We start from the raw sequence: 72089 nt of genomic DNA on the forward strand, positions 1-72089 counted from the left end.
TATTGGGGGTCAATGCAATTTAGTTTAAGTTTTTTTCATTCATTTGGGATCAGTGGAGTTAAAAACATACACACCTGCCTGACCATGTCACACTGCTCTTTGTTGTCATCAGTAGCCGGGCCCCCCGTCCCCCTCTGTACGCCTGGAACCAGCGGAATTCATGGCGTGCGAGCTGCCGGGGGGGGCTCTGAGGGGGTGCGGGCCCTGGCCCAATCGCACCCCCTGCTCCCCCGGTAGTTACGCTACTGCTTTATTCCTCTTGTGGTCACCACTTTTTCTCCTTTTATTTTATTTCTCTTCTTATTCGGTTTACCCCTTTTATCTAACTTTCTTTGTGGTTTTTTTTTCTTCTCTCCTAATCTATGTATCCTACAATTTGCCACATTGTGGTTTTTACTACTCACCTTTTTCTTCAGTAATTATCTCCATTCTCCCATTTACTATTGTTTCTCTCACACTTTCTTATTTACCTTGGAGGTTCTAGATTTTAGAGCAACAGAGAAATATAAAAATACTTGCATCTCATTATCTGTTTTCTTATTTGCTTCCCCTTTCCTCTTTTTCTTCTTCACATTTTCCCTTTTTCTTCTGTTCCGCACCTCTTTCTTTTTCCCCCTGCCATCCATTTCTTATGCTGTCCTACCATTCCCCTGCAGAAAGCTTTATCTTTATATACAATATGTTGAAGAATAGCCCATTCTGGCCTGCCCCCAACAGGTTTCCCTTTTGCAGGTGTCCCATTTTTGCTCTGTGATATTCTTCTGCACTGGAATCCCTTCGCCAGACTAGAAATGCGCAAAGTCTCAGTCCAGATTACAACTATTAACAACAAGTTTCCTGGATTAAGCCGCTTTGGTGCAGGCACCGCAGTCACATGAGCGCTATTGATTTCATCAGCCTGACAAGCCTGAGCCAAACTGGAGAGCATCAGAAAACTCTGAAAGGTCTTAGAAGGACTGCATAATCACTGACCTGTATCTTTAGTATTCATAATAATTTTTTCGGAAATTGAATTGCATCTCAAATTGAATCTAGTTGATGATTTTTCATGTGATGGACCTTTTCCTCCTTAATTTAATATGTCCCAATGTGTTTTGCATGTTTGTAGTTCTTTTCACCTACTCTGGTATACTGTTTAATACCTGACAATAAATTTAGGTAATTTAATTTACTGAAGGTCTAGCTTAACTGAGCTAGTTAGCTGAAGAAGAAGATCATTAGAGCCAATGTGATATCTTTATAGAACTCATTCTGGAAAAATCTGTCACTTAGCCCAGGTGCCGTCTGCATTTTCCCCTTAATCCACAGAATAAGGTATTCAGGTTTTTCATCTTTATCCAGTACTGGAAATGTTTTGAAGGAATCTGAAAAGGCCAAACCATATTTCAAAAGCACAAAAGATGATGACATAATAGAATACTATAAGCATGAGATAAGAATCTATTTGAGTATCCAAGCACGAAAGGCAATTGGGCTTAAATACAGTGTATTTTTTTTTGTCGGAGTGAAAAAAACAGAGGTTTTCAACTGTTCAATTATGTATTGAACCAGTTAGCCAAAAAATACTCTTTTGTTTTCTATGAACAAATACAATAAGGAACTAGGTTTGTTACCATAGCTATAACTGGACTCCAGCAGCAGTGCTTAAAGGAGAAGGAAAGGTTAAAACTAAGTAAGCCTTATCAGAAAGGTCCATCTAAATATACCAGTAAACCCCCAAAGTAATGTTGCTCTGAGTCCCCTGTTAAAAGAAACACAGCGTTTCTTTCCTTCTATTTTGTACTCATGGACTTCTGTATCAGACTTCCTGCCTTCAGCTTTAACCTCATTGCCCTGGGCAAGAGCATGCTCAGTTTGCTCCTCTCCCCCCACCCCTCCCTTCTCTACTGTAATCTGAGCCCAGAGCAGGGAGAGACTCAGGCAGGAAGTGATGTCACACCACATTAATACAGCAGCTCCTATTCTAAACAAACAGAGTTTCTAGAGCTTTTTACTCAGGTATGGTAAAATATTCTACAGAATAAATATAGCATTCTAGCTTGCACTATTGCAGCTAATCTATTGGCAACAAAATGCCTCCATAGCTTTCCTTCTCCTTTAAAGGCCCACTAAATTTGTATTCTTTTTTTCTTTTGTATTCATTAATTTTTGGCTGTCTGGTCACAGCCTCCTTAATGGCACTTCTGTAGTGCAATAATTCTCTTATAATGAAACCAGTTAAAGGTATGGTTGAGTGACCATGAGCTATTAGGGCAATGCCCACTTGAAAGTATTGGACCCCTGTGGCTGAGCCTGTTAGTGAGTTAAGCAGGGATTAAACAAAACTAAATCATTCAGCAGCACTATTGATGGGTAGAACCAGTGGCTCAGAGACTGTCAAGAGCCGCTCACCAGACATTAACAGCGGGGAGTAAGCAGTGCTGCCATAGGGAGAAAAGGAGGTTAGTGGGACAGGCAAAGGTCATATACACAATCAGATTGTGGTACCAGGAATAAAGAGAATCAAGCAGGCTAGCTGGGACATTTCCGTGGGTCAGATTTGCATAGCACCTGGGATATTTCAGAAAACAAGAACAGATCCAAATCAGTCACAGGGAATAATAAATGTAGTACCAAGAGATCAACCAATAATCAATACCAGTAACTAAAGGTGGCCATACACGGCCCGATAAAAGCTGCCGACAGACCGAGTTTGCAGCTTATTCGCCCGTGTATGGGGCCCCCCGATGGGCTTCCCCGATCGAGATCTGGCCGAAAGTCAGCCAGATCTCGATCGGATGGGACTAAAAATCCTGTCGGATCGCGGCCGCATCTGTTCGTTGATGCGGTCCCGCAATCCGACCGCACGTTACAATTTGTTAGGATCCGATCGTTGGGCCCTAGGGCCCACGATCGGATCAGCCCGATATTGCCCACCTCAAGGTGGGCATATCGGGGAGAAATCCACTCATTTGGCGACATCGCCAAACGAGCGGATCTCTCCGTGTATGGCCACCTTAACACAGGAACACCCAGATTAGCTTCAAACAAATTCCACAATGTCCCCTCTCAACACAGTGAAACCTGTTTGCTCAGGCAATGAACAAAAGGGAAAAGGGTCTATAATAAGCCTTGCCTGGCTGGACCTGGCAGGGGCATTTTTTGGCATCATATAAGGCAGGATCAATGAAAAATGGGACATCTTTTCATGCAAGCAACCTATTTTTCAAAATGAATAAGAAATCAGATTTCTCCAAATATAATGTATTTATCACAACCATTTCAAGAAGAAGCCTTTTTTTATTTTAATGGCAGTATGCTGAAAATACATTTTATCCTAAGGCCCGATTTTTTTCTACAGGAAACCACAATCAAAAGTCATTTTGCTCAGCGTTGATACCAAATGGTGTTGCATGACTGAAATGTGGGGTTTAAAGCACTTTATCCTACTGGTCTACTGGAGCATTTTGTTACAGAAAAACAAATGAAAGGTGTAATTTACTATTTCCCCAGAGATAAGTTCGAGTGCTAAGGAGCACAGGAATGTGCCTATGTGCCTCCCTCCGTCCATTCCTCTAGAAATAGAGTTTTGCTGAACATAGACAGTGCTCTATTCGAAGGAGAAGACACAGGTCTCTATGCTGCAAAATGGAGAGCACAGTCCTGTGGCAATTCTGAAATAGACTGCAACGAGCACATTTTTTTCTTTGTATACTTCCCAGACTGTAAAAATGTATATCACACACAAAATGATATACTAATCAGCCATGTTTAGTTTTCCTCTACTAATGAACAACTCTTGAATGTTAAGTAGAAGTTTAACATCTGTGTTATTGCTATGGCTAATAGTGGCCATACACGGACAGATTAAAGTTGCCGATTGGAGTTCTTTAGACCAATTCAGCAGCTTATCTTCAGGGTTGTTTTAAGGCCTTTGTGGGCCCTGTGCAAAGATCCAACAGGTGTGTCCCCATTATCCTGCTGCGAGCAGCATGGCAACATTTTTAAAGTCATGCACACTTTTGGCCACACCCCTAAATACCATACCCATTTGCCAAAACACAACCCAGATGTGCCCAGATGTGCCAGCATAATTAACAAAGAATATGGATAATGAGCATATTAACACCAGGCGTGCCAACATAATACATGTACCTAAGTAAAATGACTAATGAACATATTAACGGTAGATGTGCCAGCATAGTTACTAAATAAATCAACATATTAACCCCAGCTGTGCAGACCTGTCAACTTCAAAGTAGAAGAGACTGGGAGAAATACAGCAGAAGTGATGTGGGCAGAAGCACAAGCGTGCCTAAAGCCACTGGCTACTCGTCACACATGCACATATAGCTCGAATGATGTCACTGAATGATTTTGTGCATAAGCACATCCAATTTCGCCTGCAGAAAATAGAAAACTGGGGGAATTCCTATTACTTATGGGAAACCAGGGGAGGGCAAAATCGGGTAATTCCTGGGAAAATAGGGCAGTTGACAGGTATGGCTGTGCTAGGATAATCACGGAAGAAAACACCGTTGAGTACTACACTAATCCCAGACATGCCAACCACGCTGAAAAATGAGCACTCCATTAACTCCATACATGCCAGTAAGATCACAAAACTTTCCAACAAACACTCCATTAACTCCAGACATGCCATTAAGATCACTAAAAATGACCAATAAACACTCCATTAGTTCTAGACATGCCATGTCATTTAGGCAGGTCTGATTTTCCCATCAGGTTAAGGCTCCTATTCCTGCATTGTAATCCGATTGTTTGGCCCTAGGGACAACTACTGAATAAAGCCCGATATTGGTTGGCATATCAAGGGAAAGATCTACTCTTTTGGCAAAGTCTTATAGTGCATGGCCACCTTTAGCTTCTTTGTTTTATGTAACATACATACATTTTACATCCCGTTGTCCTTGATATGGTTATATCCTTTTTTTATTCTTATGGGACAATGGAATTAAACTCTTAAAAGGAAATAAAATGCAAAAAATTTAATTTTGCAATGTAATATTCTTCAATGCTTAGCTTATCATATTGCATTTCACTGGACCATCAAGACCTGCTTGAAGGAGGCCTTCTATGTTTAGATTTTATATTTTTTCAGTAGAAAGTTTTATTACATACACTGCAAATGTGCAAACTATTTTTCTTCAGCTGGCAGATGAGGCGCTGAGGGTAGGTGTACAATAGGAATATACAGAGAAGCAACATCTGTTCACAGATAAATGGAAATACACCCTACTATTAACCAGGTAATATGATGTTGCCTTTAAGAAATGCTATTTCATCATTACTTACTGGACAAATAAATGAAACAAGAAACAGTGAGCTGATTTAATAAACTATGTCCAGTTTGACTTTATTTAAAGGGAGTAACAAATGTGCCTTTTCCATTACCAACAGACCTCATAATGTCATTGTTTATTTAACCTTATTATGTCATGCTTGTTTGGCCATTCAATTATTCACTTACAGCTACTTCCTTTTTATAATGTTTGATATACAAATGACTGAAGCGCATATGAATGAAACCATACATCATTTATTATGTTACATTTAGAGAGAGTACGGCAAGGCAAGGCGCACAAAATAGCAGATCACTGTTACCAGCAAAAGTTTTATAAGGCATATTTAAGGAAGGTTTAGATGGGCTGGGAGCCATTGTACATTTGAGTGCACCAATATGATAGGTTATAGGGCTCATTTAAAAATGCAAGCAGATGTGCATAGCATGCAACCGCTTTGCACCTGTGATTTACCACTATAACTCTGGAATTTTGGGGAATATGCATATATAACATTGTGGGAATAATTGCACTTGGCACCTTGTACTTAGATTAGTTAATGAGCTGTCTTGTCTTGTTTTTCTGGAGCATCAGGAAAAGTTGTTTTTTTGTAGAAAGTCAATGATGGATTCAGAGATAAACAATAGCATTTGATGGGTAGACAGTTTTTAACCACATGTACCAGAAATATATATTTGTTTTTTTAGGCTCAGCATTGCAGGAATTCCACAAATTCACACATGGTAAAAATAAAAGTGGCATGCTATCTTGGTCACTTGGGGATTACAGGAGCACTTCATGGACAATGGTTTGCAATGGTTTGGGGGAACAGAAAAAAGGGGGTTACAGATTACTGTTGCTACTTTCTCCTCAGTAATGTTTCCATCATAGTGATAGTGCCTTTCCAATATTTATTTGTTTTAAGTGCAGAATTGGTACCATAGATGACTGTACATGCCTTCCCATTTCAGACATCTCCATCATAGATTTTGAGCTTTAGGGAACATTTGTTGCAGTCTAATGGGAGTGAAGTACCATGTCAATATCAATTTGTAAGTAAATTCTTGTATTGTAAAGGTTCAAGTGGATCAAATCAAATATTCCCAGTGGTGTTCTGGAGGAATCACATTTACTAAAGAGTGAATTGTGATTTTTGTTGAAAATTTGACAAAATTACAATTCACTGTGAATTCGCCAATTTACTAAAAAGTGAAGAAGACAATTGGCTAGTGAAAAGGCTCAGCGCTAAAGAAATTTTATGCCAATTCGCCAGGTGAATTTTCTCTCAGTCGAATGATCATTAAGCCTCAAAGTTATCAAAGTGTAAACTTTTCAATACATCACCCTTTTTGACAAAATCTACTTCGCCTGATTCTAACTGGTGAATTGTTAAGATGTCAGTGACATCATATCATGTATTCCAATAAAATCATTAAAAAATGCATTTTTTCATACAGTATATTAACCCTTTAAGTGCCAGCAGAATTTCACATTTTGGTTACGCGAAATGCCAGCCGTTTTTGAAACATTTTGTGCTCTCTCACTTTAGGGGCATTTTCTGAGGGGAAACCTATAGTTTACCTAGGAAAACTATACATTGTTTTTTTCGGTAGAAACTGAGCTTTCTAAATCTGCCTGAGTTTTCATGTATTTCCACCTGTGCAAAAAAAATTTATAGTGCTAAATACCAAAAAAAAATGAAAAATTACCATTTTTCATCGTATATCAATTTATACCAGAAAAATATTTCATTTTACGGATGAAAATCCAACTGATTTGGAAAGCCTTATGTCTCTCGAACATGCCAATACCAGATATGTATAGTTTTAGGGAGATTTAGGACTTCTGTACCTCAAAAACTCCCGGCAGTATATTACCGAATTTTGAAAGCACTAAGGCAGAAAACGGCATGCTTTAGATTCCAAGCAAAAACTCCTGAAACCGTAGGTTTACCCCAGAAAACCATACATTTTTGAAAAGTACACATTCTGCCGATTACAAAATGGGTAACTATGTCTCTCTACTCCCAACTACCAAACATAAAAGCTTGTCTGAACATAGCGGTTTTTCAAAAAAAAATTCAAAATTCTGAAAAATCATTTCAAAGGTTTTATTTTGCTGCTCCGCATATCCCAAACTATATTAGGTACCAAGAAAAAGCACCTGAAATATGATTGCCAGGGGTCCACTGAACAGTTTGATACCCATTATCCATAGGTTTACCAAAGTATCTGGCATTTAGAGACACCAATATGAAGTTAGCACATCCAAATTGTTCAGAACTTTACTTCAGCTACTGAGAAATCAACACATTGACTGCATTTTTTGTGGGGTAAAAACACAGAAATATATGTTTACCCCCCAAACCCATATATTTTTGGAAAGTACACATTCTACAGAATCTAAAATGGGTACCCATGCCTTTCTGCTCCAAACTACTGAGTCGCAAGGCTTTCCCAAAATTGTCGGTTTTGGTGAAATATGTGAAAATTGCCTCAAACCTTCAACTTCCCAGCACCATATCACCCATGTATCATTATGTACTAAGAAAAAGCACCCTAAATATGATTGCCATGGTTCCTCTGAACATTTTGGTGGCCATTGTTCATAGGTTTACCAAAGTATCTGGCATTTAGAGGCCCCAAAATGAAGTTAGCGCATACAAACAGTCCCGTGGGTAACTTCAGCTAATGAAAAATCAAACACATTGACTGCATTTTTGTGGGGTAAAAACACAGAAATATATGTTTACCCCCAAAACCCATATATTTTTGGAAAGTACACATTCTACCGAATCTAAAATGGGTACCCATGCCTTTCTGCTCCAAACTACTGAGTCGCAAGGCTTTCCCACAATTGTCAGTTTTGGTGAAATATGTGAAAATTGCCTCAAACCTTCAACTTCTCAGCTCCATATCACCCATGTATCGTTACGCACCAAGAAAAAGCACCCTAAATATGATTGCCAGGGTTCCTCCAAACAGTTTGGTGGCCATTGTTCATATGTTTACCAAAGTATCTGGCATTTAGAGGCCCCAAAATGAAGTTAGCACATACAAACAGTCCCGTGGGTAACTTCAGCTAATGAAAAATCAACACATTGACTGCATTTTTGTGGGGTAAAAACACAGAAATATATGTTTACCCCACAAAACCCATATATTTTTGGAAAGTACACATTCTACAGAATCTAAAATGGGTACCCATGCCTTTCTGCTCCAAACTACTGAGTCGCAAGGCTTTCCCACAATTGTCGGTTTTGGTGAAATATCTGAAAATTGCCTCAAAGCTTCAACTTCTCAGCACCATATCACCCATGTATCGTTACGCACCAAGAAAAAGCACCCTAAATATGATTGCCAGGGTTCCTCCAAACAGTTTGGTGGCCATTGTTCATAGGTTTACCAAAGTATCTGGCATTTAGAGGCCTCAAAATGAAGTTAGCGCAGACAAATAGTCCTGTGGGTAACTTCATCTAATGAGAAATCAACACATTGACTGCATTTTTGTGGGGTAAAAACACAGAAATATATGTTTACCCCCCAAACCCATACATTTTTGGAAAGTACACATTCTACAGAATCTAAAATGGGTACCCATGCCTTTCTGCTCCAAACTACTGAGTCGCAAGGCTTTGCCAAATTTGGCGGTTTTGGTGAAATATCTGAAAATTGCCTCAAAGCTTCAACTTTCCAGCATCGTATTGTCCATGTATCATTACCAGCATAAAGCATCCTAAATATAAACATAGGGGTCTACTAAATAGTTTGATGCCCAATGTGCATAGATATACCAAACTATGTGGCGCACAGAGACCCCCAAATGACAATATGTATAGACATTTTCACGGCTGACGCGCTGGCTGCTGCAACATAACCACCCGGTGTGTGTATTATGCGACATTAGACCACCTAACAGTACAGAGACCCCAGAAAACCATATATTTTCAGAAAGTACACATTCTGACGAATCCAATATGGGTAAATAAGTGTTTCTACTACAAACTGCCAAACTGCAAAGCAATGCTGAACATAACGTTTTTTATCAAATTTCTGAAAATCGTCACAAAGCTTGAATTTTACCCCATTATATGCCCCACATTTCGTAACTTATCAGCATAAAACATCCTAAATATGAACGCCAGGGGTCTACTGAACACTTTGATGCCCAATATGCATAGATATACCAAACTATGTGGCGCACAGAGACCCCCAAATGACAATACTGTATATACATTTTCACGGCTGACGCGCTGGCTGCTGCAATATAAGCACCTGGTGTGTGTATTATGCGACATTAGACCCCCCTAACAGTACAGAGACCCCAGAAAACCATATATTTTCAGAAAGTACACATTCTGACGAATCCAATATGGGTAAATAAGTGTTTCTACTACAAACTGCCAAACTGCAAAGCAATGCTGAACATAACGGTTTTTATCAAATTTCTGAAAATCGTCACAAAGCTTGAATTTTACCCCATTATATGCTCCACGTTTCGTAACGTATCAGCATAAAACATCCTAAATATGAACGCAGGGGTCTACTGAACACTTTGATGCCCAATATGCATAGATATACCAAACTATGTGGCGCACAGAGACCCCCAAATGACAATAGTGTATATACATTTTCACGGCTGACGCGCTGGCTGCTGCAATATAAGCACCTGGTGTGTGTATTATGCGACATTAGACCCCCCTAACAGTACAGAGACCCCAGAAAACCAGATATTTTCAGAAAGTACACATTCTGACGAATCCAATATGGGTAAATAAGTGTTTCTACTACAAACTGCCAAACTGCAAAGCAATGCTGAACATAACGGTTTTTATCAAATTTCTGAAAATCGTCACAAAGCTTGAATTTTACCCCATTATATGCTCCACGTTTCGTAACGTATCAGCATAAAACATCCTAAATATGAACGCCAGGGGTCTACTGAACACTTTGATGCCCAATATGCATAGATATACCAAACTATGTGGCGCACAGAGACCCCCAAATGACAATAGTGTATATACATTTTCACGGCTGACGCGCTGGCTGCTGCAATATAAGCACCTGGTGTGTGTATTATGCGACATTAGACCCCCCTAACAGTACAGAGACCCCAGAAAACCAGATATTTTCAGAAAGTACACATTCTGACGAATCCAATATGGGTAAATAAGTGTTTCTACTACAAACTGCCAAACTGCAAAGCAATGCTGAACATAACGGTTTTTATCAAATTTCTGAAAATCGTCACAAAGCTTGAATTTTACCCCATTATATGCTCCACGTTTCGTAACGTATCAGCATAAAACATCCTAAATATGAACGCCAGGGGTCTACTGAACACTTTGATGCCCAATATGCATAGATATACCAAACTATGTGGCGCACAGAGACCCCCAAATGACAATAGTGTATATACATTTTCACGGCTGACGCGCTGGCTGCTGCAATATAAGCACCTGGTGTGTGTATTATGCGACATTAGACCCCCCTAACAGTACAGAGACCCCAGAAAACCATATATTTTCAGAAAGTACACATTCTAACGAATCCAATATGCGTAAATAAGTGTTTCTACTACAAACTGCCAAACTGCAAAGCAATGCTGAACATAACGGGTTTTTATCAAATTTATGAAAAGCATAAAACATCCTAAATATGAACGCCAGGGGTCTACTGAACACTTTGATGCTCAATATGCATAGATATACCAAACTATGTGGCGCACAGAGACCCCCAAATGGATATATAGTAGATAAAATTTACAAGGCAAAACAAAATAAGGCAGTAAAGAGTGAAATGAAAAAAAATCCAATAAAACCACAAAAATCAATGTTTTTTTTCCAGAATAGTGTTATCGGCCGTCAGAATCACAGTTTGAATATTTTAGCTGGGCCAAACAGGTTATACGGCTAGAAACAAGTGAACACAACATATGCAGAGCTGAAAATGCAATAAAATGGCTAAAAATTCAATAAAATGGCTAAAAATGCACCAAAATACCCAAAATTGCAATATAATCACCGAAATAACATACAAAAGATATTGCATAGTACGGTTAGCGAATACGCTATTCGTAATGGCAATAAAAAATTTTTTCAGCCAAAAAAAGAGACGATGCGATAAGAAAAAAAAAAAAAAAGCCACAATGCCATGTATGTGCGTGTGCGTGTGTACAAATGGTAAATTACATGTTATGTGCGCGTGTGTGCGTGTGCACATGTGTGTAAGTGCAGTGAGTGTAAGTGACCCCCCCAATCCCCAAAAATGTATGTGTAAGTGTGTGTAAGTGTGAATCTAAGTGTGTATTACTGTAATAAGTGTGTGTTGGTGTGTTTGTGTGTGTAATTGTTGCACTAACCTGAAAAAGTCGCTGAAGACTGTTGCACACGATGTGGAGGGGTCCCAGGAAGACATCTGCGACGATCTGCGTGTTCCTGTGCTGTGGGGGCGGAGATCAATGGCGCGGGGTAGGCTGCAGCAGCAGGACACGTAAGTAACACGTGCCTGCTGCTGCTTTTGGGCCCCTGGGCGATCGCGCCCCAGGGGCCACTCGATCCCCTGCTCTGCTCGTTGCCTAGGGGCAGGGGATCGAAGCGGAACGGAGCGAGCGGCTCTAACAGCCGCTCCTCCGCTCCACAACCCGGAAGTGCTGCAGAACGTAGAATCTACGTTCTGTGGCATTTCAAGTTACTTTTCCACAGAACGTAGATTCTACGTTCTGTGGCACTTAAAGGGTTAAAGGTGGATTATGTTTACAAGTTGTAACTGTTAAACATATGTTATTTACACTTTTTTAACCATTTGAAGCTCATGCCACATTTGTTTTAGGGTAGGCTCGTATCTAAGCAAAGTATGGCGAAGATTTCCAACCTAAGTAAATGTGCCCCTACATGTTCAATTTATTTTACCAACTGGTCTGGTGGGTTGGTTTTGCCTCAATATCAGCTGCTTGTACAATTTTTCCTGATTGACAAGGAAGATGTTCAAGGAATATAAAGGGAACATATGCTCTAAACCAAAAACAGCATATTTTATAATCCACATCACTAGTACTTCTAGACACCAGCATTAAAAAAAAAACATTTAAACTGTGTGTTATGTTTAAAAAAAAATAATCTGCTTTCAGTTCAGCAGAGAAACTCCAAAATGACTGTGGCTTGTCTAAATGAGCTTTTGCATACAACAAGCGACTCTGTTTGTGGCATGAGTGCAGAAAGGGCTTCTTTCTCATTACCCTGCCATACAGATGTTCTTTGTGCAAATTGCGCTGAATTGTAGAACAATGTACAGATACACCATCTGCAGCAAGATGTTCTTGCAGGTCTTTGGAGCTGATTCTCACAATCCTCTGCATATGCCGCTCCTGTATTTTTCTTGGCCTGCCAGACCTGGGTTTTACAGCAACTGCGCCTGTGGCCTTCCATTTCCTGATTACATTCCTTACAGTTGAAACTGACAGTTTAAAACTCTGAGATAGCTTTTTGTAGCCTCTCCCTAAACCATGATACTGAACAATCTTTGTTTTCAGATCTTTTGAGAGTTGCTTTGAGGATCCCATGCTGTCACTCTTCAGAGGAGAGTCAAACAGAAGCACAACTTGCATTTGGCCACCTTAAATACCTTTTCTCATGGTTAGACGCACCTGCCTATGAAGTTCAAGGTTTAACGAGCTAATCCAACCAATTTGGTGTTGCCAGTAATCAGTATTGAGCAGTTACATGAATTCAAATTAGCAAAATTACAAGGGTACCCAATTTTTTGCACAGCCAGTTTTCCACATTTGATTTAATTTCACTAAAAATCTTTGTTCGGAAAACACCCCAGTATTTAGATGTTCCAGGGAAATGAAAGAAATACCACTGTTATCTTTTTTGTTTAAAGTGGAGTAAATTATTATGCAGGCTGAGAAGGGTTCCCAAACTTTTTCATATGACTGTATTTAAGTTGGGTTGAAAAATGCCAAAGTCAATCAAGTTTAACCCCTCCTAATGACCCCAGTGCACATATATGCACATACTTATACAGTATCTATCTATACGTTCACATATGTAATAATCATGTGTGTTTGAATTTATGATTTCACTGCATATTCAAGTTATTATAACCATCAAGACTGTTATGTCAGGCTCAGATATTAGTACATTAAATGTAAAGGCCATCTCCCACAGACTATATTTTATCAAAATAATTACAATTTTATTACCTTTTTCTCTGTAATAATAAAACAGTAGCTTGTACTTGAACCCAACTAAAATATAATTAATCTTATTGGAAGCACAACCAGCCTATTGGGTTTTTTTAATGTTTACATGATTTTCTAGTAGACTTGAGGTTTAAAGATCCAAATTACTGAAATATTATCTGGAAAGCTGCAGGTCCCGAGCATTCTGGATAACACGTCCAATACCTGTACAAAGCTGATAATTGAAAGTATAGTAATCATGATTTATTTGGATGTTAAGACATAATTTGAATTTGTCAGTGACCAGAATGCCAGACCTGTGGCCCTCCTGTCTCTGTTAAACTCAGCTGCTGAATGACTTCAGATATGAAATCACTACCATATACAAATATAGAATATGTTGCTGCTGTATAACATCCCACTTCTATTTCTAGACAGCTATGGACTATTATATTTCATCAGATGATTATACAGTATAATTTTGGAAATAGTTGGAAGTAGGAAGCACACAGACCATAAAATAAACAGTCATCAGGGGCCAACAGATGATTCCAACGCAAGCATATTGAATCACTAAAAGATAAGTAGATTTGATGTTTGTTTACTTCAAAAGGCCTGCTAATGATGTTTCCTGTTTTTTTCTAGAGAACTGTTTGTCTAACTGGAAATATAGTGCAATGAGTGCAATGCCCAGTAATGGGCAAATGGTTCTCATATTGATTTGGTTTCTTAGTATAATACGGATTATAAATGTTACAATTCAGAGTCATTGTGTATAATGAATCGTGGGTCACCTACACCATCCAAAAAATCATTGGTCACCACGCCATGAAAAAAAAAAGTCTGCTTCCTCAGTAGTTACACCACTGATTGTGAGCCCTGAATTTTAATTGCATAGTTACGATTTCTTATTATACAACCTAGTCCTATTCCTTTTCACCCCCAGTCTATAATGCAAACCCCTGTCTGCTTCATAGGGGCAGTAACCTAAAAAAACAGTAGTATAAATTAAAATGATGAGCTTCAGAGAAAAAAGGTAAGTAATGTAAAAAAGAAATATTAAAAATGATAATTTACAAATTACATTATAAAGCTATTTCATGCCTTTACTATGCTACACAGCATCTGAACACTCATAGCAGTATACCAAACATTAAACTTATTTAACATTTATGAGTAACTACAGTTGCCATCTTCTTTTTCTGGCCTTACCTGCCGATATGTAGGGGGTGGGGCAGTGAGAGGAAGGGGTTGTGCGAGGATGGGGTTGTGCTGTTTCGGGCCAAGTCAAGACATTTCAAGGACCAGATGGGTCATAAAGGGACTGAAGTGCTTTTAATTTGGTGAGTAGGTAGAGTCTGGGGGAGAAATGAGAAGGATTTGGGGTGGATAGGAGGTGGGCCAGGGCATGGAACAAATTGCAAATTTACTGACATGTACATTGTTTAGGCCAGTGAAATACCAGCCAAGTGGCAACTGATCCAGCTTTGCTTAACATAATCATCCACAATTATTCAAAGTTATCCTTCTCTCTCACAGCTTCATTGCATGCCCAGCACGATTCACAACAGAGCAGTTCTGAGGAACAATGTAGAGTTCTCTCTTTTGCTTTTACAGGGTGAATTTTTTATGGTGTGTGCAACACACTGCTGACATTGGCAGTACCTGAGGATCCCCAGACTTATCTGAATCTCACACACTTTGCACACTGCTTTCCTTCATTGCTGTATTGCTGCAGCACAGGGAACTGCACCTTTCATCTTTAATAGAAGTGCTAGTGAGTGTGTAAGGGTATGCAAGGGTATGTATGTTCTGCAGATAAGCACCAAGGGGTGCATACCTGTGCACCTCCTTAAACAATCACCTGTAAATGGCGTAACAACGGACTTTCTATCCTCAAAGACTTATTAACGGGTGAACACTCCCCAATTACTCAAACACAATTTATAGAGAAATACCCATACACCACACAACACGTATTTTTGAGACTCCAACTCCTTCATTTCGCAACCCACAACGTGACTCAATTAAAAGATAAAGATAAGGAAGACCCACTATACGAATTATGGAAAAACACAACGATCAAACAATCAACATCACGAATATACCAGACTATACGAACAATAATAGACACAGGAAATGAGGAAAGCCTAATCTTTAAATGGACCGCAGATATCCCCGAAATAACACAATCAGATATTTAAATCATCACATAAGAATAATGAAGCTACTCCCAGCGAGTAGATATCAAGAGATGACTCTCCAAATTCTACATAACTCCTATCTTACCCCACTTAGAAGACACAAAATGGGAAATCTCTCCTCTGACAACTGCCTGCGATGCCGCTCACCAAGAGCTGACTTACTACATAACCTTTGGTCATGCTCAAAACTACAAACATTTTGGCAAGAAGTAGTTACATACGGTGGACAGATAATCGGGAAACCTATCCAATTGCAAATTGAATGGGCATTATTCAGTCATACCACATACTATACCCAACTATCAAAACCTGAGAAAAACCTGATGGGCAGACTAGCTGCAGCGGGAAGGAAAACGATCTTACAACAGTGGTTGACTACGGAATCCCCATCTATTATGATAGTCAAACAAAAACTACACCATTTGTTCCATATGGATTGGTTGGAAGCAATGACCAGAAAAGAACACAATGCATCGAAATTCTTTCACACCTGGATGTCATACATAACATCACTTCCACAACACACTAGATATCTTACGGTCTATACATTTAGACAAACAACTTGGTACGATGAGGAAACACTCAGAGAACACCCACTAGTGATGGAGGCATCCCAATACCTCGATAACTGGCAACGTAAACAAGAAAGATTGGTTTTTGCACCCCCCAGGAGTCATCAGATAAACAGACTATTGGCAATATACCCATCGAGTCCCTTATAGGACCTTATACTATACTTAGAGCTGTATGTTTTGTAAATATTGTTGAAAAATTATTCTTGAAAACTGTTCAACCTTTGAAACACCTGTTCTAGCTATACTTATAACTGCAAAAAGTGAACGTGTTTTATATGTGTTATAAACGAATAAAAACATGTTGGAAAAAAAAAAACAATCACCTGTATAACTTATTTATCAAAATCTGAACATTTTTGAAATTTTGAAAACCACTCCAAATCCAAACTGGAGAGCTGCTGCACTAAAATGCTAAATAATTCAAAAACAGCAAATAACGTAGATGTATGTAGATTTAAATAACAGGCAAAATTAAGTAGTCCTTAGTGCTTGAGATTTAAGCAAGATTTAGCTGTAGATGGGCACCATGCTGCCCATAATTTGTGCTGCCCTAGGTCCGAGCCTTTGTAGCCATGCCACTAATCCATGTTATGTGACTAATATAGTCACACTTTCAACTTTTTTTGTTGAAAAGACAAATGATGAACAGTAAAAGTAAAGCCATCCAACTGAATAATGAAAGTGTACAGGAACATTTTTGGATAGGACAAAATATTGGTTTTCAGTAACCAAAATCATCTGTTGATGCATATTTTGTGATAGTATGTAAGGTTGTAATTATTGGGCTCTTTTTTATCCTTCAGCCAAGGGGGTTTAGTGATATCAGAGTGTCCTTAGCTAATGTAAATATGCTGAGCTCCTTCTACAGAAGCATAACTGAGACGTGCCATGCTTTGGTCTGCTTAAAACAAGTGTACTGAGTACATGTATCATGTGTCTCCCCAGGCTTTTCAAACCTATTAGTTCTTTAATGTGGTTTTGCTGGACTCGGTCCCTGGTCTACTGGGTCCTGGAATGTCAAAAACTATTAAACAGATCCACACTCGATAACTGATTTTGTTTTGAGTGTCAAGTGGATCCATATGCTTTGTGTGTGTTTTTACATATTGCAAATAAAATTCCCCTCTCATAGTAACTGAGCAGTATAGTAATAGTTCTGCAGCAAACAGACTTTATATTTCTCCATCTTGGTTTATGATACCATAAAGTAAAAAGATTACCAATACTAAAATGGTTGCATATTCCCAATTTGAATATGTGTATATTACTATAAAATTGTATGACAACTCCATATACCACCTATATATAATAGGGCTTTTCAGGAAAACGGGACTCTCAGCCACACGTGAACTTGGGAGTGATTACAAGGGGTTATATTTAGTCACCTTATACATAGGTTAGAGTGTTAGACTAACTTTAGACACCTTAAAACTTACCAACAACCATACAATTCATTCGCTGTCACCATCTTTTATTAAAGGGGCGATTCACCTTTGAGATAACATTTAGTATGTTATAGAATGGACGATTCTAAGCAACTTTTCAATTGGTCTTCATTATTTTTTTTATAGTTTTTTAATTATTTGCCTTTTTCTTCTAGCCCTTTCCAGCTTCCAAAAAGGGGTCATACACAACATCTAAAAACAAATGCTCTGTAGGGCTACACATATATTGTTATTACTAATTTTTAATACTCATCTTTCTATTCAGGCCTCTCCTATTCCTATTCCAGTCTCTTATTCAAATCAGTTCATGGTTGCTAGGGTATTTTGGACCCTAGCAACCAGATTGCTGAAATTGCCACAACATGGGTAGCCCAGGTTAAATGAAAATAGTGATGCATTAAATAGTACAGCGGTATTGTATATCTGTTCCTATTTTCCAGTCACTTAAATATAGTATCCATTTATTTATACACACACAATATATGTGTATTGGTTTATTTGATGTATATTTTATACAGAGGTATGGTATATAATAATACAAACAAAAAATGAAAATATCAAGGGACAGACAGACACTGCTTTCAAAACCAGTTAACACCCCTTTACCTTTTAACTGAATCATGTAAAAGCATATACAAAAATAGGACTGAAAATGTGCAAAGCTGACCCTTTGTCACATAGTATATTAGCTCTTTATTAATGATCAATTATTTTGCAGTAACAACAACTGAAAACTCAGGCAGCTGATTTGGGGTACGAAGAATACCTGTGTCATCCAATAAGGATGGTTTATGCATGTTTTAATCCCCCTTTCTTTATTATTTTATACCAAATGTTCTTTTTTTTCTAAGATATTTTAACAAGTTTGTTGCAGTTTCTTATTGGAGGAAATATTAGCTTGGACTCTTATTTCAAATGCATTTACTATTAGAGTGCTATTAGAGTAACACGATAACATTGTAAAAGCTAACTGTTTCCTGCAACTGTACCATAAATACTCTTTCTTTATGCAAATGCACCAAGGGGGGGAGGCTGAGTGAAACGTGATTTTGATACTCTGTATAACTGTATATAGTCTGTATTGACAAATAAAGGAATTCTGAATCTTGAACACTACTCTATCTTTCCATTTTTTCTTCTATGGCTTGATAAGTGACAGTAGCTGTATTGAGTAATATCAAGTCCATAGTCCATTTATGCCAGAAGAACGCTGTACCTCAAGACACAATGGGGAGAAAGTGCTACCTAGGGTAGAGTCCTGCGCTGGTCCAGCAGGGCAGACCCGTGCCCAACCTGGACCCCTTAACACACAACCCAACCCAAACTTGCTGGCCCACTATCAAGGGCCCTGTCCCTGGTACCTGAAACTGGCCAAAACTGACCAGGGACCAGTGAAAACCAGAAGTGAAATTACCAGAGGACGGAAGTGCTGTCATTCCAGAGGTTGACCAACCAGGTCAATCCTGCAATCAGCCTGGGTACTCACAGACCACCGCCATGTTTAGGGAATCGTGGTATTTTCGCCCAAAACCCAAATTCTTTGTGGGTATTCCACTGGTACCTGACCAGATGCAGGACTCTAACCTAGGGGTTATAGTTACTTGACATCTCTGGTGATTACATATTATGAAAAGTATAATGCTTGTTGTGTAGTGTAGTACAGGTATGGGATCTGTTATCCGGAAACCTGTTATCCAGAAAGTGCCGAATAACGGAAGCCTGTCTCCCATAGACTCCATATTATTCAAATAATCCAAATGTTTTCTCTGTATTCATAAAATAGTTCCTTGATCAAAAGTAAGATAGAATTAATCCTTATTGGAAGCAAAACCAGCCTTTTGGGTTTATTTAATGTTTGCATGATTTTCTAGTAGACAAGTTTTGAAGATCTAAATTAGGGAAAATCTTTTGTCCGGACAACCCCAGGTCCAAGTACAGGTCACCAAATTTATTTAGTGTAACCATATTCTTCCAAACACGTTTCCAAATGTATAGTAGTATTTTCTCTCCATTCCACCAAAGAAAAAGCTTACGTATGTGGTATGAACTGTGTTCCAGATGTACACAATAACCAAAGCAAGAGCAATTCATACTTTTTGATGAGTGAACTGTAATTTTAAATATGGCCAGAAGAATGATGGAAGCATTGTGCTTTTCTGTGAGCTTAGGGTCATTAAGGTTCATTACCAGCATTTCTTCTGCGCAATGAATGCTTCACCGAGTTGTGAATACTGTAACCATATGAGCAGGTTACATTGGTAATTAAGTTATCATAAATCAATGTAGTGGCTTTCTGTTATCGATTTCGATGATGTAGTGTGTTTTTGTGAGGCACATGTTACTGTATTTTAGAGCAGTGTTCAAGCTGTTTGGGGAATGCTTGAGGCAGTTGGAAGGTTTGTTGGAAGCTATCACTGTCCAATCCATAAATGCCTGTGGCCAGCAATAAATGGAAGTAGCTCAGTTTCCTAAGTGGCAAACCACACTGAAAAATTCTCTAACTGGTGTCTCATATCGCGAAACCTTATCCTCAAACTAAAATGTTCTGATCTTGCAGATACTGAATTCATCCACAGAATACTGTCTGTTTCTCTTTAGCATATTTGTATGTTATAACATTTAGATTTATAGTACTAATGACAAAGTAAATTTTTCTTGGAGTATTTATCTGCTCATATCGCTAGTATAAGTAATTCTAAAACAACTGGACTTGCTGAGTACTCATTGAAGACATTTCACTACTCATCCAAGCGTCTTCTTCAATTCAACTGACTGGGAAATCCTCGGCATATAAACTCTTCCACTTATCCAATCACAATGGCAATTGTAACTCTTCAGAGAGGTGATATCTGAAACTCACAGTGCTATGATTCTGTGTAGTTAATGTTATAGGATTACCAAGGTATCCTGCAACTCCTAGAAACAGGTGTTACTTGTAAGAGTTGCATGAATGGATGTGTGAAGTGTTCTGAAACCGCCGGGGTACAGATGTTAGAACAGCATTGTATGTAGCAGACAGGTGACTTTGAAGGCCCTGCCTCTGTTCACCGATGGTTTCTCCACCTTGCCATGAATCACTTCTTTCACGCCTCTATCAAACCAGTGGTCTTCTTTAACCAAGATTTGGACATTGTTATCTTTAAAGAAGTGTCCTTTGTCTTTTAGGTGTAGAAAGTCTATGTAGGTGTAGAGTCTTGCCCTGTACAGTTTGCCCTCCTATGCTGAGCCATTCACTTGGTGAGCAACTGTTTTGTCTCCCCTATGTATAGATCTGTGCACTCCTCACTAAACTGAACTGCGTATATTAAATTACTTTTTTTTTTCTTTTGGTGTTGGATCCTTTGGGTGTACCCGTTTTTGTGTCAGTGTGTTTCTGTTTCTGTGTTACCGTTTTCAAGTTACCCCCTCTTGGATGGATATCAAACAGTCCAAAAAGGCAAGTTTGTTTTCGTGGACATCTTCCCTTGAAAACTTGACGTTATGGTGTTCTGTAAAGGCCACCACTTCATTGGATCTGATTTTAACCCAAGTGTCATCTACGTACCCGAACCATTGACTCTGTGTAGTTCCCTGGAATATAAGGCCCTCCTTTCCACTTCCTCCATGTACAAGTTAGCTACAATGGGAGATACTGGAGAACCTATTGCACAGCCATGTTTCTGTCTATAAAAATGGTCCTTGTATTTGAAGTATATGGTGTTAAGGCACAAATCTAGCAACAAACATACTTGGTTAGGACTGAGCTTTGTTCTACTGTTGAGGGTGTTGTCTTGCTGCAGTTAATTTCTTACATTCTCAATTGCCTCTGTCGTAGGTATACATGTGAACAATGAGGTGACATCATAGGATACCATTGTTTCTTCTGGCTCTAGTTGCCATGCCATGAATCTTGGTTACAAACTCTTTGGCATTCTGGATACAATGCACTTTATTGCCTACCAACAGGGCTAAAATGTTAGCCAAGAGTTTTGCGAAGTTGTAAGTCACTGAATTAATGCTGCTGACAATGGGCCTTAGTGGGGCTCCTTCTTTGTGTATCTTGGGGAGTCAGTATAAGCATGGTGTAGCTTCTCTGGGGTACAGGTGGCGGTATAAAACTCCATCAATGGCTTTCTCCTTTTCAAGTTGCTGTAGGCAACCTATCACCTTTTTATTGTAATGGCTTGTTGGGTCTTTCCATAAGGGTTCCTATGTATTGCTATCACTGAATAGTGTGGTTATCACCCTTTATCTGCTGGCAGGATAAAGATGTTTGGGTCCTTACTAAGAGAATTAAGAGCTCTCCTTTCTTGTGTAAGTTAGAGGGAGTTGGAGTTGTTCCGCTTCTTCCTTTTTTATGTGATTATTATTGATGGCAGATTCTGTGGCTCATATCAAATTGTAATTACCTTGACATATAAAGGTTTGCGCAGCAGGCGTTTTGAGTAATAACTGTCATTAGGAAAGTTCAAAATATTCTGATTAAAAGTGAAGTCATTTTCTTCTGAAATATTTGGCAGTCACATCAATTACACAAAAAAATCTTAACCATCTAGCAACATATTTTTTTTGAGTTGATATATTATGTAACATTTTTTTTTGAGTTGATAAGTGTAAAAAAAAAAAAAGAATCTGACAGTTTATCAAGGAACAATTCATTTATATGGAAAATCTCTGCACCATGAACTTTGTGAATATGCCATCTGTTATTTAATACTGTACCTGTTCCAGGAAAAAACTGCTTTTTATTATCATATGAAGAAGTGTCAGCCTGAGGCATACATTTGCATACACAGTTTATTGCTTAAATTAACACCTCAAAAGATCATATCTTGCAACATAAAATAATTTTACCATTGCAAATGTTATCAATTTATATGGGGACCCACAGATTATTCCACAATCCTCACAGACACTTCGACAAAGACAGGCCAAGTAGCGAGGCAATACTACTTGGCCCAGTGCAAGCATTCTACTGCTACAGATTGTTAGCGAGGGTGAGGATGTTTTTAAATTCAGCTGCTCCTGGAGATTTTTCAATTTTCCAGTTGCCATACTCTCTGACTTTTAAAATTTTTGATGGTTTACTTCTAGTGATGGGCGAATTTGCGCCGAATTCGCGAAACGGCACCTGCGTCTCGTTTTCGACGCCGGCGCCCGTTTTTTCTACGCCGGCGCCCGGTTTTGGCGCCGGCGTCCGTTTTTGGTGCCGGCGTCCGTTTTTTCGAGAAAAAAATTTTGACACCAGCGAATTTTTGCCGCGAATTTTTGCGGGCGTTTCGCGAATTTATTCGCTGGCGGTGAAACGCGCAAATTCGCCGCGAATTCGCGCCTGGCGAATAAATTCGCCCATCACTATTTACTTCATTTGAAGTTGACGTATTCAAATGTTGGGAAAATAGGAAGTTACACTGAGATTGAAAACCATTGTTTAGTTTCAATTGGCTTACACTGGTGGGAATTTATAAAAGGTGAACTGATTAATTAAATAAAACTAAGCAAACATGGCCTTGGACTCCAATCACCCCAAGCATATAGCATAACAGCAAACATGGGGATTATGGACCCTCGCTTCAGGATTGAAGGTTGCAGAGCTCATAGTAAGCAGTAGTTAAGGAGGTTACCAATGTACTGTATTCCATCTGCACATCAATAAAGTAGAAGAAGAAGAGCAACCGTAATTTAATGTAGATCTGGATCCCACCAGCACAGATGTCAGATTGTTGGAAGTATTTATGTTAGCTAGGACATGTGCTCTCAAATACCCAGTCAAGTGTTCCTTTTAATAAAACAGGCATTCATTTATTGATAACCTCCTCCTGTTCTACTTTCTGAAGAACACATTTTCTTTAATTAAACATACATTTTGGCTTATAGATAATGACATGGACTAAGAGCAGTATTAAGAATTTGACTGAAAATACCCCAAACATAGAGAAATAGCAAGAAAAATCAGAAAAGAAGGGTTTACCATTCCCATCTATGTTAAGCACGGGGGAAACAAGTCCCTTTTTCCACAGATTGTTGCACTATTCGCAGATTACAGAACTACTGGAAATTTCCAGCCCTGATATAAAGTCTAAAACTTCAATCATATAGAGAACTGTTTGTTTTGTTAGGGTTCCCAACCAAGAAACACATTTAAAGGTTTCCTTTTTTGCTCTTACCTCAGTCCGGATAATCTTTCAATTATTTTTACATTTTGCTGCTTTTGCATTCTTTAACATTTTATTACACACGGCGGCTACCGCATTTTTTCCAGCTTGATGGTTTCCATCTGTTTTGTAAATTAATGTAATCTTTTTATGACTTGTTTAGTCTTATTTAGGAACAAATATTTATTCTCAAAGAAATTATGCCTAATATCAGTTTATTAAAGTAGAAATACTGTTATGTGTATAGATATCTATATCTATATAAATATACAAAATCCTACATGTGAATTGTAAAGGGATTTGTTAAGGGGAAATTATTTTTACTCATAGGAAAAGGCTGCTTTTAGGCAAGAAACAGTTGGTGCCAAAAGGGGTACTAGAAAGGGAATAGACTAGGTGAAGATCTGGAGAGAGAACCAGACATACTGGAGCAAGAAGGAGCAGTGAGAAGAGGACAGACATGAGCAGGATGAAACAACATAGACCAGGACACACTTGAGCTGGATGAAGCAGCAGAGACCATGACATACTTGAGCAGGATGGTGCAGTAATAGAACAGGACAGACTTTAGCAGAGTACAATAATACAATGGCAAGAAAACATAGGACAGGCTAGGATACTAGACAGTCAGCAAAGGAAAGCAAGGAACGAATCGCAGTCAATGCATTAGTTCTTAGCCAAGACAATGCAAGATCTGGAGACACTGAACAAGAGAGACTAAGCAGGATCGCACAGGGGTAGAATAGGACAGACTAGAGCAGGATGAAACAGATGTAGAATAGGACAAACTGAAGCATGATGGAGTAGATGTAGAATGTGCATATAAGGTTGCCACCTTTGTGCTTCTCATGATCTGGGCATGACATGATGTCACCAGGGCAGGTCAGTGACTTTGCGAGCAGGGTGTGCTATTTCATTCGGTCGGGGCTATGATGTGGTGATCAGTGATTGGCTGGTCGCCATTTCAATCAGGGGAGATCCTGCCCGGTCTTCCATTTTTGGACAGATGGAAACCCTATGTGCATAGAACTAGAGCAGAATGGAGCAGCAGAAACCAGAACAGACTTGAGCAGGAGAGATGCAGTAATAAACAGAAAATATCAGGGTGAAAGAATACAATAAATAATGAAGGAAATGTTGGTAAGAACTCCCCACTTTTGACTTGCACTATACATTAAAAAGATAAAGGTGGTCAGCACTCTTTATCTTCACTATCCCTCTCTCAGCATCTGTTTCTCTTCATTCTTTCTTTATTTAGGAGTTGGGTGTAAAATAATCATGGACAGTTAGATCCAATATATCTTATAAGGGGGGGGGCTTTTGTCTAGAAGATGTATTAGAGCTCAATCTATTAAACCAGACATCATGTCTCTCTACATGCAGGATTTGTTAGATTTTTTTGTACTGGAATCACTTATTTGAGTGAGCTCTAGGAACTGCTAGGAAAGGCCCCCCTATAAGATCTATTGGATCTAACTGTCAATGACTTTCTGACACCCAACTGCTACATGAAGACAGAATCAAGAGAAACAGATGCTGAGAGAGGGATAGTGAAGATGAACTTGATTATTTCAGAAACAATGCAGAATATTTAATTGATAGTATTTACAAAGTTTCTTATTTCAGTATGATGAAGCTCATATTACATTTTTTTCATTTTTTCATTTTCATGATAGTTCCCCTTTAAAAATCTTTTATTAGCAGCACATGGCTGAAAAGGTGTAACATTTCAGGCCAGTGGCCTGCCTTTTGTCAAGCTACTGGTTCACAAGTGGTCAACCAGTTCTATACACTTACAAACAGCACCATCTACTGGCAAACTACAACATAGCCAAACTTCAAAGTAACTTAAAAAAAACAGGAAAAACTGAATTATTGAAGAGACAATATTCCAATAATAAGGTGTTATATTCATAACCCACCATCTGCAAAAATTAAACATAAAAAATAACACCAATTAAAAACGAAATCAATGGAATATTGAATGCAAATCGTAATCGACATTAAAAGTCTCAAGGTGATGTAGCCTCTTTTCAATAATTCTTTAGTCTTCTCTCCTCCTTAACAGAGTTTTGGTACACAGTCAACAACTTGTTGAACCCATGGCCCTTTTTCAGCAAAATAACATGACAGCCTGATGTAGATTTTTCAATTTATTAGCGGACTTGTGTGCGCGGATCCTTTCCTTTACCATATGTGTTGTCTGTCCTACATACAGCTGTCCACAGGGGTGCTTAATAGTATACACAACATAAGTGGATGCACACATGTAATATTCCTTGAGCTCAATAGGATTGATAAACCGTATTGCGCTATAAATTCCACATGGTGCTTCACCACAACAATTTATAATTAGAGACATGGAAAGCGCTCCAGTAAAAAAAGCATGGATCTTTATTCGGTTAACTGCTGAGGATACCACATCCTACGGGTTCTGGGCACTCTGTCCTTTGTCATGGCAAGTACATTTTTTCTGGTTGAGTTTTGAAGGGGAAAAACTCTAATTTTTGAAGATTTATCATACCCTGAAGCTGCTACAAATCCAATTCTGAAGTCATGTAAAAGTCAATGGCAGATGGTCCCTTTGACAATTGGAACATGTTTTTTGCCTTCATGATTGTTTGACATTGGTTTTCATTTAATGAAACTGAAAAATTTGTGGTTTACATTTGACAATCTTAATAATTTGAGTTTTTGGTCAAGAATTCAAAAAAGTCACACAATTCATAAAAATAAGGCATTTTAGAAATATACATTGGGCTGAAATACAAGAATAGTGTCTATTAATCATAAGGTTTCGGCCACTGTTTTTCGATCAGAGGTCTTTATGTGGAGCACCATACCTTAATGTTATTTAATAAAGGGTTAATGAAGATGTTCAGTGGTTAGAATATACACGTGTTATGGAATGATTGTAGTTAGCTGAATTTTATGAAAACTTTAAGTGTCTTTGCCATTTTGATACTGGCACCTAAATTATTACATTAAAAGTTGGTGTACATGTTAGGTATGTTAGGACATGTTAGGTATGTCCGACAGTCCTGAAACCTGAGTTTGATGAAGGTCATCTCCCCAGTCCATTTTTTGCAAATAATTCTAATTTTTAAATATAATTTCCTTTAATAATAAAACAGCACCTTGTACTTGATAGTATATAAGTTTCATATTGGTAGCAAAACAAATCTTATTTCTGTACCCTCCCCCCTCATTTATTTTGAAAATCAATAAACAAAGATTTGCAAAAAAAAAAAGATTTCCTAACAAAAATGTCAAGGGATCTCTTTTTGACTAATGGCATTACATTAGCTATTTGCTTATATCACTGCACAATGCCAGACATCAAAGAATCCTGGATAATTTAGTAATGTGCTTTGGCATTCACAGAGCTGAGCTCTTTTACTACCCTAGGATTAATGCCATGTGGCCCTGGACCTTTTTTTTTTTTACATGTTCAGGTCTTTTTAGAATTTTCCCCTGAGTCAACCATCTATCAATATCTATATTTTTAGAAATGAGTCTATTAAAAAGGTGACCTTCATTAATTGGTTCCTCAGTTGTGTAAACAAATGAAAAATAATAGTTCAGAATCTGTCTTTTCCCCTGCTCTATTCAACCAATTTACCTCTACTTGATACTATGGGTCCCACCTCTGCTTGCTTCATTGTTTTACTATTTACATATTTTTTATTCCTCTCTGTAATGTCTATTTCATCCAACTTGTCTAAATGCTTTTTTCTTGCATACTTTGTTGGCCTTTTTGTGCCTAATTAAAATTACAGCTCATAAATAATAAATAATGCCATAAATACATTATATTTTTACCAACCTAAATGCTAACCTTTCTTTCTAATTTTAATAGTAATTTTTTGAGTGCATGGCTTTAATTCTATCTCTACATAAAGACTAGGGGTGCTATGCAGAACAATGCCCTGCCTATTTTTCTCTTTTTAATATAGTTTATCAAACCATTCCATAACAAGAATGGAAATACCCCTTTAAAACGATTATGAAGCTAAATTATTATGTAATCAAGTCATTTACTTAAATATAATGTAGACGTGGTTATTTTTTTTATATTATACACATGATTATTTTCTACTATATATATTAAATATATTTCTATTCATATCCTTCATTTTCAGTAAGTACTTTTAAATGTTTAGTAAAAAATAGTTCTGCAATTTCTAAATTTGTAACTTTCTAATTAGATTTAATTTTTTGTTGTTGTTTTTTTGAAGCAAGCATCATTTTGAGATAGGTTCATATATTCCATATTCCAGGATTATTTTCTTTGTTTTCGTGATTGAAAGAATTCATGAATGTTAATGGGGTACAAATTACCAAAGCATAGCATTGTAACTACAGTATGTCTGCATATTTGTTTTGATACCATTTTAAGATATACAAGTATGTAAATATATTCCTATTGACCAAAGAATTTCGTACATTATAGTAATTAGAAACAGATTTTTGTAGGAGGGCCTGTGATTTTTTTATCCAGAGGATCTGTTTTTAGCAATCTATTCCTCAGTTTTAACCCTCGATATTCGACCCTCAAAGTTAAATCCTTCGACTTTGAATATATTGGATTTAGTGAATTTCGTTCGATCGAAGGAATAATCGTTCGATCGTACGATTCGAAGGATTTCAATCCATCGATCGAACGATTTTCCTTCGATCCAATATTGGCTAGAAAGCCTATGGGGAACTTCCCCATAGGCTAACATTGATGCTTGGTAGGTTTTAGGTGGCGAAGTAGGTGGTCGAAGTTTTTTTTTAAAGAGACAGTACTTCGACTATCGAATGGTCGAATAGTCAAACGATTTTTAGTTCGAATCATTCGATTCGAAGTCGAAGTAGCCAATTCGATGGTTGAAGTAGCCAAAAAATACTTCGAAATTCGAAGTATTTTTTATTATAATCCTTCACTCGAGCTAAGTAAATGTGCCCCTATGTTTACAATGATAAAATACAAAAATTTTTTGTAAATCTGCGTAATTTCTGAAAAAAATTAAATATAAAAGGGGACTATAGCCCCTTTTATATTTAATTTTTTTCAGAAATTACGCAGATTTACAAAAAAATAAAGGCTCTTGTGGAATGATTCCTCTTAACAAATTACAACAAAATGTTTCTCATTACCTTAATGCAAACATTTCCAAAACAAACCAATCATAATCTTCAGAAACATCACAACGTTTCCAGGATTTTACATTTAAAATATTATAATGAAACTGTTTTGTGGTTAACAAAATGAACACGAGAGCTCTTTATAATGTTTACAATTGCATATACTGGAAATTACATGCCTAGTGATGCCTAAGAATTGTTCAGCATAAAAATAAAAACTGGGTAAATAGATAGGATGTGCAAAATAAAACATTTTTTCAATATAGTTAGCCAAAGATGTAATCTATAAAGGCTGGAATGACTGGATGTGTAATATAATAACCAGAACACTACTTCCTGCTTTGCAGCTCTCTTGGTTTCCACTGATTGGTTATCACCCAGTAACCAATCAGTGACTTGAGGGGGGGGCATACAATATATGCCATAACAATTTGCTTTTGAATAAGAGCTGAATGCAAAGGATCAATTGCAAACTTCCTGTATAGTTATGTCCTGTATGGTCCCAGTTAAAGTTGCTGGCTAATTCAGAGTTCTGTTCTGTTAGACATCCAATCAATTTTGGCTAACTAACTATATTAGAAACATTTTTTTATTTTGCAAAGTCTATCTATTTACCCAGTTTTTATTTTTACACTGAACTGTTCCTTTAAGGGCTAGTCCACACGGGGAGATAGCCCTGCGTTTGCGGTCGCGGCGACAAAGCGCCGCGCCAGTCGCCGCGACCGGCGCAGGCGACAGTTTTGTATGGGCGCCTATGTAAAAACGCCTGTGCTAACCACACGAGGCGATGCGCTTTTCAACAGTCGCCTGAAAAAGCCTGGCGAGGCATTTTCAGGCGACTGTTGAAAAGCGCATCGCCTCGTGTGGTTAGCACAGGCGTTTTTACATAGGCGCCCATACAAAACTGTCGCCTGCGCCGGTCGCGGCGACTGGCGCGGCGCTTTGTCGCCGCGACCGCAAACGCAAGGCTATCTCCCCGTGTGGAATAGCCCTAAGAGGTTGTTTGGTGTTTACATAATAATGTTTCTGTTGCATGTTTATACTGTAGTTTTGTTTGTATGATCAATGCTTATGCCAGAAGCTGTTTTATAAATGTTTGTACTTCAGGTTCAGGCAATAACAACAACAGCAAAACACGAGAGAGATCTTATTTTTATCCAGCCTTTAAACAGGGAATTATTTACAGGTGTATGTTAATTGGCTGGGGCTTAAATGCTTTCTCACTAGAGTTCCTGAGTTAGGGGCAAGTGCACTATGGTTTTACCCCTCACACTGTTTGCTGCACTACAAACTTTGGACCAGATTCAGTTCATTGAATAAAAGGTTTATCATGTGATGACTCATGGATTTGGATACATGGTTTATCACGTGAAAACGCTATTGAAGTCAATGGGATAAAACTGGAACTGCATTAGGAGAAAAGTTGACGTGGCATGTGAACTTGCATTAGAACAAACAGTTTGATATGCGCTTCCGTTTAAGAAATAAAAATAAAAATAAATACACCAACTTTCAGTATCCCCCAATTGTCCCAAAGTTTCCCTATAGTCCACCAAGGTCCGGAGCCGAAGATGGTAACCCAGAAACCGCTTCCACAACTGGCGATCGCTTCTAAACCTTAAAACAAAGAAGAAACAAAAACCGCACCAATGTGAAAAACTTCCAAAGCCGGTATCGAGGCCCTGCTCTGGTTACTACTCACAGGATTTCCCGGACACGGCTTGCACACAAGATCAGATCTGCGGTGAGGTAAGTCTCAGCTTGTCCTCCTATGCGATGCCGCTAGTGTACTTCACAATTTCACGGTCCTGTGCGCTCGCTATCTCTGCGATTCTATTCCTGAGCGTTCAAGTTGATTCGTATCCCACAGTCTTGGCGTCCTCTCATACACTTCCCAGGTCAGTCAGGGTCAGGCACTCACGGGTTGATCAAAGGATTGGGAATGCCTTGTGACTTAAGAATACTCTGCCTAACGCGTTTCGTGAATCAATCACTTCATCAGAGGCCTGATTGGGGTGGAATCCCTTTGTATTTTGCGCATCCGAAGTCTACTACATTTTTGCGCAAGATTTAAATCATTGTCCATGTGAACTTGCATATTTTGGCCAAAGTGTGGTACTAACTAGCAATATTTCTCCTTTTCGTGTGCAAATATTAGCTTTTTATCTTTTATAGCAGCTGGTCATTTCTGGAATGTGGGTTAGACAGAGTTCTGGCTCAAGGGTACTTCTAGCAGCTTGTCAACAGCCCAGCATAGGTTAGACCAATTTTTATTTTTTTTCGTGACACAAAAACAGATCTAGGTACCATTTATTCACTTGTACCCTATATGTTTCAAGCTCAAGGACACGCTAAAGTTCTCTGAATTGCTATCACATACCTTGGGTTCCAAATAATCTTCTTACACCCCCATAGGCTAATATTAAAAGCAGGGCCAGAACTAGGGGCAAGTGCTGGGGGGCACCAGGTATGTACCTTCACTGCCTTCCTACCCCTAATCTGGTCCCCTTGCTCCTTTCTGCCTGGCTGTGCCTATGCGTGTGCGCAAGCATCCGTTATTTGCGTGTGCACCTATACAGTGCCGCGACCATCCAGGTTGCCTAAGGCACCTGGTCGGCCTGGCCCAGCGCTGATTAAAAGACTAACACTGGTAGCTTATTTGAGGAAAGCGACCCTTCTTAGCTTCATGCTGTATACTATGGACCTTCTAATCTACAGTACATGGAAAAGCCCAGACCATGCAGCCTCACACTTTAGTACTGTGGTAAAGTCGGGGAAACCCAAAGCACATGTAGCTGAGTTCAAGCCTAGTGGTAGGCTGAACACAAATATTGTGTGTAAGTAAAGTAGGAGAATTAGTGTATTCAGTCTTACACACTCACATGAATATCTCAAGTAACACACATGATATATGGCAATCTCGTTCACCTTAAAGTGATACCACTACTCTTATCCTGTATTATATAATGCTTATTTTAACTATGAAATAATCAATGTATCAGCACATATCTGTACACATAAGACAGAATACAGATTAAAAACAAAGGACATTAGCAGTCATTTCCCCTATAATACAATATCTCCTATAAATGTCTCCACTTCTGGGTCCCATTGTAACCTGCTCTATATCCTGAAATTTAATATGGTCAAAATCGCCATGATGGGTTTCTAAAATACATTTCACTATAGCCCTAGGCAACATCACCCCCCTGTGTGCGCACATGTGAAATGATGTAGTGAGGAGGAGGGTGTTTTGAGAAGAAAAGAGAGTGGAGCAGAGGAAGCAAGGGAACCCAGACTAGGGCTAGGCAGAAGATCATTTGAAATGGTACCTGCCCAGCTCCTCCTCTCCCTTGTTCGGGCCCTGACTATAGTGTGCACATATTGCTTTTTTTTGGTAATACTCTCCATCTAAAGGAAACAAGTGTTCTGTCCACCATGCTTTAAGGGTCTCTGCATTCTGCCCATATGTGTACCCCACATTTACAAGAAGCCAGATACACAGCAAAATTGGTTAAATATGCTTAATTTTGTGATTGGTTTTGGCAACAGCACTCATGAAGGGTTCACCTACATATTATATGTATGTCTGCATACCATGTGAAACATTGCTGCGCCTTTAAGCCAATTTGTCTGGGTCTGCTTTTCTGGTGTATAGATACTTTGTAAAATATTTGTAGCCATAGCCAGTGATTTGTTATCTTTATATACAAAATGTTATGTTACATACAGAAAACATTTTAAAAAACTGGACCTAATTTCAAAACTCACAATTTATATTCAATGACCCTTCTGACCTCCCTGGCCTTTTTGCTATATTTTGTAAGAAAGAGTGAGAAATCAGTCCAATTTGTCATGTCCCTATTACCACTCTTTACTCCCACATTTTTATTATTTTTAAACTTTTTACTCAACAATAATTTCCTAGAAGTGGAGACAGCTCTATTATAAGCTTCCTTTATATACTGTAAACATAACTTCTCAAATGATCCCAGCCATAGCTCTGTGTTTTTAAAGGAAATGTGTTCGGACCGAAATGATGGTTTCTTCTTTAAACTTGAATATTAAATATTGTGTTCTTGTCAGTGCAAATAAGCATATTATTGCAAACTTACATCTTATGATGGTCACAATTATATCTATATTAGCCAAGGGTTCAATATGTTTCTGGTGAGAACCTTGTTTTAGGTGGCCCTTTACCAAGGGTGGCAAAAAGTCTTCCCAAGTAACTTTAAGATTTCCTTTTTTTAACTGTAAAATCAGCTCTTTGCAGTGGAAACCAGCCCTCAGATAGCTGCAGACCCAGAAGCATCCCTGATAAAAAAAAAAAAACACACTACACATGTGAAAAGGGTTAACACAATACAAAACCTGCTCTATTTATCAGAGGACTGTATAGATTTGGTTGCTGTGAAATACTGACAGCAAATCTCAGCAATAAGCACTGGCATATTTATAAACTGTGAACTGGTGCTGGTTGCCTCTCTCTCTTTTTGTAGTTATACCCCCATACTAACACCTCTCCATCATTCTGTTTTCGTAATTTGTAATTTTGTCATACAGGTATGGGACCTGTTATCCAGGATGCTCGGGACCTGGGGTTTTCCGGATAATGGATCTTTCTGTATTTTGGGTCTTCATGCCTTAAGTCTACTAGAAATTCATTTAAACATTAAATAACCCCAATAGGCTGGTTTTGCTTCCAATAAGGATTAATTATATCTTAGTTGGAATCAAGTACAAGCTACTGTTTTATTATTACAGAGTAAAAGGAAATTATTTTTAAAAATTTGGATTATTTGGATAAAATGGAGTCTACGGGAGACAGCCATTCCGTAATTCGGAGCTTTCTGGATATCAGGTTTACGGATAAGGGATCCTATACCTGTACTGTACATTTACAATACTAAATACATTTGTTACAATAAGCACTTCCCACTGCAAATACATATAGTTCTGATTTTATGATTAGTCACAGGTCCAGGGATACCTACATATTATAATGTGCTGGAAAAGTAAGTATATGCTTATTTCTATATATACAATATATTTGACTTTTTATTGCCACTTATTTTTTTGCCTTTTGTGAAGCAGTTAATAGCACACCAAAACTATTGTTCAGTGAAGATGAAAAGCAATTAATACATTCAGAAAATGGCTTTTGAGTCTACATTTTAAAAAAATATAATATTGAGATCCAATTAATGAAAGGAACGGGATGTTCTACAGGCTAATAATACATTCTGGTGTGGTATGTTCTAAACGCATGTGGTTTTGTTCATTTTAAGAAACTTCATTCAGAAAGAGACATTAATAAAATAAGATGCAGAACCATCCATCTTGCTTGAAGTGTATATATTTTCTCCATTCATTCCAGATTTCGCCATCAAATACAGTTTGATAACATTTCTAATTCTGGCTAATAAATAAGCAAGGCTGAACGATTGGGAACTGTATGAGTCATGGACTCTTAAAGTCTGTCACAGACTAAATATAATTTTCCTGTGATTAAAACATTATAAAATCAACCATTAAAATATACTAAAAATTATTTGAGAAAATGCACCATTTATGATTTGACGTCATAAAGCAAATTTGAAGTCCTGGTTGTCTAGCACAAGCCCTTTCATTGTCATACATTTTAATGTAGTTTATGTCTGTTGTCCTGATACATAGTAACCAAAAACATAGAGGCCCAGCCTCATTCTAGTGGTTTAAGAGTTATTTTTAAAACCACGAATAAACTAAAACCACAAATGCCATGAAAGTTATTTAAATAAAAAGCACAAATGAAAAAAAACCACTGAACGATGTGCTAAAAAGATAGAAAAACTTTGAAAACTCGAAACCTGATTAAAAATGGTCCTATAGGATCAGCGCAGGTGCTATTGACTTCAATAGGACCTCAACAACTTTCATTTGGCAAATGTATTAGAGTTGTTATGTTACACTTAATAAATCTTGAATTTTTTAAAGGAATGTCAAAAAACAGTAATCTTTAGAGATTCCTAAGAAAAATAGAAATTTGAATGTTAGTAAATAGACCCCGTAGATTACTTTTTAATGTGACTGTAACCTATTGGATTATATTTGTCCTTTAGTTACCCATAATGACCAGTGACACATTACATATGCTTTGAGCTTTCTAAATGCTCATCTGAGTGCTGTCTCTATGTGACTTTTGGAATGCTTCTTGCCCTTTAAGACTCAAGGGGGCAAATTCACCAAAAGGCGAATTTTCACTGGCGTTACTTCGGCTGTGCGAGCATTTCATAGCGAATTTTTGCTAGAATTCATTTCTGCCTAGAGAAACTTTGCTAACACTCTTATGCTTAGGTCAATTTATATAGGGCGGGTACCTAAAAATCGTATGGTTGTCTTTATTATTAATATTGGTGCAAATGAAGTGGCCACTTTTTAATACATATGTCCAATGAACCATAATAAAGACAAAAGAGATTCTCTAATGCCCTAGACATGAGCCCACCTTTAAACAAATGTGGCATGCCCCTCAAATTAGATTTTAAAAAAAGTCTTTAATAATTCTAACTTTTGAAGGCAATCCCTCTTTAAAAAAAGAAAAGTCGCCAGCGTTATTTACAACTTTAATGCATTTCCGACATACAGGATATGATGTTACTGACATAAGATTGAGGAAGATTTAACTTTGTTTTATCAGTTTGCCTGGTCTGAGGTGGCAGAGTAAACTCTGGCAAAAGTCAGTAAAATTCGCATTTGAGTGAATTTGTGGCGTAACGATAGTTCGCCAGAGCGAAAAGTCTCCTGATGATAGGGTGCAAACGCTAGTGACGGCCTCGTTCACTAGCGAATTGTCTTCTTCACCTGTTAGTAAATTGGTGATGTCCCTGTGGATGTGATTTCAGACGAATTTTCGCCAGTGTCGACCACTTTGCCAGGTCCCAAGCCAACTGCATATCAGGTCTCATACCTGGACTCTGTTACAGGTTGTAAATGATAATATAGAATAACAAGAAATAATAATCAGCAATGAAGAATTGGGAACAAGAAGTTAGTGTGGGATAGGTGATACAAAAAGAAACAAGTCTTCTTGTGAGGAGTAGACTCAAATGAAGACTTAGAGGGTATTAAACAAACAGAATAATAAATCTATGTTGTTATATTGCTTTTTGTTTTCCCATGGGAAGTCATGAGATTTAAACTGTCTGGTTTAAATTTTACAAGACAGAGCATTTTAGCACTCTCTCTATTGAGAGTCTGGGGCCTTTCTTTGTGTGTGTGTATTTGTTTGCATTCTTCTGTTGCATTTATTCATACATTTGTTTGAGAAGCATCTGTCAGTATGGGCCATACCTAAAAGAAATGTACTTTTAAGCAGTTTCTGAAATATTAGCAGATATTATACTGCTGGTATCAGGCTTTTTAATCAGCAGCTCTTATTCAGAGCTGATATGCTGGAGACTTCATTATAAAATTATACATTTTGCAGGTCAGAATGAATCTAATTCCCTGTCAAATGTTAGTACAAGAAGCATACATTTTGGTGCTTTGGGATATACTCATAAATTATTTTTTCCAAAAGAAAATAATTTTGTTTTATAGGCACTGTGCTAAGTGGACACTTTCTGTTATCTCATCTAATAGCTCAGTACATTCTGAACATTCCTGTGGTTCCAGTCATTTGTAAGTGATTATTGGGGGGCAGGGAACCATAATATATTGTGAATGCAGCAAATAGCAGGTATCAGTTAGCGCTTGCCAAAACAGACAGGCAACATTTCCTATTGATCGTTCTCCATGTGTTCTTGCAAAGTCACACCAACTGCTTATGAATAACCTACCAAACATATGAGTCACATGTAAGGATCGATGTGTAGACCATATGAAACAAAGAGACCACAAACATATTGAAAGCATGAAAGCAAAGTTTTCAGAAATCAACCATGATAGCAATCCAGATGGAAAATCAGGCATTTATTCTCACATAAACCATACAAAATCAAAATAAAGCCTTGTTTTTAAGTTTTAAATTATCATAAAGATTAAAGAACTATTAACACGGACTTATGGAATCACTTGATCAAGGGCAAAATCAAACATCAATAAAAACCTGCAGAGACAAGGTATAATGACTTGTTAAGATGATTGAAAAGAAGATCATAAAGCAGAGCATGTTATTCCCCAGCCGCTTCCAGCTTTATGATAAACACATAAAAGTTACAGGACACAGTCCAAAGACTAATTGGCCTAAAGGACATGGAACCAGGGCTGGAACTAGAGGTAAGCAGAAGAGGCACATGACTAGGTCACAAAGGTAGAGGGGCGCCAGGCACGTACCTCTTGTGATAACTTTCCCTAGTTCAGACCCTTGTTCCTCACCAACTGTATCTGTAGTACGATCTTCCGTGCATGCATGCTTTGGCGTGTGCGTGGTTCCACGCATCTCCTCTTCCTCGATTGCACGTGTGTCTCCTCTTTCGCGCATGTGCGCATCACTTGTGCTTATTTGGGCATGCCACTAGGAAGGGAAACATGGTCGGCCAGGTTACCTAGGGCGACCTTGGCCCGACACTGCATGGAACTATGCTCTCTTTTATGTTTCTGTGTTGAAAGGCTTAAGCACAAGTTGACATAAAGCTGATCAGAGATCAATAATATGATGAGCATCTTATCACATTTTATGAGATAAATGCCACTTATAATTTCAACATAAAGTTCATTATGTATGTGGAACTGCAGCACAAATCATATCGTCAGATTTTGTCCTACACAATATATATTTATATATTGTGGGGGATCACAGCGGGGTTTTTTTCACCACACATGCAGGCCACTCCACGTTAAATAAATCTCTCACAGACAAGGAATCGCATAAAAACCAAAACAGCTTCAGTTCAGCAACAACTAAGTCCCAACATAATAGCCATGTACTTGCCAAGAAAACTTGCAGTGTCCTCCCTAGTCTTTAAGAAAAGAACTTTCCCCAACTCCACAGTGAGTAGCCACACATGAAAAACCAAAACTTTTCTGTTTAACCCAGCAGTGAGTTACCGCACGTGAAAAAACTTCCACCCGCTTTCACCTGCTGCTCACCTCCATTAAACACCCCTTAGATGTCCAGCCCACCTCTGGCTGGTTAACCCCATGGTGTCTCTTAAAGAGGTAGTTTTAAAACCTAAAGAATGGGGATATATACCGGCCATCTACAAAATAACCCCCCAGCCATAACCAACATATGTGCTCAAACTAATACATAATTACCAATTATATCAGGAGGAAATATATATCTGCTCACCCCAGTTGCACTTATTCTGATAGAGATGCACACAAACTAGAGCCATATATATGAAATTATGAGGGTAAGCTAAAGCTTGGTTTGTAGTATGAACATGCTTCTGTTTCACACATGCATCTGATACCAACAAGTAGGATTTACAACATGTAGCTGTGTACCTTAAAGGGGTTGATCACCTTCCAACATTTTTTTTAGTTCAGTTGGTTTCAGATAGTTCACCAGAAATAAATACCTTTTCCAACTACTTTCTATTTCCTATGTGTGACCATTCTTCTCATTGAAGTGTAAAGTCTAATTTTGCACTTTATAAAGCAGCTCTGGGAGGGGGGGATCGCCGATCCTCTAAACTGTTCCAAATTGATAAATTTAGCTAATACTTTTCTTATCTTTATTCCTGCTGAGCTGAATTCCATGGTTTTATTAAAGGCAGCTGTTAGATTTGATACAATAGTTGCAAAGTGATGCCTTCTGGAATCAGAAGGTATTTATTTACTTGTCTCATGCCATGCACACAGCACTGCCTAGATACCAAAAATTTGAGTTTTAATCCTCCCATAAGGCATCATGGGCAGAGACATGCAAATCACTCCTTTCAGCCCTTCTCACCCTAACCAGATTTGGCTCCCCATTTTGCTACTCTCCGAGTCCTACCTCTCAGAAGCCATGTTCCAATATCTTGTACTGATGAGATCTAACAAGCTGTCTGCAAGTTTAGATATATGGCTCTGAACCATTAGGCTGTATCTGTGCTATAAACCAGCGGTTCTGGATACATAGTTGGCCAAAGGGACACAAAGAAGTGATTTGCATATTTCCGCCCATGATGCCTTATGGGAGAATTAAAACTCTCATTTTTGGTATCTAGGCAGTGCTGTGTGAATGGCATGAGACAAGTAAATACCTTCTGATTTCAGAAGGCATCACTTTGCATATAATTGCTAGCTAAGGACTTTTTGGCTCCTTTCAGCCGTTCTCATCCTATACAATAGTTACTAATACTCCAGAGATGCTGCTAAGAAAGTAAATATCAAGTAGATATTGCAAAACTGTAACAGTTTAGTGTCTGCACCTGAATAATTGAGCGGCCAGACTCAAGCACCAGAGACAGGGACATTAAACTTTAAGATTTTTTTTTTAATTTTTTGGAAAAATGGTAAAAAATAAAAGATGGAAGGCGCATGCGCGCACGCATCTAAGATGGCCGCCTAAGGTGTTAGCTCCGCACCACTCTCATAGCTTTCCCCGTTATTAGCTTACCAGAGCCTCTCCAGAATTGCTCCGGGGACACCTGCTAGCAGCTAACACTCAGCTGGACATGAGCAGGCGCCGAAATCCGCAGCAGAAGGACTCCATGGACCGTTATACGGTAAAGGCCACTCCTACCCGCATGGCCGACGAGCCCGAGGCCGCCATGACGCCTGCTGCATCAGGGCCTCTTCCACAGCGGGAAGGCTTGCCCCAGCAGGCCCCGGTCACAGCGGAGGTTTTAGGCGCCCAGCTGGCACAACTCCACGAGAAACTCAAGGTCACTATCCGTGACTCCATAGCAGATGCCACGAAGGATCTATGGGACCGTGTTCGGAATATTGACGACCGAACAGAGCATTTGGAGTACGCAACGGAGGATGTTACGCAGCATATCTCCTACTTGGAGGAGGACAATAAGTCTTTGCGGCAAGAAATTCAACATCTTCAATACCAGCAGGAGGACGCTGAAAATCGGGACCGGAGACAAAACCTCAGAATCAGAGGGATTCCGGAAGACATAGGGCCGTTGAAATTGAGTGAGTACCTCATGGCCCTCTTCCAATTTCTGGTCCCCGACCTCCCGCTAGAGGAATGGCGCCTGGACAGGGCGCATCGGGCCCTTACTAGCAGGCCCCAACAGCCTAAGCAGTCCCGGGATGTTGTACTACGATTGCATTATTATACCTCCAAAGAAAAAGTTATTCTGGCGACTCGAAACCAGCGGGATTTTCTCTTTGAAACCAACACGCTGCAAATCTACAGCGATCTATCGCCTGCCACCTTGGCGAAGCGTCGGGCTCTCAAACCGATTACAACAGTGCTGCGGGAGCATCACATACCATACCGTTGGGGGTTCCCGTTTCGGCTGGTGGCGACCCACAATGGCTCCCAGTTTGCTATACGTGATCCAGCGGAAGGCCCAAGCCTGCTACGGAGGTTGGGTTTGAAAAGGAGCAGCATGTCGCAGCGCCAAGACGCGAATCCACCTTCGCCCACCCCGGAGCGACAGCGGGGCTCTCCACAACGGCAAGTTTCTCCCAGGTCTTTCCCTGGGTCTCCGGGTCCGTCCTCTCCATCGCAACAGCAGTTGACCAGCTGAAGGAACCCACAGAGCCGTAACTATGCCTTCATTCGTTCCCAGTTTTACTACCAGTCTGGTGTTGCGTGAAACTCAGGAAGAGAGTGCTGTGGCTCTTTCCCTGGCCGGATTGTTGGCCCATGTCCCCCCCACAGAAGGGCCAGTGTTCCCTTCGCTTGGAGCAATGCAACTTAGTTGATACAGCTCCACCTTTCTATTTCTCTACTGAGGTTTTTTACATGTTGACTTTATTTTTGTTTGATTTCTTATTTTTTGCAAGAAGAGTTTTATGCATTGTTTTTGATCCGAGCTCGGGGGCTTTATGTAAATTGTCTAAGAGGGGCTGTGTTTTCTGTCAGCGATTTCCTTCCCAGGGTTATGGCTAAGATTGTTACTTTAAATGTGAAGGGGTTGAATAGTACCTTGAAGAGATATCTGCTTTTTAGGGAAGCTCGCAAACTTAAAGCTGATGTATTAATGATCCAGGAGACCCATTTCCGCCTCTCGGACTCTCCACGGTTGCATTCTGTCCACTACCCCACGGCTTATTTGGCCTCTGGTCCGGTCCGGAAGGTCCTACTCCACAAAAACTTCCCACTGCAAGTTACAAGGTCACAGGTGGATCCGAAGGGGAGGTATGTAATTTTGGAGGGTTTGCTCAACAACCGGTCGGTTGTCTTGTCCTGCGTATACGCCCCTAACAAGAAGCAGATATCTTTTCTAAACGCTACTTTTAGGAAAATATCCCTCTCGCCTGATACACTGTCAATTGTTGGCGGGGACTATAATCTAGTTTTTTCTCCGAAGATGGATCGCTCTGGGAGGCCGGTGGGAGATGAGAGGGAGAGGTGTTCCAAGCAATTTCGGCAATTCGTTCGCTCTCATTGCTTATACGATGCGTGGCGTATTTGCCATCCCACGGAAAAGTCCTACACCTTTGCCTCTCACCCCCACGGCTCTCAACAGCGCTTAGATTACTTTTTGCTTAACCATGAGGCTTTGGTCTCTCTACGAAGTTCTACCATTCATCAGATTTCCTGGTCTGACCATGCCCCTGTCGAAATGCTCTTAGATATTCTTCCACTCACACGGAAGCCATTTCAATGGAGACTCAATGAAACGCTACTGGCCCACTCCAATGTTAAAACTCAATTGTCCACAGGCCTTATGGAATATTTCCAGAGGAACAAGGACTCAGTCCCATCCCCGTTTACAGTGTGGGAGGCCCATAAGGCGTGGGTGAGGGGGGAATTAATCGCTATAGCAGCAGCTTAAACTTATTGAGAGCAGATACAATCGCAAACCCTCTATCCCTACGCTAGCACGTATAACTTCGCTTAGAGCTCAACTCAGGGATCTCGATGTCATGCAGGCGGAAAAAGCTATTTCCTATACGCGACAGCGCTATTATGAATATGGCAATAAGGCCCACACTCTTTTGGCCCGTAAGTTACGGGATCAGAGAGCACAAAAGGCTATATTGGCGATTCGTACAAAGCAGGGCACTCTGGTTCACACTAGGGAACAAATTCTTCAGGCATTCCATAGTTATTATACTTCTCTCTATAATTTGCCACCCCTACCACTGAGAACAGCTAGAGATTTAGGGAGACATATCCAGGACATGCTGTCACCCTCCACATTGCCCACTCTAACCACGGAGGAAAATGATCACCTGAATGACCCCATTACCATGGAGGAATTAGTGGAGACTCTCAAATTCGCCCCAACGAAAAAAATCCCCTGGCCCAGATGGTTTGCCCTACCTCTATTACAAAACTTTCCAGGAATTTTTAGGCCCACATTTGCTGCAGGTCCTTAATGGTATCCTGAAAGGCTCTAGCCCACCACCATCCATGCTCTATTCTCATATCTCACTTCTCCCCAAGGAAGGAAAGGACCCCCAATCCTGTAAAAGCTATCGCCCTATAGCATTGTTGAATGTGGATATAAAAATTTTTAGCAAAATTCTTGCGAACCGCCTAACGTTATTAATGCCTTCGCTAATCAACCAGGACCAGGTGGGGTTTATCATGGGCCGGCAGGCCGGAGATAATACCAGGAAGACTATTGACCTCATAGATTTGGCCAATTCGGCTAAGACTCCTCTTCTGGTCCTGGGATTAGACGCGGAAAAGGCCTTTGACCGCCTCAATTGGGCATTTATGAACAAGGTCTTCGACATGATGGGATTTAGGGGTCCTTTCCGGAATGCTATATCCGCTTTGTACTCTTGCCCGTCAGCAGCGGTTAGGATAGAGGGTTATTTGCCTGCTTCCATCGCGATTACCAATGGGACTAGACAGGGGTGCCCCCTTTCCCATTTGATTTATGCACTGTCAATAGAGCCATTAGCTGTTGCAATTAGGAACTCGCCTAATATTATGGGCCTCACTCATAAGGGTGAAACTCACAAAATTTCGTTGTTTGCCGACAATGTACTCCTTACTCTCACTCGACCAATGACATCTCTCCCTAATTTGCATGCTGTCTTAGCTACGTATAGTAGACTTTCTAACCATAAAATTAACCAGGACAAGTCCGAGAATCTCCCTATAAATATCCCCTGTATGCAACTCAAGCTCCTGCAATTGAATTTTAATTATAATTGGAAAACGGCCTATATTAAATATCTGGGGATCCGCTTGACTCCAAGCTATGCCACCCTCTATAAGGAAAATTATACTCCACTTTTTGCTAGGAATTGTGCGGATCTCGATAAATGGACCTCCCATTCATTATCTTGGCTGGGCAGGATTGCCACGGTAAAAATAGTAACTCTTCCCAGATTGCTATATTATTTTGAGACCTTGCCTATACGAGTCCCATTTACAATATTGAAGCAGATTCAGGCTAAATTAGTTAACTTTATATGGGCTGCTAAATCCCACAGAATATCTAAGAGGGTGCTCACATCTCCGAGGGAGTGGGGGGGCCTGGGGGCTCCAGATCTTACTAGGTACTATCTGGCTGCGCATTTAAGGCAGGCAGTGGCATGGTCGGCCAGGACACTCTGTGGGAAGTGGGTATCCTTGGAAAATGATTCTGTTTCTCCTTTTGCCATCTCCTCTTTTTTATGGGATTCAAAGAAGTTGTTGAAAGTCAAGGACTGTGTACTGAACTCGGTAAAATTGACTGTGTCATTATGGAACTATGCTAAAGTACAGTTTAACACATTCCCAGGGCCATATCGGCTAAGCCCTCTCTGGGGCAACCCTTACTTTCCTCCTGGGCTTACGGACTCTTTTGCACAGCCCTGGCGACAGGCCGGTCTAACTCAGCTCAGGGACCTTTATCACCCGCTCACTCGTAAACTGTATTCTTTTCAAGAACTTCAAGCCAAATATGAGCTTAGTATTTCGTTGTTTTACCAATATCTTCAAATTAAACATTTTGCCCTGGCAATGGTGGGCTCTCAGGCCCCCTCGGTGCTCAGTCCTTTGGATTCGATTATGACCACTAGAGGATCCAGGAAGGGGCTTATATCCGACATTTATGGCACCCTCAATACCTACTCCGAGCCCTCTTTTTTGAAACATGGCTATATGCTGGCCTGGGAACAGGCGCTTGGGGAAGTGATAACCCTCCCGCAATGGTCACTAATTTGGGAGAATCTCAGAAGGGCCTCGGTATGTGTGACTCACAAGGAAACCAATTATAAGATTCTTATGCAATGGTACTTGACGCCGAGTAAGCTCCACTCGTTTTACCCGACAGTATCCCCGGAGTGTTGGCGGCATTGTGGCGGTGTGGGGACTCTCTACCATGTTTTCTGGACGTGCCCTCTAATGGCTCATTATTGGCAAGAAGTGCGGGACATGTTGGCTCTACTGTTTGGTACCGATATACAACGAAACCCACTTTCTTTTTTGCTCGGATCTCCATTCCCTGGGCTTAAGAAACATAGCCAAAAATTATCTAATTTGATTTTAACTGCCTCTAGACGGGTTATAGCCCGCAACTGGAAGAAGCTTCAACCTCCCACAGCAACCGAATTGAAAACAGCTATCCAGGACATACGGCGAATGGAATATATGGCTGCCTTGCATGCCTCCCGTTTACCAATGTACGAGAAAGTTTGGTCTCCTTGGGACACTTTACATCCCCCGACGACATGCTAACTTGTTCCCGGATAGGGACCCTTTTATTTTTTTTTTCAATTCACCCCCGAGCTCGGTCATTTTTGCTGTTTTTATGATGTTCCTTTATTTTCCTTCTCTTTTTCTTCCCTTACTCTTTCTTTCCTTCTACCTGCTGTTTCTGTTCTCCTTTTCCTCTCTGTATACATGTACGGAATGCTGACACTGTTTGCAATTATCCCGAAAAACTTTCCCTTTATTGGGAACAGGTACACCTAGGATGCATATGATTTCTTTCCATATTATGGATGCCATGCCTTTTTATTCTATTTTATATTACTTTTTCTGTATATTGTGAAATAATGTGCTGATCTGAGGTCTATAAATGTCATTGCATAGATGTTGTACAGATGAAAATGAAAACTCTATGTTTAATAAATAAAGAGTTATAAAAAAAAAATAAATAAAAGATGGAAGGTAATTGAAAAAAGTCTTTATTTCTGGTGAACAATCTGAAAACAACAGCCGCCTCTCAATGCCACTATTGTATCAATGGCTTAAAGGGGATCAGTCAACCTAAAAAATAATTAATAATAATTTTTTTCTATTGTACTAGTCAAACAAAATACTACATATATTACACTATATATAAATGGTATAAATCTTGTTTCCTCCAGTCTTGGAAAAAAACAACCACACCAAGCAGGCAGCAGCCATTTTGTGAATACTGTTATTGAGGCAAAATTTGCATCATCTGAAAATCATGTTCCATATTTAGGACTTGATAACCATGCCCATACACAGGATATACATTTATAGACCATGAGGAGGGAGGGGAATGAGGGAAGTGAGGTGACACATTGGAAGTGCAGAATGGAAAGTGAAAGCACCTGTCTACCCCACCTCTGTGCCTCGGGCAGTATATGACTGACAGCTGAGATTCTTAAATACCTTTATAACAGGCTATTTTAATAAAGTACAGAATACCAATCTGCAAGGGGTTTAGTTAGCTAGGTTAATGACTATGAGAAAAGATGTAGAGGTCAGGGGATCAACTCTTGCTTTCATTTTCTTAGCACCCCTAAACCACCAGAGTAGAGGGAAGGGAGGGGCAGAGGTCCATAGGAATTATTAGGCTTCAAAATGCACCCATGAATATCCATGCACTGAACATTTTGATGTTTAATTAATCTCAAGGTTATACACAGAGGGGCTTAAAACCTATAAATCTAATCAAAATAGTAGTTCCTCCATAAGAAGAGAACTCACTGAATGGCACATTATAGATGTAAAATAATATTAAATATAGTCCCAAGTGTTTAACAAAAGTGTTTTAATTTTTTTATAATGAATCTATTTGGGTTCTTTGTAAAGCCCATTGCTTTGCTTTTCCCAACTCATAGTAGAGCTATAACGTTGATACAAGCAGAACTCCTCAAAAGATTATTTCTAAAACTGTGTTAGCCCATTTAAAAACACATGCAACATATATAATAACTAATACAGTAGAACCCCCATTTTATGTTTTTCAGGGGACCAAAAAAAAATGAAATGGTGAAAAATCCAGAAAATGTAAAATCAGGGAAATGTATTTTGCATAATATATAGGTGGGACCACTAAACAACAATGTAAAATGAGGGAAAACTTAAAATCAGGGGATGTGAAATTGAGGTTCCATTGTAATTGGAGAGTTAGATCTAAATAAGAGAGTCTTTGTTACAAGCTAGACATTACTATTAAAAGCATAATAATATGCATACTCTAAAAAATGAGTTCAGTACTAGCTAGTGCACTGTTGATAATCTTTGATGACTCGCATACCCATTCATCAGGCATGGTGTCAGGTTAAGGAAAAAGTAACTCTGTTGCTCTTCGATCTCGTGGAAAAGCACAATGAATAACTACTAAGGAGGATGTTCAGTAAATTGAGGTCAGGGTACCTTTAAGAGGTACTTTTCCCTGTGGGAGTTGCAACAATTACCCTTTAATTGATAGAGATTGATTGAGATTTTTATTAATTGTAAAACCAAAAATGTAATTTACTTTCTGAAGCATCATAATGGCAGGACAGATTCTCCAATAAGAAAACTGGTGCATCTATCAGCTGCAAACCCTGGCCCCACCAGGGATTAATAATGACCTGAGTCTATCTGCATTTTTGGGTTAATCGATTAAAGCAAGTTTGTGTTCATGTATCGATTTGTATTTATTAGACTTTATTACTACATATAAATATTTATATTTGTTTATTTAGTTGCTTGTTGAAAGAACTGCCCACATTTAGATGATGACTGTTTTAAATGAGAACTAAAGCTTAACTAACAAATTAGGATATAAATGTTGTACATTATGCTTTGGGGTTCTGTACCAGCCCAAGGTAACCCACAGCCCTTTAGCAGTAAAGATCTATGTCTCTGAAGTTGCCCCTGTAGCTCCCCATCTTCTTTCTACGTAATTAATACAGATAATTACTACATGGCAGCACAGAGCCAGTGCAACTAGCAACAAAAGTGAATCATCAGCCTTGTAGCATCAGCTTATATTACAGACAAACCTCATTTTCTGCTTGATAATTAGATATGACCCCTAAGCTTAGTTTCTCAACAGCTGCTCAGGAGAGATCATGTCAGACGAATTTGATTGCATTTTATGATGTGGTAAGTAAGATTATGGACAGTGTGGGGGGGGGGCAGTAGATGTGATCTATTTGGATTTTGCCAAAGCGTTTGATACAGTGCCCCACAAACGACTGCTTTCTAAACTAAAGTCTGTTGGGCTTAATGAAGTCGTTGCACGTGGATAGGAAACTGGCTACAGGATCGGGTACAGAGGGTGGTTGTTAATGGGACATTCTCTACTTGGAGTAAGGTTCTTAGTGGGGTCCCCCAGGGCTCAGAATTGGGTCCACTTTTATCTAACTTTTTCATTAATGACTTAGGGGAGGGTGTTGTAAGTAATGTATCAGTGTTTGCAGATGACACAAAATTATCCGCCCAATTAATTCCATCCAGGATGTGGCATCCTTGCAACATGATCTTGACAAACTGGCAATCTGGGCAGCTAAGTGGCAAATGAGATTCAATGTTGATAAATGTAAGGTCATGCACCTGGAATGTAAAAATATCCAAGCCACTTATACCCTTAATGGGACTGCACTAGGCAAATCCATTTTGGAAAAGGACCTTGGAGTCCTTGTAGATGACAAACTTGGCTGTAACAAGCAATGCCAGTCAGCAGCATCAAGGGCAAATAAGGTCTTGAGCTGTATTAAAAGGGGCATAGAGTCAAGGGAGGAGGGGGTCATTCTTCCACTGTATAGAGCACTTATAAGGCCCCATCTTGAGTATGCCAATGACATTATTGTATTAGAGAGGGTACAGAGAAGGGCAACTAAGCTGGTAAAAGGTATTGAAAATCTTAGCTATGAGGAAAGACTGGCCAAATTGGGGATGTTCACGCTGGAGAAGAGGCGCTTAAGGGGTGATATGATAACTATGTATAAATATATAAGGGGATCATATAATAATTTCTCTAATGCTTTATTTACCAGTAGGTCTTTCCAGCTGACACAAGGTCACCCATTCCGATTAGAAGAAAAGAGGTTCCACCTAAATATTCGGAAGGGGTTTTTTACAGTGAGAGCTGTGAAGATGTGGAATTCTCTCCCTGAAACAGTTGTACAGGCTGATGCATTAGATAGATTTAAGAAGGGGTTGGATAGCTTTTTAGCAAGTGAGGGAATACAGGGTTATGGGAAATAGCTCATAGTACAAGTTGATCCAGGGACTAGTCCGATTGCCATTTTGGAGTCAGGAAGGAACTTTTCCCCCTCTGAGGCAAATTGGAGAGGCTTCAGATGGTTTTTTTTGGATCAACTGGCAGATAGGTAGTTAGTAAAAAGAAAGAAAAAAAAAAGTTTGAACTCGATGGACATGTGTCTTTTTTCAACCTTACTTACTATGTTACTATGTTGTTACTATGTTTGAAGTCTTGAATCATTGCTGCTATTGATAATCTTTGAAACTTTAGGCTGGTGCAATAAGTCCTGTATATAAAATATGGCATTTTCAGCTATATTTATTTTTTGGGTTTAGTTGTCCTTTAAAACACTTTTGTTTTGGTGTTACTGCTATTTTAAAAGCATGGTGCCTTAATTTAAAGAAAATTTTATGAGACTTTAGCAACGAGTCTTTATGGCAAAATCCCTTGTTCAAGTCAAACACTACTGACCATGTACTGGAGAAGACATGCGAAAACTACTCACTGGAAAGAAAAAGTGCTAAAAGGGGAAGTTCCTCTTTGCTCAATTGAGTAGGAGAATGATGGCAATTTAGAAACTCTGAAGCATATGTTGTTCTTATTATTTAAAACATTTCTGTAATGGTCAGTAAATATGGATATTTGTTGTAGTAACAAATTCTAGAAAACTCTTGATAGTAAAAGTCTAGACGGTGGTTATATCAGAAACCTTACTCTGGTAATGGCAACACAAATCCCACAGATATTTCATTAAGAAACTATTATAGTTTTTTTTTTAAACATTATAAAATTACAGGAAAAAGTCAAGAAATAAAAAAGGGAACATTGTTGGGCTTATTTTTAAAGCTGTGTAAAAAGATGTTTGAACACACATCACTTTCTCAATGCCAGGAACTGCCACATAAAATCCAGTATAGATATATATAAAATATATATACTGTATATATAGCATATTATATAAAGTGTATTTTTTTAGGCAAAAGCAAAAGCCAGTATAAAATTCCAGAGTAAAAAGCAGTGTTTGCTTGAAATTTTCTTTGTAAGAATAGCATTCACATTCAACCCTTTTTACATCTTATTTTACGCTACTATTTCACATCTTATACCACATCTTAAAAAATGAGTTTTCCCTGTTTACTTGAGTAGGTTACCAAATGGTGAAAATAGTGGCATAATTATGGCAGTATGGTGGGATAAAAGAAAATACATGCTTTTATAAATACCACAACCAAAATCTTTTTAATGGATGTTTTTAGGGATAATATTAAATCACACATAAGTAGAAATACAATTTAATTAACATTCAATTTATTTTGTACTGCACCACTTTGTATGTCATATTTCCAGCTTATATCATTTTAAACAGATATATAAGTAGGCTCCTAGATGTACATTATTGTAGCGGCATCTGAAATTCCAATAAAATCCATATCTGCATTATAACAATCAGTTATTCATAACAATCAAATATGAATAGAAAAAATAATATAATAGAAAAAATGGTTAAAAAAAGCAGAAGAGGAAAAGATTGGAAAGGAAAATCGGTTACTTGATGAAGTAGGAGACCCATTTATCAAAGCTCAAATTTTAGTGGTTTTAGGGGTTTTCGAAACCATGAATAAAGCATATTTCTGTAAAACCATGAAAGTTATTAAAAGATCCAAACTGAAAAAGGGCAAACGGAAAAAGGTTAACGAAAAGTTGCGAAAACCGTGACTTTTTTGACTTGCTGCATGATAACTACGACAAACCTCAAAAACCACAAATCAAAGAAAGACCTTCCTCTTGCAAAAGAGACATCTGCCATTGGCTTCTACATGATTTGACAGGTTTTAGCTGGAGTATTTTTGTATTTGGAATTATCGTAGTTTTGTCAGATATAAAATTATTCTTTTCGGGTTTTTGGCGACAATAAGCCCAACTTTAAAAAGGTGCTGTTTAATAAATCAGCCCCTAATTGTCTGTAATAAACAATTCCTGTATACAGTACCCAAGGGAGTTGGGTAGCACAGTCATTCAATAAAGTAGTGTATGTGGAGAGTACTGTTAAATACAATCTAACTCTCTAATTTTGTTTAGTCAGTGTTTATAGATGGTGGGATAATCAAATGTTTATCATGATGTAGGGAAGTTGTGCAAACCCCCTTGCTCTTATCCCTGTAAGGGCACAGGCATAGATCCTGTGTCTGTGAGTTGTAAGATGTTACCTAGCAACCAGCTGTTCTGTGATCTCAGTGCACCAGGAAGTGACACAGCAGCTAGTGAGTGGCTGGAAGGAACAGGAAGACACAGATTCTGGCAGAAGAGAAAAGTCTGGCAGAAAGAGCCATATGGTGGACAGAGAGAGAGACCAGAGAGTTGCCGTTGGGCCCAGAGAGGCTTCGCCAAAAGCATGCATTTGGATCAGGCTGGCACAGTGAAGCCAGATACTGTGCCTGGAGAGACAGAGTGTGTAAAAGTAATCCAGACTGGAGGAGCTACCAGCAGGAGATTCCTATCTGAGCATCCATACCTTCCAACTGTCCCATTTTCAGCAGGACAGTCCCGCTTTTGACAGTTCAACCCACAGTCATGGGTTTGTACAGGAAAGTCACGATTTTCTCTGCACTGAACAGTAAAAAAAAAAAAGATACAATGTTTCTAACTTAATTGGCTTTTGGCAGAGAGCTCAGAACAGGTTCAGATGAGATACTTTGTAACAATTTTTGAGATAAGCACATAAGTAATTGTAACAATAAAAGATAACAGGTCCCTTGGGAGACGTTAGACTCTCAGCTTAAAGGGCAATTCACCTTCATTAGCAAAACTGTAATAACTGGAAAAAAAACACAGAGAAATATGTTCAAACTTTCATAACCTGCATTGGCGTGAGTTTCAAATGGGTATTTAAGGGAGCTCATTTATTCTATCATTGCCCATTATAGGAGTTTGTTCATGGTGCTATTTGAGCTTTGTGCTATTCTGTTTTGAACCTGTTTGATTCCTGTTGTGACCCCTGCCTGGCTTTTGACTATTCTGACCTCTGGATCCTGACCCTTGCCTGTATACCGACTACCTCTTCTGCTAAATCCCTTCTGATTGATCTTCCGGTTTGACCCTTGTCTGCCTGACTTATTCTCTGCCTGCCTCGACCAGGCCTGTCCTGACCACGATTCTCTCTTACAACTTGTATCACGACCTTCTGCCCAAAAGACTTTGCTTACAGTTGTGCCCCTTCGCTTGTTTAGAACCTTAGCTGAGGGCTCCTCCCGAGGCCAAAGGCGGCTGCTACAGGCAGAAGCATGAGCCAAGACAAGGGTGCTTGGCATTGGTTCTAGATTCAGAGTGCCAACCATTACAAGGACTTTGTCTTCTTTAGTTAGCATGATAGTTAGCACAAGCAAGTTAGTTAGAGAGGTCTTGTTGCCACTGGTTTGGAGTGCTGCATGTACTAGTTGCTCATTTATTTTAGATAAACATTTATTCAGTTTAACCAATACTGTGTGTGCATTATTACTGTAGTCCTAGTGGGGCCAGTCATAGGTGCATTCCTGGATCCCACTAGGTGGAGGCACTGCGCTAGTAAGTACCAGGTACCCAGTCTCTCCCAATACCGCTGCAGAGTGGCTCAGGTTTGTCCCGCACCATCAGGTAAGTGCCACACCTGGAGTGTAACACAGACAAAAAGGTGTCAAAAGGGTTACAATGATATGAAAGGTAAGTAGCTAGGAACTGAGGTTTAAAAATAAGCCTCATATGGCCACTTGCAGGCAGTGACAGAAATGGCCTCTACCTGTCACTGCACACATGGTTGATTTCAGCCAATAAATGCTTATGTGAAACCGATGGCCATCTCACAGGTTTGGCATTGGCTCACACATCACTAGCCTACAACAATACCGTGTAAATGGTAACATTCATCTCTTAGACATATTTTTATTACAGTGACATAACGATTTTATTTGGCATGGGAAACTGAAGCCTGGATAGAACAAAAAATCTAAAGATTTATGTATAAATTCATTTTCCTATATAGTGCATTCCATTTATGAGAACACAAAAATTCTCTATGGCAGTTTTGCCATTGTATCTTTTTCAGCAACTAACAGGTTAAAACAACTCTGTTTACCAGAGATATTACAGATGTCAGAATGGAATGTTTGCAGTAGTGAGAGTAATCTTTTGATGCATTCAATGATATTTGTTCTGTAACAAAAACAGAATAAAGCTGTAATCTTAATATCTTCACTCAATCTAACTATATATCTTGCTTTTTTAACTGCTGCCTTTTGTATGTCCCCAAATTCTGCCTGTATTAACTGAATTCATCTGAATGCATTTAAGCAGCGTGCATGGAACAAAGCTTGCTTTAATAAATTTTAAGCTTATTTCATGCCAAAGACCTTGGTTCAGGTGGCTGCCCAAGCGTGAGTACAGTCTGGAACAGCCAAACTGAAAAAATAGAACAGTTCCATTTTACCATTAAATATAATTAACACATGCATGCAAAGAAAAAAATGGAAGTGTGCTTAAGCACATGACACACATACTGTATACTGTATGTATTATGTATAAATGTATATAATTTCAAAAGTCATATCGGGGCAGAGCCAAATAGTACCACATAAGAACAGTTGAGAACGTATTCCATATTAGAATTTAATATTACTAAGTGGCAAGAACATCTTGAAAATGAATCAGGTAGGTTATTATGTCTGGAAAAATTTCTTTCTAACATTATATCAACTGAAATAGGAAGCAGACTGTTCAGCTTAGTCTGCATGAGTGATCATCAAATGTGTATTTTTTCTTATTACAACATAAAACATCCGCAAGAAGTAGATACCGCTCCTGAGATAATTCTGTGAGCACTTATAACAATCATGAGTGAAAAGATTAACGACCTTTAGCTTTTTCAGGTCTACAAATGAATTATCGAGCCACAAGAAAGATAACTTTTGTCAGGGCCATGGGGTCTATCTGGGGCAGAATTGAAGACTGAGCTGCAAAAAGAACTGCAGAGTCACACTATAGATTCCAGATAATAAAGCAACATAGTACTGAAGGTACTAAGGGTACTGAATTATGGAAAGGCTGTCTCCCATAGACTCCATTATAATCAAATAATCCACATTTGTAAAAATGATTTCCTTTTTCTCTGTAATAATAAAACAGTACCTTGTACTTGATTCAAACTAAGATGTAATTTATCCTTATTGGAAGCAAAACCAGCCTATTGGGTTTATATAATGTTTAAATGATTTTCTAGTAGACTTAAGGTATGAAGATCCGTTATCCGGAAAACCGCAGGTCCCAAACATTCTGAAAAAAGGTTCCCATAACTGTATTACATTTGCGCAAAGGAAAATATGTTTGTGCAGAGACATATATTTTTGCATTTTGAATATTTTTCCTGTTAGCGACTTTAATTAGACATGTCCCCATAAATGTAAAAAATGATTTCCCCTTTAACTACTTGTTACGGTTTTCTTAATTGCACATAGGTTCCTTAAAGGGGACCCGTCACCTAAAAAGATTATTCAAAATCCTATTTTATCACATTAGTCAAGCAAAATGAATTTTAATTACACACTATACATTATTTGAATCTTGTTTTCTTCAGTCTGGGAACTCATAATTATAGCAAGCAGGCAGGAGCCATTTCGTGGACACTGTTATTAAGGCAAGCCTTGCATCATCTCAGAATGGGGGACCTGATGTCCATCCCCATGCCCTGGCTACAAAATTAAATGGTGAAGAGAACAGGGGAATGTGTGGAGAGCAGTGACATTCAGAAAGTGCTGAATGGAAAGTGAAAGTAATTGTCTGCCTGCCTCTATGCCTAAGGGCAGAACTACATGGGCGATTTACATGCGTTACGACGCGAGGCGATGAAACGATGGCATCAAGTCGGATGTGCCAAAAATAAGGTAAGGTACAGAAATGTCGGGTGTTGCCGCAGCGTGCGTCCGACTCGACACGACTGTTGGATGCAGACGTTGTATGTTGCGTCTGCATCCGACAGTCATGTCGTGTCGGATGTAGTCGGACAGTAAACAAGTGTAACTTGTAAAAAAAGTAAAAACTAAAAGTAAAAAAAAGTGTAACTATTGTGTAAATATGTAGGTAAGAAGAAGCTGACATAGTTGCAAAATAAGTTCATTCTCTGAATATAAAGCTGCTGTATATATTCTGGTTCTATTACAGTTCAGATTCCAGTGTAAAGCAAACTTTCAAATGTAACATTGAGCCTTTTTGGCTAACATTTCTTATGAAATTATCAGCTGTGTCATTTCCCCCTTTTTTCAGTTATAAAGTTGTCTTATTAGCGATCATCATCTGTAGTACTAAATAATATACATCAATGGAGATGAAATACCACATGTAAAAGTAGTTCCCTATATCGTTTTATTAGGGGAACTGAAAATTTTATTTTTTTTATCCATTCACTCTCGTCTACCAGCCAAGAGATTTGGAAAACCCATCAGAGATTTTATGAAAGCAATCCATGCCAAATTTTCCTATAGTTTGTGCCAGTGCAAATATCATGTTTTCAGCTTGGTGACTGTATAAGAAACCTCAGGCCTGATAAAAGTGATTTGTGTATCTTAAAGTTAATTAATCCTGCCTCCTTAAGTACAATGCATAAAATGTAAATTTATATCATTTTATATATTAAGGGGCACATTTACTAATGGTCGAATATCGAGGGTTAATTAACCCACAATATACGACCCTCGAAGTTAAATCCTTCGAGTTCGAATATCTAAGTCGAAGGATTTAGCACTATTCGTTCGATCGAAGGAAGAAATAATCGAAGGAATAATCGTTTGATCGAACGATTTGACGGATTTTAATCCATCAATCGAACGATTTTCCTTCAATCAGAAATTGGCTAGTAAGCCTATAGGGACCATCCCCATAGGCTAACATTGATGCTCGGTAGGTTTTAGGTGGCGAAGTAGGTGGTCGAAGTTTTTTTTTAAGAGACAGTACTTCGACTATCGAATGGTTCGATTTGAAGTCGTAGTCGAAGGTCAAAGTAGCCAATTCGATGGTCGAAGTAGCCAAAAAAATACTTTGAAATTCAAAGTATTTTTTATTCTATTCCTTCACTCGAGCTAAGTAAATGTGCCCCATAGTGTTTCACTTTAAGCAGAAAGAATTGCATTCAAGCCAACAAGCACAAAAAAAGGATATAGAACTTGAACAACACTGTAATTATCAAATTAACTTTATTAAGACTATTGCAAAATTGAAAGTGAACACTTATCTGTAGATATGGTGGTATCCCACTCCCTTAATGTGCCGAAGAAAGTCATCTGAAAGAACTATAAGACGTGGCATTTTGTAAATACATGTAAATTCTGCTTTTCATCTGTTTCATTCAAATCCCTTATTAATTATAAACAGTATCTATGATCCTATTTTATATCATACCAGTAACAACCACTAGATAGCCACATAGCTCATATGCTCTGGTCATACATTGTTGATTCATACTGAATTCTACTTCTACTGGAAGATCTGGTTCTTGAGAAGGAAACCCTTGTGATGTAAAACTGATTCACGCTAATATCTCTTACTTGGTGGGTCTACACTTCCTTTACATTAGTGATACTGACCCATACATGCTTTTCCATGGCCTGGAACTCCTGGCAGGACTTTCTTCACTAAATAGGTGGCATCTATTTCCTTTGACTGGACACAATGGTGCATTCAAAACAATTGTTATATAAATTTCATATACTACATATGCACTTCTTCTGTGCTGTAAAATATAAAGTCAACATTTTTTTTCAAATTTCCAGCTAATTCATCCCAAGCAATGTATGCAGCTTGAGCAAAATATTGCTCAGACATAAACACAAAGAAGGAGCATTTCCCAAATTCAAATAAATAAATCACCAATGCTCAGTCTAACTCACACTGTGGCCTTGACAAGCAGCTAGAAGCACCATTGTGCTAACCAAAATGGCCAGCTGCTAGAAGTGATAAAAGGCCATTAATTATACACAAAAAGAGAAAGATTACAATACAATGAGGTGTTAATACCACACTTTAGCCAAAATATGTAAGCACATCAAGGCCCCGTATTAAATGTGACTCCTACACTGCCTATTAGCATTCATTGCTCTAATTAAACATCTGTATTGCATTTAAATTGTAAAAAGTCTACCTGTCCTAAATCCACATTGATCATGACATGACATGTCTAAAGACATAACACAAGAATGGGAGACAATTACTCTGTTTAGGGATAAAACACAGTAGGAAAGGAGTGGTAGTTAGGAAAACCATAGTGGGCTAAGTGGAAGAGATCTAAAGAAAGTTCTCTCAAAATATTGCCACATACTGACAGATGGCTTCCTGAGAGGTCAACGGTAATGACTAAAAGAGAGGACGCTTACATGAATTTTTTTAAATGAAAAATATTACAAAATAAGAATGTTCTACTGTACAGTATATGACTCTTACAGACTTTGGCAAAAAGCCTTATCCCCATGAACACCTGGTGAGACTTCATATGAGTCTTGAATATTATATGGACTAGCAATGAGTGATGGACACTATGATGTCACTCCCTGTGATGTGGTAGCTTAACTGGCATGCACTGTATTCACACTTGATAAAGGGTTCATGCTAACCTAAAACATGTCATGTGAATAAAAGTACTGATGCAGTTAATCCACTTGGTTCCAATTTATGATTGCACCAGTGGTAACTTTTAGAACGGAACATGGAAAGGAAGACCTGGAAGATCTGGACCAATGGGTTGTTCGTGAAACCCATTTTGGTAATTGGCAGTGTCTTCAATAGTATAATTAGTATAATTACTTTTGCTTCCATTCATGGAAGAATATGGTACACTGTTCGACCACTGACTATTTTTTATACTGTATATATATATACCCATTATATGACTACTACACTTTTGATTATGTAACCTTGATTGCATTTCTTCCTTGATTTGACTTTTTCTCAATAAAAAACACAATTACAACTATTATCCAAATTTTCTGAGCTCATTCCAATTTCTGTCAAGCAATCCCAGTTGTGTCCAATTTTAAAAGGCAAGGCAACCTCAAACTAAAAAATCGCCATTCTAACACAATTCTAAGCAACTTTGCAATACACATTCATTACAAATTTTCTATGGTTTTTAATTTATTTGCATATGTATTGCTATTAAAAGCAGCGTTTGTCTGTCCCTTTCTATTCTCAGACTTGATGGCTAAGACTGTTGATAGAATGTAAGACAAGCAACTGATTAACAGACCTGACTTTGCCAAGGAACTTAGACTTTTGCAACATTGTTTATAAAGTAACAAGCAGGAGTTGAGCAAATGCTGCTTTTAATAGCAAACGTGTTTACAAATAACTTTAAAAGCACTGACAATTTTTAATATATGTATAATGGAAAGCTGCTTAGAATTATGTTTTCTTTTATTAGGCATATTTTTATTTTGGAGTTGACTTGCCCTTTAAAGGAGAAATCAACGTGTAACATCAAAAAAACCCTACCCCCTACCCTACGTAGACCCCCCCCTCCCTCCTACCCCCAGCCTACCTGGTGCCCGGGCAGCGTCGATTCTAATGAAGACACCGCCTGAGGCGGCTCCTTAAATGCCGCCCCTCCCCTCGCAGAAACACTAGTGCGGAGAGCGCAACTGCGCTCTCTCGCACTAGTAAAGCCGAATTTCCGGTTTCAAAACCGGAAATTCGGCTCTTTAAAGTGACAGGAGCGGCTTTTTGCCGCCCCTGGAAACTTATCTGGCGCTGCCGCCTGAGGCGAGCGCCTCAGCTCGCCTCATTGGCGGAGCGCACCTGTGCCCGGGGCAAATGCCCCTAACTTTTTACTTACCCCTCGGAGCAGACTGTCGTTTTCGGTGCATGCGCAGTTGGAGTGATCTTATGGTCCAGAACAACTGCGCATGCGCCGAAAGTCACAAAATTTTCCGACATTTTTCGTGACTTTCGGAAATTTTCTTGACTTTTGCTTCCAAAGTTTAACGAAGAAAAGAAGATGGGGGCCGTGAACTCCCGAAGACAGAATCTGCACAGAGTGTTAAGTAAAAAGTTTGGGGCATTTGCCCCGGGTACCAGGTAGGCTGAGGGGGTATGTTTTTTTAAGTTATGGGTTGAATTCTCCTTTAGGGACAATCATTTTGGGGTTTTACCTTTCCTAATAAAAGTGTAGGACTAGCCAGATCAGGGATGGCTTGCACGTCGTGGTGGAAAGAAATCGCAGTTTTGTTTAAGGAGAGGGCATTTTTTTTAAAACTGTATGCACAAAATGTATTAATGTTTTAATATATGGACATTGGTGAGTGCAGAGGACCTTTAGTCTTCATCTGCCTGCATTTTGTTTTGTCTAATGGTGGGCATAACTTTCCCTTTTGATAGATCCAATAGATAGATGACAGATAAATAGATAGATCCGATACATAGATGATAGATAAAAAATAATATAAAAATAAATAAATAAAATAAAACCTTTGTATGGGGTCATCATTGAAGAATCTTTTGATGTTGTATTTCTGTTTAGAAATCCAGTTGACTGTCCACAGGATGCTAATCTGCTGGATTGTATAACAGAAAATCAAGTCCATTATTTACTGGTTTGACCCAATGCAACGGTTCTTCTTTTGGCTCTTCTGAGACCACAACAGAGTTATCACAAGCACAAAACTGTAATTAAGTATTAATTTATTTAGGGCGTGTTGTTTTGGTTTTACTGGCCCTTTAAGCAAATAACTGCTTTGTGCATATCATTTTTTTAGCAGAACTGGAGAGTCAGATATTTTTTTAACTACAATATTATTATATCCTGCACAGGTGCATCTACTTTTTGGAATGTACATGTTAAAATGTATAAACCTAATATTATGTTTTAGTTTAAACGCGGTTATAAAAACAACTGTAGTGGCATTTAGCCTGATATATTAACACTGAGACAAAACTTTTGAATCCTATGTGCTACTCTGTAAACATTGTGGGACACGTGAGCAGATTCTTACCAAAGCCCCTCTGTGTAGGATCCTCTGTGGCGCAATGTCTGCTCCTCCCAGTGGCATAACTATATGTTACTGGGCCCCACAGAAAATTGATTTTCAGGCCCCCTAAGTGTCTAGCGGTTGACTTGTTTTAGCAAAACGTATTGAAATTGAAGTTATGCACAGTATCTGTCTCAGAGTTTTAGCTGAGCTACAGAGTTAAACTTAGCTGCTGCTACAGATCAAATTAAAGGAGAAGAAAAGTCCTCTTCCACATGGGGGTGCCAAATGTTAGGCACCCCCAAGTGAATGTATTTACTTACCAGATAACTGCACCGGCCCGGGGTTATTCCAGCGAGCACCAGGGAGCAATCCTCTTCCGGCTTTTTATTTCTTCAAATTTCCCGGGGCAAATGCATGCTCAGTTGAATGAAATAGCCGAGTTATTAGTTAAAGTTTGGCTTTTCGTTCTTCTGAGCAGCGGCGCGAAAAAAGTGGAAGACGGATGAGGATCGCTCTGTGGTGCTCACTGGTATAACCCCAGGCTGGTGCAGTTTTCTGCTGATAGGGGCACTGACCCGGGGTTTCAGGTAAGTCAATACAATCACTTGGGTGTGCCTAACATTTGGCACTCCCAAATGCACAAAGAGTTTCCTTCTCCTTTAATGGTGCCCCAAGAAAGATAATCTGTTTTAAAAATATAGTGCAATTAAAATAAGTTTATTTCTTTTAAATTAAAAGATGGAAATACTAATATTAATATAAGAACTGAAGAAGGGACTGTTTTAAGGTTCTTAAAGGGGTTGTTCACATTTCAACAAGTTTTTCAGTTCAGTTGGTTTCAGATAGTTCACCAGAAATAAAGACCTTCTATTTTTTATGTGTGACTGTTTTTCTAATATTGAAGTCTAAAGTTTCATTTTCACCTTCTAAAGCAGCTCTGGGAGGGGGAGTCGCTGACCTTGTAAACTGTTCTAAATTGATAAATATTTAAATTTTCACATTTTTTATGGTCAAAACTGTCAAATTCGACTAGGGAGTTATCCAAACTTGATTCGAGTTTTAAAAAAAATTTGATTTAGAATTTCAAGATTTATCATACTGTGGCCTTTTAAGAATTCGAATTCGACTATTCGCCACCTAAAACCTGCCAAATTACTGTTTAAGTCAATGGGAGATGTCCAGGGATCAATTTGGAGATGTTTGCAGCCTTCCTTTTTCGGAGAAAAAGCTTGGATTGAGTTTGATTGAATTCGAATTTTCAGGTAGTTTTTTTGAAAATTAGATTTTATTGATAAATTTCCCTAAGTCGAATTTCGAATTCATTCGAATTTTAGGGAGTTTAAAAAAACACATAAATTCGAAAATTCAACCCTTGATAAATGTGCCTCTAAATGTTGTAAAATTGTTATAATTTAGAGTCTGCACCTCAATTACTGAGCTGTCAGACTGAAATATCAGAGAAAGGAACATTAACTTTAAACTTAGATTTTGGAAAAACAGTAAAACGTAAAAAAAAAAAATGAAAAGTGAATAAAAGTCTTTATTTCTGGTGAACAATCTGAAAACAATTGAACTGAAAAAAGTGTTTGGAAGGTGAACAATCTCTTTAAATGATGGCATTACAGCTTTAATTAATTATGAGTATTGATAGGGATTGTATTTGACATTCACAAACTAGAATAAATCAGTGCTGATGAAAGAATAACACTTAGTTTTTTGGATTTTTTTTTTGTTTGGAGTTCATAAATGTTTTGAGTAGCATTATGGCATGGTGCTCCACATTACAGTGCCACTAATTATCAGGAGAACCGCAGGTCTGAAGTTAATCCATCCCACATCTTTATTTAAGAATACATTTAATAATACTCTATTTATTAATACTGCTTACTGATGAGGTGGTAGCATTTTAAATGGTAAAAACTAAACAGGCTGATAATGACCAATTCTGAATAATCAACCAAGTTTATATTGGCTTCATCTAACATGTATCCCTTTACTCCCTTAGGTAAGTGGCAAAAATACACAGGGAACAAAGAGAACAATTATGTGTGTCCATATTCAACTTAGATCTTTGGATTTTCAAAGTCTGTCCAGATTTTTCTTGGAGAAGACACTGTGACTCTGCTTAAATCACTACTCTGAATCAGGCACATAAAACAGCATTCCAAATGCAATCCCAGATTTAATAGTTAGTAAATTTGATGTGAACAGTAATCTGTCTGGCTTCCTTCTCCTAACTCCGGAAGCTGTGTCTGACGCTCTAGTGAGAAACTGTAGTTGCCAACTGGACCAGCATTCCTGACACTTTCTCCAGAGGATATCGCTTTGACATTTCCAGTCCTGTGTCTGGCACCATAGTTTTCTATTCTCATTTCATTCCACTTTCCATCTCTTTCTATAAAGGTGTCAGCCAAAAGAAACAGGGGGAGTACAGAAGAGCTAAACTCATTCCCTGTTACCACTGGGTTACTATATTGGCAAACTAATTTTTTCTGTGAGGCTAAATGTAGCAGGAATACATGCTTCTCTGAAGGATATTTTGACCATTTGATCTATGAGATCAGATGCTTTGTCCTACAGCTGCATATTGGTTTTGTGCATATTGTGTGATTAATTTTGTGGCCCTTCATAGGAATAAAATACTTACATATTATGTTCATATTAAAAGTAAAATAACACAGATTCTACTTGTAGTTAATATAGACTGAGAACTAGGCAAAAATATATTTAATGAATTATATTTGTTTTTGTTAGGAAATGGTTATGAAAGAGAGTGTTTACATCAAGATGATCAAGTCCTTACCTAAATAGTTAAGGCTAGGAATAAACATGTTCATAATTATGTATAAATAACTGGTTCCAAGTGTTGCCTTTTACGTGCCTTCTGCCCTGCCTTTGTCCATAGAAGGCAAATATATTGTTATAAGTGAAGTAGAGCCAGGCACTTGCAGATTTACTGCAAAAAAGTTTTCTTTCACAACATGTTTCGGGCAAAGCCCTTTATCAAGATTCGACTTGATAAAGGGCTTTGCCCGAAACATGTCGTGAAATAAAACTTTTGGCAGTAAATCTGCAAGTGCCTGGCTCTACTTCACTTATACCAATGTTCATAATTATGGCAATAATTGCTACATACGCAACTGGACCCAGCCATCTTGCCATGACTTTGCATAAAGTTTAGAATAAGGCAAACTGTAAATGAGTCTGTTGTAAATCTGTGGTTGTAATCCTTAATACAAGAAAAGGTCACATACAGGTGTCAGACAAAAGGGTTCATTTGCTTACTAGAAGTGCAGTTGTGGTCCTGCAAAGTTTTTCACAGTTGTTGCACAAAAAAATTCTATTTTTTCAAGGTTATTGCATAATAAAGCCACTCATACATATAGTTGCACTTTGTTTCTATGCCTTTGTCCCACCTCCTGTTATGAATTTTGTGCAAGTGTTTCCATTTAGTTATAATTTTGCCATAAAAGTATTTGCATGATGCTTTTACATTACCTTTCTTACCCCCATGTTCCTCTATGAGGGGGCTGCCATTTTTGTGCAGCAGTAGTCCATTAGCATTAGAAACTCTGACTGACAGCTTGAGAAGAGACAGTTAGGTTGGAAAAACAGTCAGGTTTAGGAAATTCAGGTAACAATTACTTACAAAAGCAGTGAAAAACGATCAATATGACCTAGAGGTAACTTTTAATGTAGGATAATATTTTGAATAAGACTGTTGTTGTCCCGTGTTGGATGCCCAGTTAAAGAAAAGGCTCTTTGGGGAAAATGTGATAAATGGACTTTAGTTTGGTTTTTTTATAAACCATAGCAACTAATCTTATATGTAGCTTTTACTGGTCAGCTAGGGCTGGGCAAGAAATTTGAGAGGGAATAGAAAAATATAGAATACAATGCAGTAAGCTCAGAAATACTGTGCCATCATATCAGTCAAATCTATGTTTATGCAGCTATGTAACAGTAACCCTTATTTTCCAATAAGGACTAGCTTCCAATTTGATAGTATAGAACACAAACACCTTCTCGCTCATATACTGTTATACTGTTGTTTACTTCTACCAGTAGGTGTCAGTGTTCATGTTGTTGTGTGTTTATATAGTTTTATTAAAACGTGCATTCTGGGAAGAGTCTCCATGATGTTATGTTATATGATTCCTTCTTCTGCATGTTGTGAGTAAAGTATCAATCATGCTTGTAGCATCATCCTGATTGGTAAGAGTCCTGACTATCACTGCATCTCCAGATTACCCAGTTACTCTGCTAACATGGGTCCTCGCATTAATATGTAGAGGAAGGGAGATGTGTTGCTGAACTGTACCTTACAGCTGTGCTTTTTGGATGCCAGGCATTCTTAAAGGGATACTGTCATGGGAAAAATATATTTTTTTCAAAATGAATCAGTTAATAGTGCTACTCCAACAGATTTCTGCACTGAAATCCATTTCTCAAAAGAGCAAACAGATTTTTTTTATATTCAATTTTGAAATCTGACATGGGGCTAGACATTTTGTCCATTTCCCAGCTGCCCCTGGTCATGTGACTTGTGCCTGCACTTTAGGAGAGAAATGCTTTCTGGCAGGCTGCTGTTTTTCCTTCTCAATGTAACTAAATGTGTCTCAGTGGGACATGGGTTTTTACTATTGAGTGCTGTTCTTAGATCTACCAGGCAGCTGTTATCTTGTGTTAGGGAGCTGTTATCTGGTTATCTTCCCATTGTTCTTTTGTTTGGCTGCTGGGGGGAAAAGGGAGGGGTGATATCACTCCAACTTGCAGTACAGCAGTAAAGAGTGATTGAAGTTTATCAGAGCACAAGTCACATGACCAGGGGCAGCTGGGAAATTGACAATATGTCTAGCCCCATGTCAGATTTCAAAATTGAATATAAAAAAATCTGTTTGCTGTTTTGAGAAATGTATTTCAGTGCAGAATACCTCATTTACAGGGTCCCTTAATCCTACCTTCTCCAAGACCATCCTCCCTTAAGGCCTTTCTTTTACTGAGGCCTATGCCCAGGCTATCAGCAGAAATCAAATGTGATTCCTCTCCCTTAAAAGGACTTAGGAAATAATAACATCTCTTGGCCAAATCTGTTACTGCCAAGGGAACACTTCAACCAATAAAAGGGAAAACTCCCCTTCTTTTCTCTAAAATATGTCCAGCCCTTACCTGGCCATAGTCAGGGGATTTCCAACTAGTAGAGGATCAGCTTGAATAAGGACCTAAAATGTTCTAAAAAACTTGTTATGATTATCTTAGTTAGCCACTAAAGGTGTCACCTTTAGTGGCTAATTTTCACGCTTAGTGAAATTGCAATGCACAAAATGGGCAGAATTTGTTTATTGTTTGCTTTTACACACTACTGACTTTCACTAGCTAAATATAAAACAATCAATGTTTGGAGCAGGCATTAAACGTTAAATGAGGTATTAAAGGCATTAAATTAGCTGTCATTTGTCAGCATTGCCCAAGTAGTTTAGCCCAGAGAATTATAGAAGACAGGTTTACACTTGCTGAAGTGCAGCTCTCGACTGAAAGCCAAGTTGCTATTGGTTAGACGAACTGTTATGGAATATCTGGCAGAAAAGTTTGGTAATCTGATTTATATTGGAAAAAAAGCTTACTGGCTATTTCAGTAAATACAAAAAATATCACTACAGTGACAAGCATACAGTATATGCCAAAAGAAATGTATAAATGCTGAAAAGTTCCACAAGGTTTGGGCAGGAGGCCATCATATTGCTAAGGTAACCTGCAACATATAGTAATTTCTACTGCCTCTGTTACTATAATATATTCCATGTACATTTTCCAGCTATATTAATGCCAAGGTATATGGTTAATGACTTTAACATTAAAATTAAACTTTTGGGTTCAATATTGTTGGTTCTACAATTCAGCCAATGTTCACTCTGTAAAAGATCTACAATTTGAATTAGTCTTAGTTAAGGCTTATATGCATGTAGATACAGTATTTTTATTTTACTGTCTGCCTTTAAATGCTTATAGCAGTGATCCCCAACCAGTAGCGCGTGAGCAAAATGTTGCTCCCCAACTCCTTGTTGCTCTCAGTGGCCTCAAAGCAGGTGCTTTTTTTTAAATTCCAGGCTTGGAGGCAAGTTTTGGTTGCATAAAAACCAGGTGCACTGCCAAACAGAGACTCTTGTGCTCTTCCAGCCCACACAGGGACTATCAATAGCCAATCATAACCCTTATTTGGCACCACTCAGGAACTTGTTTCATGCTTGTGTTGCTCCCCAATGTTTTTTACATCTGAATGTTGCTCACGGGTGAAAAAGGTTGGGGACCCCTGGCTTATAGCATACAACATAGCAAGGGATAAATTAGGAGGGTGCAGGAATGGGCAGCACAAGGAAGGCGGTATGCTAGTTGGCAATGCAAGAGCAAAATATGTGCATTTGATGTAAATTGCTTCACTGTCTACAAACAGCATTAAGTTTGCATGCACATGTTGTATTTCCTTGCTTGAGCACCAGCAATTTACTTTAATCTGACACATGAAATTGCCTTTACATACAGTTTATGCTTCAAGCAAATCACTCTGACAAAGGCACATAGCTATTCTGTGTGGATGCAACATGAGTCGGGGGAATAGACATGTGCCATACTGATGTGCTGACAAATCAAGAGTGGGAAATGTGTGGCAGACTGAGGACAGCTCAGGGGAGGTAAATGAGTATATCAGATGGATATACTAGCAGCACAAGAGCAGTATACGTGACACAGCCCTTCTTGTGCCCTTAGTACAATACTGGTGTTCTGGCAGAGCAAGAGTGGAAGAAAGTGAGTGTGTGATTGGAGAGCAAAAGTGTGAGAAGACTGGTGTGATTGCAAAGCAAGAGTGGAGGAAATCGAATGTGGCAGACTGGTGTAATGGAAGAGTCTCTTCAACTTCAGACTTTGATCAGTCATGGATTGGGAAAACACTTTATTTGGGACATTTTTATTACAATTTTAGTGTGATGGTAGAGCAAGAGTGGACTTGTGCAAAAATGCTTGTAAGCAAAAAAATTTTTAAAAAGATGTGCAAGCAAACAACTGGCATAGAAAGCACTGACACAGCATTTTGGCTTGAGACAGAACAGCAGTTTTGAATTTATTACAAGCAATAGTTCTTGACAGAAGGATTAAAAAGTACATAATAAAAATTGTCAAATTTTTGCCATACTGACTAGTTGGAAATAAGAATTAACCAAACAATTTTGCACTTTTTATCAGTGCTTTACAAACTCAAAGCCAATTAGAAGCTCTAGATCAGCATGTCAACAGTGGCACAGGTGGTACACATAAGTGTAAAGAAAAAAGTAAAGGAAGGTGATCAAATGGCTTAACATAGTCTAAAAGAGAAGCATTCCAAAAAGGAGATATACAATGGTGTTAGTTCAGACTAGAGAGAGATATTAAGGATAGAAAAGGCAGGTATAGAGAAAAAATGTAATTAGAAATCCTATAAAATTAAGGTTCACCTTATGGCACTAAGTTTACGATAAATGTAGATACATACAACAATTTTCTTCAATTATTTCAAATTCAATTCTTTACTCTAATTGTTTCCATATTTTTCATTTAATTTTAATTATTTCCTATTTTAAAGATTTTCTGGACTTCACTTTAAATTAAATATTTTGGACATTCAAGCTTTCTTCATCTTCTTACCCACATCTTGCCTCTTAATTTAAAAACATACAACATATGTATTACTCTTTAATCACAATGATAACTATATGGTGTATACACCTACCCTTTACCATTTTTCTTTATTTCCCTTTATCTAACTCTTTATTCCATCCTGCAATAATACCAAATATAGCTCTTCCATATATAAAAACATTTATTAACATTTGTTATATATAAAAATGAATATTTATATCTAACTACAGGTATATATAAACAATAGTTTATACCATAGCAAATGACACAGGTCCCTAAGCTCCTCCCTCCTAAAGTGTTTCATTGAGTGCTTCATCAGAAGAGGTGATTTCTTGCCTCAAGAAGCACGGCTTTATGAAGGATAGGTCATGTCAGACAAATTTTATTGCTTTTTATGATAAGGCAAAGTAAGATGGATGTACAGTGTGGGGAGGGGGCAGTAGATGTGATCTATTTGGATTTTGCCAAAGCGTTTGATACTGTGCCCCACAAACGACTGCTTTCTAAACTAAGGTCTGTTGGGCTTAATGAAGGCGTTTGCACATGGTTAGGAAATTGGCTACTGGATCGGGTATAGAGGGTGGTTGTTAATGGTACATTCTCTGCTTGAAGTAAGGATAGCTCATAGTACAAGTTGATCCAGGAAATAGTCCGATTGCCATTTTGGAGTCAGGAAGGAATTTTTTCCCCCTCTGATGCAAATTTGGAGAAGCTTCAGACGTGGTTTTTGCCTTCCTCTGGATAAACTGCCAGTTAGGCAGGATAAAAAAAAAGTTAAAAGGTTGAACTTGATGGACATGTGTCTTTTTTCAACCTAACTTACTATGTTACTATGTTGCCTTAAATATGCCAGTGCTTTTCAATTTTTGAGAAGTGTATGTATTTACAGAGAAGGGCATGTGATTGGTAAATGTTTTTTCGTCAAATATCTAACTATGTAACTATGTGCATGATTTATTCAATAACAATAGAAGAAATGCAAGTTTTTGGAAAATGAAGTTATTTATATACCTTATGGTAAATACACAGCATTTCCTTAAAATATTAGGTGTTAACTCTCAGTTTAAGAATTGTGAGTGGAGCAATTTACTTCTTTTAACCCCTGAGGCCAACTATGCACCAATAGCCAATGTTTTAACAGTACAGATATAGGATTGCATTTACAAACACAATGCAGTTGCGGGCCATGCAATTTCTCTGCAGTTAGTTGTGTGTAAAACCACTTTTATTAAAGATACTTTTGTTAAACTGTGCTCCTTGCATTTCTGTATTGTTGAGCTCAGCACAGTCCTTCCTGCCTTCCATTCCAAATGGAGCACTGTTGCACCTATTTATGCTTGGGAAGCTTGGAGCTACAGCCACCTCTAGACCAGGCGGCTAGATTCCCGCTGCATCCTGTGTCAATTGTTGCAGTTCAGTTGCACTAAAAGAAAAGGGGGCACAGGACACTCACATGGAAAACACCAGAAATTGTCAGCCAGCCTGATAACAAAAATATTCCATGCAATTGTGGACAATTTGCAACAAAATGCAAGAGCATTGGCAAAAAAAAATTGCATATCTGACACAACTGCAGTAGGCGCAGCTTAATTGATCACAATGATGCTGCAATTCTGAGAAAAACAGCTGAATTGCGGGGGGAAAGCAATGGCTATTGTTCTCAAAATTGCTAATCATACTTGCAGACATACATAAGACCTAGAGGCTTATCTTTCAAACTTGTCAAACTTGATCCTCTCAGACATCATCAATGAACATTATTGGAACATTGCTTCTACAAAGTAAGACTTTGCATGGAACAATCTTTAAAACCAGGGGGCAGATTTACTAAAGGGCGAAGTGGCTAACGCTAGCGACAATTCGCTAGCGTTACTGCACTCAGGGACACTGCAGATTTACTAAAGAGCGCAGGCGCCAATTCGGTACCGAAAGAGACTAGCGCTAGTGGTCTTTCGATCTCTATTACCAGACGACTTTCCGCTCTGGTGAATGGTCATTACTCCAAAAAATGCAGATTTTTTTTTTAAAAAAAGTGCAGATTTTACTGGACGTTACCTCTTTCACCATAGTTGCCTTCGCCACCTCAGACCAGGCGAAGTGCAGCTAGATCTTCCTCAATCTTCTGTCACTTACATTATATTCTGTGAGCCGAAAATGCATCAAAGTCCAAATAAACGCTGGTGTCTTTTCCTTTTTTTAGGCTGATTGCCTGCAAAAGACCTAACTTAAAGTTTTTTTGGGTAATAGGTTTTCCCCATACATTTGCAAACATATAGAACATTCATTTTACAGTGGGCACATGTGTAGGGCATTAGAATAACTCTATTGTCTTATTATTAAGGTTCCCTGGACATGTGTTTTAAAAAGTGTAATTTGTAAGTATATACACCAACATTAAACATAAAGACGTCCATACAACTTTATATTTCCCGCCCTATGCAAATTGACCTGAGCACAAGATCCCTAGCGAAGTTTCGCTAGGCAGAAATGAACACTAGCGCATCTTCACTATCAAATGCTGACATTGCCGAAGTAACGCTAGCAAAAAGTCACCAGCATTCTTCGGCCACAACGAAACTACGCATTTTAGTGAAATAGCGTAGTCTGAGTGCATTTGTGCCTGGTGAAGTGTAGCGATGGGTGCGAATCCCTTTAGTAAATCTGCCCCCAGGTGAGAAGGGCTAAAAGGAGCTGTAATGCCTTCCGCAATGCAAGAAAAGCAGCAAGAAGCCTTCTTATAACAGAAGGTAATCACATATCTCATGCTACTCAAGGGATAGTGTTGACTTTAAGTAACAGTACCAGTTTTTTTTTTTTTTTGTTGTATGCATTAAAATGAAAAAATATTAGTAAAGTGTAAAAAGGGTATTTAAAAGGATTATCAAATACATGTACATTAAAGGCGTTTTTAGGATATTATATGCGTAAAAACAGCAATGTAAATGTGCAAAGGTGCATCCTGTGCTATTGGTCAAAAATTGATCCTCGCAAGGAGCTTCACTTGCACTGTTTGCCCTGTTTCGCTCAAGAAATAACAAAGCACATACATTTCTTGTGATTTAAACAGTAGGCAAAAAGTATGTTCAGCAAAGGTCTTATTCAATGAACTCATGCTGAACCAGGGCAGGGGTGCTGCGCCAATGAGACGAGTTGTGCAACATTCCTCAGGAAGCAGTGCCAAACGAGTTTCCAGGGTAACTTGGTAACTTTAAGAGACAAATTTCCATTTCTTTAAACCAGAAACTTGATAACAATAGGTCAATCTGTAATGCAACCTATATGTTACAGAGGGTACATATACACAGGACAGACTGAGGTCCCTGCTGTTGTATGGTGGAATGTGTAAAAGTGCACAGTAAATCAAATTCCACAAACAATTCAACTTGTTTGCCTTGCAATGAAATATTATTCTATCCATCTTATATAAAACTATGGGAAATAACAATGCCATGTTTTAGACCTTCCTTGATCTACTAGATGTGGCTAGCACACCCAGCCAAAAATATGTTATTTTTTGTATCTAATGGTGGACATTCAAATAGTTCTCATAAAAACAGGCTGTTTTATATTATATGACTGAAACTTAACCAAACTGCATGAATGATGTGATGAATAGAAAGTAATGGTTTTTTTCTAGCTCAGCTCAACTGTAGCCTTGCTCCTGCAGCCCGTCCTCCTTACCAGACCCAGTTGGTCTCAGAACAATTTTTCAGCCAGATAAAAAAGCTAGAAAGCAGAAGAGACCATTTTGCTCAGCTCAGCTGTTGCCTTGGTCCTACAGTCTCTTGTCACTCCCATTCAGTTCCAGTCAGACAGTCATGGACCCTTTGCAATTAATTTGCAGTCAGATGTTTGAGAATCAACAGAGGTTTTTTTTTCTTTGCTCACATCAACCTCATAGTTCTCATAAAAACAGGTTGTTTTATATTTTATGACTGCTAACTTAACCTTAAAAAAATCAATATGATTGGCTTAGCTCTAATGCACTATTTGGGCAAGTGCTGTTCATTATAGAAAGTAGTTGCTTGTGCATAGTAAACAGTTCACACTTTCAGACGTGGAATTGGATTTTCTACAAAATATACATTTCCCCTATTGCTGTCAAAGCAGGCAAGCTTCCTTTTAGATTTATTCCCAGATTGGTAAGTATTCAGGCATCATGAGACCAGAGCCGCCAACACTAGAAATTTGGAAGGAGCTTGTCAACAAGGCGTTGCCATGCTACAAAGCTGCCTATTTTGCAAGGAGTTGTACGGACAAATTCATAGACATTTGGATGATCTGGGTGCTCAACTCTGAAACCAATAACCCTCATGTCTTTTAAAGTCTAGAGTGTATACGTTGATGCATAGTATTTGACTATATTATCGGTTCGAATCCTCTCCTCTCTCCCCTGTTATATCTTTTCCGTCCCTTTCTCTCTTTCTCCCTCTGTCTGTACCTCATTTATTGATGTTAACTCAATAATAATAAGTTTAAAAAAAAAAAAAGTATTCAGGCATCCCTGAACTGGTTAAACAGCACTAAGACAAGGAATAAGGTTTGATTTTCACTTTTAATACTTTACTTAGATTGGTGAATTCATGACTAAGTACAAAGTACACCAGAAGACAGACATATTTTATGACATATTTTGTCCCAAAGCATTCCACGACACACTGTAGCAGCTGCATTTCATGACAGTAAAATCACTGCAGAAATGTCCAAATGTCCAAAGTTTTGTTTTTCGCTGTAAAGTTACTGAGTGTGTAATTTTGCTCCTAATTGTAACAGATTAAATCAGGTTCTCTAGATCCTTTCAGTAGGTATGAATGATACAAATGAACACAATTATATATTTATACTGTTGGCGCAATTATGGTTCTGCGACTGCTGCCTGAGGTAATAGACTCACTGCATCAGACTTCTGTATCCAGTTAGACTTTGGGTCTGATGAATAATAGCATCCCCTATGCCAGGGGTCCTCAAACTTTTTAAAAAGGGGGCCAATCCCTCAGACTATTGAGGGCCCAGACTGTGGGAAAAGCATACCGTTGAATTGATTGA

The sequence above is a fragment of the Xenopus laevis genome, chromosome 5S (genome assembly GCF_017654675.1).
Source record: "Xenopus laevis strain J_2021 chromosome 5S, Xenopus_laevis_v10.1, whole genome shotgun sequence".
Classification (NCBI taxonomy): domain Eukaryota; kingdom Metazoa; phylum Chordata; class Amphibia; order Anura; family Pipidae; genus Xenopus; species Xenopus laevis.